The sequence below is a fragment of the Gymnoscopelus microlampas genome (assembly GCF_963454915.1).
Source record: "Gymnoscopelus microlampas genome assembly, contig: SCAFFOLD_25, whole genome shotgun sequence".
Classification (NCBI taxonomy): Eukaryota; Metazoa; Chordata; class Actinopteri; order Myctophiformes; family Myctophidae; genus Gymnoscopelus; species Gymnoscopelus microlampas.
In genome coordinates, this window is record NW_028155862.1 from 460,160 (window position 1) to 531,893 (window position 71,734).

Consider the following 71,734-nt stretch of genomic DNA (forward strand, 5'->3'; position numbering starts at 1 on the left):
GGCTTATCACCTTTGGGGGGTGGTTTCAAGCCGGGGGCGTGGCCTCTGCCCTTATATTGGGGCTTTAAGACGTGTGCTTGTCCTCTGTCGTCGAGGGGGGTGTGGTTTGAAGCTGGGCTTCTGTAAAGTGGCTACAACCACACGTCAAGGCCACAGCTTGTGCCAAACTCGCTCACAGGTACTTGGTTTTCAACACTTCATCAGGGGAGAGCGCGAACGCAGTCCCCCACTACCAGAAATTATGCAGTCGAGATTCCCACATTTGGGGAATTCGCACGGGTCAGCAAAGCACGGAGTGCAATGGCTGAGCCTCGCCGTGGGTGAACCACCTTCGTGATCATGGTGTCTCCCCTGCCAGGTAAGTATGCCTCGCTGGCGCGTGGCGTGGAGGCAAGGACCCACGCGCGTGCGCGTCCCCTGACGGTTCGTACGTCGACAGCATTGAGCGGACACACATTTTACGAACCTCGTGGACGCTAGCTGTCGATTGTTGGGTTGGGGAGGAAAATGGGCTACACGTTGACTCGTACGTGCGTTGTTTTTTGGAAGTGGAATCCCCTACTTTAGAACCACTTTGCAAAACAACGCATCGCCCACCTCTACGGCAGGAGCAAAGCGTGGTTATTTACTCACGTGTTCTTTCAACAAGGCGACAGGAGGTGCACCGTTCCCGGCGGCACTGCAGTGCCGGGTCAATGCGTGGAGCGAACGGAGCAAGCCCCTGTTTCGACTCCCGAGTTCAAAAATCCGTTTAATATGTAGTCCCCATATAGGGGACATATCAGATATTAAACTGATAAGAACAGATTTTTTTTTTTTTTTTTTTTTTTTTTTATTATTATAAAACTTCAAACATATTACATTATACAAACATTTTCTTTTTCTTTCATTTCCCAATACATCCCCAAACATAATCAATTCTGAATGTCAAACTTTCAACAATATATCACACTTTCAAAAATGCCTCCAAAACCCCCAATAACCCTGGCTATCAAACCAGCCCCAGCCCTCCCTTCCACCTTTCTAATGCGGCATGATGCCCCCACTTCTCCACCTCCCACTTGATACGACCAACCAGGTCTCCCTCCACCCTCCTAACCACCTCTTCCACCCCCCCGTCCCTGTTGTGCTGCACAAGGTCTTGCCTACTCAACCACAGCCCCCTTTTCAGTAGGCTCATGATCAAAGTAAGGAGAAATCTCTCCCTCCTGCTCCTTACCACCACCCCCAGACCCCTCTCCACCTTCTCCCAGTCCACCACAAAACTCCTATCCACCCTCCTCAACAATACCTCTGCCCTCACCCACATCGCCCCTGCGAAAGGACAGTCCCACATGACGTGCCTCACTGTCTCCCCGGCCGCACATGACGCCCGGGGGCACCCAGGAGACCTCGCAATACCATGCCGGTACATTTTATCCCGTACCGGCAGGCAGCGGTGCAGTACGAGCCAGTTGAAATCCTTGAGCCTGTTGTCTAGGCCCCGCGGCTGCACCCCCAACCACACCGCAGCAGGGATGCCAACCACGGGAGGCTCCGTCACTTCCGACCTTACCTCCGACCAGAGTACCCTCTGCTCCAGGCCAATGGCCCGGTCCAAGGCTACAGGATGAGCCCGTAGCCACCTCGCCGCATGTTGGTAATGCGGCGGTAGTTGCTCCACCCGGGGGGTCAAGTTGTTCCAGACCATCAGGGGCCTTGCCTGGTTGGTAAAGAACAGGCGCAGGAAGTAGCCCGATGGATGAACCACCGGAGCGGCCAGTTCCCTAAGTAAAAAAGAAATGAAAATACAGTCCAGTTTCAGCGGGAGGTGTGGCACATCTCTCCCACCCTCCCCCATCACCGCCAGCATCCGGGCCCTCGCCACGTACTCATACCGACCCCCCCACAGGAAGTCAAATATGAGACGGACGAGGGACCTCCGCATGCTGGACGGCAATGGGTACACGTAGGCCAGGTACAGGAGAGACGGCAATACGTCAACCTTCAGAACAAGGACCTTCCCAATCATGGTCAGTGACCTTGTCTTCCAGAGACCTAGCTTCCTCTGGACTGCCAACATCCGCCTGGTCCAGTTGGCCGTGGCGTTCTGGGCTGCCTCAAAATCAACCCCCAAGATCCTCAGGGGCCCTTCGCAGAGAGACAGCCCCCCTGGTACCTCCGTCCTTCCTTTCCAGCGCCCAAAGAACTTGACCGAGGACTTGGCGAGATTGAGATCTGCACCAGATGCCCGGCCAAATTCCTGGAAAATCTCCAAGGATCGGGTTAAGCAAGCGTCGCGTTCCAGTAGCAGGGTGGTGTCATCTGCGTACTGGGTAAGCTTGACCCTCAGGCCTCCACTGCCTGGTACCAGTATTCCCAACACACCAGCGTCAGCCCTAATGGCTTCAGCCAGGGGCTCCATATAAAGGATATAGAGAAGGGGCGAGAGCGGACACCCCTGTCTCACCCCTGCGTGCACCCTGAAAAACTCCCCAAGGTGCCCATTAACAGAAACGGTGCTCCCCGCTCCTGCGTACAATGTACGCAGCCACCCAACAAAAATCCTACCAAACCCTAGCCTATCCAAAACGCGAAACAAAAAGCCCAAGTGAACCCTGTCAAACGCCTTTGCCTGGTCGAGACCAACCACCATTAGTGGCAGGTGCCTGTCTTCCGTCCAAGCGATGACGTCCCTTATGAGGAGGAGATTCCACCTCAAGGAACGCCCCGCCACTCCACACGTCTGATCCACATGGACGACGTAAGAGAGTGCTGTGCCTAGCCTGTCCGCAAGGACCTTTGCTAGTAGTTTATAGTCAACACACAGCATAGTCAATGGCCGCCAATTCTGCAAATCGGAGGCATCTCCCTTCTTAAAAAGAAGTGAGATCACCCCCTTCGCCAAAGACCCTCCCATAACTCCTGTGCGGAGTACTTCGGATAACACCTCAAGCACCACCGGACCAAGTATCCCCCAAAACTTGAGGTAAAACTCAGCCGGCAGCCCATCGATGCCAGGCACCTTCCGCCTTGCCATTCTTCGAAGGGCACTCTCAAGCTCCTTGAGAGTGAGCGGGGCCTCCATAGCTTGCGCTATGTCAAGCGGCACCCGCCGGGTTAGGAAATCCAACATCACCTCCCCTCCCCCTACATCTATCTCCCTTTCAACGAAAACGGATCGGTAGTGGTGAGTGGCGACACGCACCATCTCATCCACCCCCGTCACAACTCTACCCTGCTCATCTCTAACCCCCGTGTGTACATGTTTAACCCTCTCCGCCCGTACAGAGCTGAAAAAGGCTGCGGAACACATCTCGTCCTTCTCCAGGAAGTCGTGACGTGTCCGCATCAGATACCCACGAGCCCTACGTTCATAGACGTCCCTAAGCTTCGCTTTAAGGGAGTCACAAGCCCGCTGGTCTACAGTGCCACTTTCGTTTCCGAAAGCGTACTCGAGCTCGAGAAGACGTTGAAGACGAAACACCTCCCTCCTCGCCTCCCGCGCCTTCCTTCTACAGTACCTAACCGTAAACTCTCTGATCCGCTCCTTGGCTACTTCCCACCAGTCAATCACGTCCAGGCAAAGCTCCCTGATCCCTTCCAGGCCCCGGAAGAAAGCAACAAACCTGGCCACGAACTCATCCTGTTCCAGGACACTGGAGTTTAACCTCCAGTATCCCGGACCAAAGACCGGCCTATCAGCCCGGACACAGAACAGCACCCCATCGTGGTCGGAGAAGAAGGTCGGAAGGACCCTGCCCGACAACAGGCTCAAGGATTCCGAAACTAGCACGTAGTCAAGTCTCCTGGACACCCCCTGTGAGTTACGCCATGTGGGACCATCCATTCGAGGGGCGACAACCCTCCCCCCGTCCACTAGCTTGAACAGCCTCATCATAGATTCCATCTTTCTGACGCTTGTGTCCCCCCCTCCCCCCAACTCACAATTGAAATCCCCCCCCACAATAAGTGGCCTATTAGTCATACAAAAAGGCACCAAAAGCTCAAACACATCCCCCCTCTCCACCACCCCCTGCGGACCATAGACCCCAAAAACCCTTAGTTTCCACCCCCTGTAATCTATGTCCGCCCCCACCACCCTCCCCTGCACCACCACAAAAACCTCTTCCACCCTCACCTCCCTGCTCCCAAACAAAATCCCCACCCCAGAAGAATGCACTCCCCCAACACTCCACAATGATTCCCCCCAAACCCATTCCCTGCTGAAAGCCACCACATCTCCCCGGTCCTTAAGGTGCACTTCTTGCAAAAAACATATAGTACATTTTTGTTGCCCCAAAAAATCAAAAACCGTTCTTCTCTTCACAATGTTCCTTAATCCCCTCACGTTGAAAGAGCCCACTTTAACAGCTCCCGCCATAAGTTATTGGTTTCCCCCCATCCAACGCACCTTCTGGGTCGGGCTCCGGCGACCTATCCGCCCAAGTACTGGGCTCAGCCTCCTCCTCATCCCCGTCCCCCTCCCCCTCACTGTCCGTGAGGTCTGGGGATGAGATGGAATCCGGTATCTCCAGCTCTGCCCCCAAAGAAATGTTTGTCACCACCCCTCCCTCCCCCATGAAATCCAACACACCCTCATCATCCCCCCCTCCTGTGTTGTCCTCCTCCCCCAAATCCATCCCTCCCCCACCCTCCGCCAGCGCCTCCCCTCCTCCCTCTCTCACCACCACCACCTCCACCCCCTCCTCCTCCTCCTCCTCTACCTCCTCCTCCTCTGCCCCCTCCGAACCCTCCACCCTGGCCCTCTTTAACTTCACCCTACTGTTCTCCCCCTGTGTGTCCCCCACGACCCCCTCCGCCCTCCTCGCCTCGCTCTCCGTCTTTTTCTTGGACGCCTTCTTCTTTTTCTTCGCGGCAGGCGGGGACTGGGGTGGGGAGTTCGGCGCCGATGTGAAGACGTCCACCTCCCTCACACCCCCCGCCCGTCCGCTCACCTCTGCTGCAGCTGCAGGCCGCTCCCCTGTGTCCTCCACCACCTCTGCTGCGTCTGGTCCGGGTCCGGACACAGGTCCAGGCTCTCCTCCTCCCCCCGATCCTCCGCTCCCTGGGGGTCTGGCCGCCTGGGCGTAGGATCTCCTCCCCTCCGCCGTCTTCAGAAATGGGCAGGCCAGCGTCTCATGGCCATAAGCCTTGCACTCCCGGCACCAGACGAACCCACATGCTCCGTCTTTGTGGCCATGTCTCTTACACTTCCGGCAGTAGGGCGGCTGTCGAATGTAGAACAAAAACCCCCTATCTGCCCCGATGCTGAACTGGGCCGGAGGGTGTGCCATTCCCTCGAACCCCGCCGTGTCCTCCTTGAGCAGGACCTGAAACTGGATCCTGCCCGTCCACACCCCAAACGTGTCCAGCATCTTTCGGTGCCCAGTTAGCACCTCCCCGTAGACCGACAAAAACGCCGTTATTTGTCCCTGCGCCACATAGGGGTTGTACATCTGTACCGTTATGACCCGGAAATTTGGCCTGTCCATATTGATGATCTCAAAATCAATCAAAGGTCTCTCACCAGCTTTCCTTCTTGCGATCTCCAGGACCTCATCCGCCACTGCTGCTGTAGTGAAACTGACGTCGAAGCTCCTCTCCTGCATATTTGTTTGGTTGCAATAAAGATGCTCGACTTTCAGCTTCATCAGCCCCAACAGTATGCTCCTTGTGAATGCGTCCCTCTGTATCATAGGCACCGACCTCCTAATCCACCGGAAACGAATTGTGTTCCGGAGTCCCGCCCTTGGCGTCGTTCCGTCTGCGGCAGCCATGGCTCCGCAAGCCTGCGGGCTCCACACCGCTCAAAACCGTCCTTTTCTCTGCTCCTCTCTCTCTCCGAAACTACAAATATCTGTGCCCCTTACACCGCACGACTCCAGATATTTGATCTTAGCCAAAAGGCCGAGAAGCGATAACCCCTTAACTGACTGCCCGAACGCCCGCACTCTCCGCTGATTCCATTCTCACCCGGCGTGACACCCACCTGTGGCCCTCGTGAAGCTGTGGGCGTGGCTTACAGCTGCGGGCGTGGCTTATCGGCTTAGGGGCGTGGCTTACAGCAGCGGGCGTGGCCTATCGGCTTGGGGGCGTGGCTTACAGCTGCGGGCGTGGCTCGTAGATCTGATGTCTTGCCCGCTCGCCTTCCTGCGGCAACTCATACTTTGTCATCTTCCGTAAAGTAGCTCCAACGAGACGTTAAGGCCACAGAGTGACACGAAGGCGCTCCCGCCTACCTCGACCTCAAACACGCCCGCATACCACGGCTCGTTTCATTCAACAGCTGAGTCGGCCTCGTCCAAAGGGCAAGGCCATCCAAAAATATGCATAACTCATGAATGTCCCTCTCCACGGAAGTCTTTAGTAAAAGGCGAAAGGCTTATTCGTCATGAAGAGAGACCCGAGTAATTCTGACCTCTCTCCGCCGTGGCCGGCAAAGGCACCAGCCACGCCGATCAACCATTCAGCGGCGCACGCTCTTAGCTTTCTGGCAACATGGCAATACCCCCCCCCCCCCCCACACTCTGTGAGTCAGGTTATTCAGTGTGTGTGTGTGTGTGTGTGTGTGTGTGTGTGTGTGTGTGTGTGTGTGTGTGTGTGTGTGTGTGTGTTTGTGAAATAGGGGGCGTGGCCTTGTTGAACATTTTACAATGTTCCATTTTTTTGGGGGGGCTGAAATGGATAGAAAACCAAAAAAAAATGATAACAAAAAAAAAATCCCCCCAAAAAAACAGACATTTCAGAGAGGCACTAGGGGGCGCTACAACTTATAAAGCTTGTGTGGGCTGCCGAACACGGAACTGCGCGTCACTGTGCTTCCACCTGGCCCGGTGGCGTCCTCTATGAACGCCCCGGTTTGGCGTGGGGGGGCCTTCAACAGGGCATCTTTTCAGCTCTCGCACCCCAATAAGGGACCCCTTGCACGGCCGGACTTCGGCCTGTGGTGCCATGGCTCTCTGGAAAAAACGAGCTATATCCCCAGGGGCGAGGCGAACTAACGCCCGCGGGCTTGGGTCTGGACTCCTCAGGGGGCGCTTAAGGGTGGGTCCCCGGGTTCGGATGGAGAGCCAGGTAGAGGGCTTAGCTGGGATCTGGCTGGGCACCTCGGTGGGGGCCGGGGGGTCCCCGGGGCCCCGTGGAGAGCCGGGCAAAACCCCAACTTTGGCCGTTTTCACTTCTGGACTTAGTCATTTTCACAGATGGTGACTTTTGGACTTTGAAAAATTCACACATGTTGACCTCTGCAGATAGAATATTTCCCATAGTGGCTGCATTGACCCACTTGACCCTTGACCCCTTGACCCCGCCCCCTCTGTGGGCGTGGCCTGGGGGCGTGGTTTGGAGCCAGGGGGCGTGGCCTTTCGGCCTGGGGGGGGGGGGGGGGGGGTGGCTTAAAGCCCTGTGGCGTGAAAAACAGCAGATCTACAAGCCGGTAGGTCACAGCTCTATGAGCTTGTAGATCTGATGTCGGGTGGTTTTTTGATTTGATTTGATTTATTTGAAAAGCCATCACCACATGGTCACCGCAGTTCGAGGATAACACAAGAAAGTCCTGAGACTTATTTCCGTTGAGGTCCTCTTACAATTAACAATCAATACGTTAAAAATACTTTACAATACAACACATGTAACTAACGTAACGCTACATAGACACAAGTGACATACACAGTACAGACACAGTACACATTACACAACAATACAAAACACAAGTAACATTCACTGTACTTACATACAAACAATACAGGAACACAAGTAACATACACAGTACACAAACAAGTGCTACCTTATCTTTCCTAGTCTAATGACCCTCTATAGGGGAACCTTTTCTAATAGACATGATTTAGTTTTGTATTTAAAAGTCCTCAGATTTGTTGTCAGTTTGACACTGTTTTCGAGGTCATTCCACTGTGTGGCTCCTATGTAAGTAAATGATTCCCTGCCTACTTTACTTTTAAAAGCCGGAAGGCTCACGTCTGCTACACTGGCTCTGGTGAAAAAATGGTGTACTTCACTTCTCTGAGTAAAACATGTCTTTAAAAATATGGGGACCTCTCCATATATTATCTTATGAACCATGGTCAATCTGGCCATGATTACCCTGGATTCTACTGGGAGCCAGTTGAGTTCTCTAAACTGGTTCCTACCTATATGGGATCTGGGTCCTAACCCTAGAATGACCCTGATCAGTCTATTCTGAGCTGACTGTAGCTTTGATTTGAGGGATTTCAATAAGCCCTCGAACCAAGATGTACAAGCAAAATCAAAATGGCACATAATAAGAGAATTGGCTACCACCTGTTTTGTCTCCCTATCCAAGTACCTTGCTGTTCTTGCCAGAAATTTAGTCAGTCCGGAGACTTTGCTCAGTACCTTGCTGGCCATATTTCGGCCATCTAGGTTACCCTCCAAGATACAACCCAGGTATTTCACCGATGATTTAGCTTCAATGAAGTCAGAATTTAATTTGACCTTGAAATCAGGGCTCTTTCCTAATTTGATTTTAGAACCAAATAGAATAGATTCCGACTTCCCTGTGTGTAAAGATAACTTATTATCTATAAGCCAGGAATTAACCTTTGTCAATTCCTCACTCAGGGAACTCTCCAGTGTGGATTGTTCCTTATGGGACATCAGCAGAGCAGAATCATCAGCATACAAGAACAAATCACAGTTACAGGCGTCTGTCATATCATTCACGTATACCAAAAACAGTGCTGGGCCTAGAATGCTTCCCTGTGGAACACCACATTTCATGAAGCTTGAATCTGACAAAATACCATTTACCTCTACCCTCTGTTCGCGGTCCGTTAGGTAGGATTGAAACCATTTGCATGCTGCCCTGTCTGCCCCCAGGGCCTCAAGCTTGTTGAGAAGTCTACTGTGGTTCACCGTGTCGAATGCTCTCCGTAAGTCCAGTAGTACCATTCCACACAGCTTCCCACTATCAACCTCTTTCCTAATTTGTTCCGTTAAGAATAGTAAGCATGTGTCAGTTGAGTATGACTTTCTAAAGCCTGATTGCAGTTTGTACATTAGATTGTTCCTATTTAAGTACTCGTTTAGTTGGTCATTGATTACCCTCTCAAATATTTTTGACACTGAACCCAAAACTGACACCGGTCTATAGTTACCGGGGTCATTTTTGGCTCCTTTTTTGTACAGGGGGAGTATTTGGGCCTTTTTTAGGTCATGGGGGAAGACACCCTGTTCAATTGATAGGTTGAAGATGTGCGTGATACTGGGCGCTATCTGCAATGCAGCATCCCTTAAAAAGAGAGGAGCTATTCCATCCAGGCCTGTGGCCTTAGCGCAATTGATCTTGGACAGCATCTCATAGACCACCTCCACCTCTACCTTCTGCAGGGAGAATGAGTTGGAACACACTCCTTGTTTCCCATAAAACTCCCTGACCCTGTCTATGTCATAAATCCCAGGTGCCAATGGCAATTTGGAGACCAGGTCTGCTGCGACATTTGTGAAATAATCATTGAATTTATTTGCAACCAATTTTTTATCGAATTCCATCTCTTCATTAATTTTAAGACCTATATTACTGCATTTATTGCTTTTGATTTTATCTCCTGCACCTAGTTCTTTTAGGGTTTTCCAGAGTTTTTGAGTGTTGCTTTTATTTTCTATTATTTGTTCTTTATAGTGAGTCTGTTTTGTGCTAATAATGAGCCTCTGAGTTTTATTCCTCAGCTCTCTAAAAAGGGCCAAATCTTCTACTGTGTTTGTTTTACAATAGCTCTTGTGAGCTTTCTCTCTGGACTTGATTGACTCCAAAATGTCATTATTGAACCAGCGGCTGGACCTCTGTTTGATTCTCACCTGCCTAAGTGGTGCGGTTGAGTCAATAGCTTGGTGGAAGATCTTCCCAAAAGCTTCCCATGCTTTATTGACACAACCACATGTTAAACCTGGAGACCAGTCCTTCTTGTGAATTTTTCTGCTGTATAATTTTTGAAAGTCCTTGCAAGGACAGTCTTGTGAGCATGAAATCTTACCTTCTCTATTCTCCTTGTACAGTATGGGTGGGCGGGGCTTGAAGCTGGGGGCGTGGCCTATCACCATGGCGGCGTGGTTTGGAGCTGTGGGCGTGGCTTATCACCTTTGGGGGGTGGTTTCAAGCCGGGGGCGTGGCCTCTGCCCTTATATTGGGGCTTTAAGACGTGTGCTTGTCCTCTGTCGTCGAGGGGGGTGTGGTTTGAAGCTGGGCTTCTGTAAAGTGGCTACAACCACACGTCAAGGCCACAGCTTGTGCCAAACTCGCTCACAGGTACTTGGTTTTCAACACTTCATCAGGGGAGAGCGCGAACGCAGTCCCCCACTACCAGAAATTATGCAGTCGAGATTCCCACATTTGGGGAATTCGCACGGGTCAGCAAAGCACGGAGTGCAATGGCTGAGCCTCGCCGTGGGTGAACCACCTTCGTGATCATGGTGTCTCCCCTGCCAGGTAAGTATGCCTCGCTGGCGCGTGGCGTGGAGGCAAGGACCCACGCGCGTGCGCGTCCCCTGACGGTTCGTACGTCGACAGCATTGAGCGGACACACATTTTACGAACCTCGTGGACGCTAGCTGTCGATTGTTGGGTTGGGGAGGAAAATGGGCTACACGTTGACTCGTACGTGCGTTGTTTTTTGGAAGTGGAATCCCCTACTTTAGAACCACTTTGCAAAACAACGCATCGCCCACCTCTACGGCAGGAGCAAAGCGTGGTTATTTACTCACGTGTTCTTTCAACAAGGCGACAGGAGGTGCACCGTTCCCGGCGGCACTGCAGTGCCGGGTCAATGCGTGGAGCGAACGGAGCAAGCCCCTGTTTCGACTCCCGAGTTCAAAAATCCGTTTAATATGTAGTCCCCATATAGGGGACATATCAGATATTAAACTGATAAGAACAGATACTACACTTGATCTTAGCCAAAAGGCCGAGAAGCGATAACCCCTTAACTGACTGCCCGAACGCCCGCACTCTCCGCTGATTCCATTCTCACCCGGCGTGACACCCACCTGTGGCCCTCGTGAAGCTGTGGGCGTGGCTTACAGCTGCGGGCGTGGCTTATCGGCTTAGGGGCGTGGCTTACAGCAGCGGGCGTGGCCTATCGGCTTGGGGGCGTGGCTTACAGCTGCGGGCGTGGCTCGTAGATCTGATGTCTTGCCCGCTCGCCTTCCTGCGGCAACTCATACTTTGTCATCTTCCGTAAAGTAGCTCCAACGAGACGTTAAGGCCACAGAGTGACACGAAGGCGCTCCCGCCTACCTCGACCTCAAACACGCCCGCATACCACGGCTCGTTTCATTCAACAGCTGAGTCGGCCTCGTCCAAAGGGCAAGGCCATCCAAAAATATGCATAACTCATGAATGTCCCTCTCCACGGAAGTCTTTAGTAAAAGGCGAAAGGCTTATTCGTCATGAAGAGAGACCCGAGTAATTCTGACCTCTCTCCGCCGTGGCCGGCAAAGGCGCCAGCCACGCCGATCAACCATTCAGCGGCGCACGCTCTTAGCTTTCTGGCAACATGGCAATACCCCCCCCCCCCCCCCCCCCCCCACACTCTGTGAGTCAGGTTATTCAGTGTGTGTGTGTGTGTGTGTGTGTGTGTGTGTGTGTGTGTGTGTGTGTGCGTGCGTGCGTGCGTGCGTGCGTGCGTGTGTGTGTGTGTGTGTGAAATAGGGGGCGTGGCCTTGTTGAACATTTTACAATGTTAAATTTTATTTTTTGGGGCTGAAATGGACAGAAAACCAAAAAAAATTGATAACAAAAAAAAAATCCCCCAAAAAACAGACATTTCAGAGAGGCACTAGGGGGCGCTACAACTTATAAAGCTTGTGTGGGCTGCGGAACACGGAACTGCGCGTCACTGTGCTTCCACCTGGCCCGGTGGCGTCCTCTATGAACGCCCCGGTTTGGCGTGGGGGGGCCTTCAACAGGGCATCTTTTCAGCTCTCGCACCCCAATAAGGGACCCCTTGCACGGCCGGACTTCGGCCTGTGGTGCCATGGCTCTCTGGAAAAAAACGAGCTATATCCCCAGGGGCGAGGCGAACTAACGCCCGCGGGCTTGGGTCTGGACTCCTCAGGGGGCGCTTAAGGGTGGGTCCCCGGGTTCGGATGGAGAGCCAGGTAGAGGGCTTAGCTGGGATCTGGCTGGGCACCTCGGTGGGGGCCGGGGGGGTCCCCGGGGCCCCGTGGAGAGCCGGGCAAAAGCCCATCTTTGGCCGTTTTCACTTCTGGACTTAGTCATTTTCACAGATGGTGACTTTTGGACTTTGAAAAATTCACACATGTTGACCTCTGCAGATAGAACATTTCCCATAGTGGCTGCATTGACCCACTTGACCCTTGACCCCTTGACCCCGCCCCCTCTGTGGGCGTGGCCTGTCGGCCTGGGGGCGTGGTTTGGAGCCGGGGGCGTGGCCTTTCGGCCTGGGGGGGGGTGGCTTAAAGCCCTGTGGCGTGAAAAACAGCAGATCTACAAGCCGGTAGGTCACAGCTCTATGAGCTTGTAGATCTGATATCGGGTGGGCGGGGCTTGAAGCTGGGGGCGTGGCCTATCACCATGGCGGCGGCGTGGCTTGGAGCTGTGGGCGTGGCTTATCACCTTTGGGGGGTGGTTTCAAGCCGGGGGCGTGGCCTCTGCCCTTATATTGGGGCTTTAAGACGTGTGCTTGTCCTCTGTCGTCGAGGGGGGTGTGGTTTGAAGCTGGGCTTCTGTAAAGTGGCTACAACCACACGTCAAGGCCACAGCTTGTGCCAAACTCGCTCACAGGTACTTGGTTTTCAACACTTCATCAGGGGAGAGCGCGAACGCAGTCCCCCACTACCAGAAATTATGCAGTCGAGATTCCCACATTTGAGGAATTCGCACGGGTCAGCAAAGCACGGAGTGCAATGGCTGAGCCTCGCCGTGGGTGAACCACCTTCGTGATCATGGTGTCTCCCCTGCCAGGTAAGTATGCCTCGCTGGCGCGTGGCGTGGAGGCAAGGACCCACGCGCGTGCGCGTCCCCTGACGGTTCGTACGTCGACCGCATTGAGCGGACACACATTTTACGAACCTCGTGGACGCTAGCTGTCGATCGTTGGGTTGGGGAGGAAAATGGGCTACACGTTGACTCGTACGTGCGTTGTTTTTTGGAAGTGGAATCCCCTACTTTAGAAACACTTTGCAAAACAACGCGTCGCCCACCTCTACGGCAGGAGCAAAGCGTGGTTATTTACTCACGTGTTCTTTCAACAAGGCGATAGGAGGTGCACCGTTCCCGGCGGCACTGCAGTGCCGGGTCAATGCGTGGAGCGAACGGAGCAAGCCCCTGTTTCGACTCCCGAGTTCAAAAATCCGTTTAATATGTAGTCCCCATATAGGGGATATATCAGATATTAAACTGATAAGAACAGATTTTTTTTTTTTTTTTTTTCTTTCGAAATGATTTATTAAATCAGTTTACATTCCAGACATCTGTCATACACATTTTTTTTCAGCAACAAAGGGTATTTCTTTTCAAAGTGCTGTGTGCTTTCATGGCATCAATATAATAACACTCATTTCATTCATCATTAAAATTCACCTGCATTCATTTCATCATCAATAAAACATTTGCATTAAAATCTGTAAATTTTTGCATCAGTTTAAAACTCCCAAGTTTTAAAACCCATACAGATAAAATGCATTGTGATATGAAAAACAGGTTAAAAACATGAGTGTTAAAAAGCCATTAAAAGTCCATTGTGTGTGTCAGTGTAAGTGTGTGTCCAGTTTGCTTGAGTTCATAAAAAGTGTCAGTTAAAAGTGGATGAGGTTAAAAACCCTCTTCTCTTCTTTTTTTCAGTTCAGTTTTTCTTTTTAGTGTGCAGGAGCGGGGTGAGTCCCTAACAAGTTAGTTCCCCACCCTGCCCTCTCCAACAGGTCAGGTCTCTCGGGACCTGTCTCCGGCCGGTCAACGACATCCTCTCCCTCTGCTTCCCTGTGCTCCTTTGGAGAGCCAGGCTGCCTGCGGGCCGGACCTTTTTGCTGTGGGCTTCGGTCTCCCTCGTCCGAATGAGCGCAGAGGCCATGCTTCTGTGTGGCTGTGTCCTAGGGCCCGCCGCCTGCAGCTTCGGCCGCTCTGACCGTCGCTGCGGCCATCCGGATCACAGCCACGGGGGGGATGTGCTTGCGCTTGCTCACCAGTAGGTTTCGGGTGGTCCATATGGCGTCTTTGATGGCGGCTAGGGTGAGCCAGAGCTCGGTGTAATCTGCCTTTGCCAGGCGCTCCTGGCCCACCCCATACAGCACCAGCTGGGCTGTGAGGACGCCCCCTACCGGTTGAGTACGGGAAGATATCAGGGAGCCGGCTGCCGCCCACTGGTCTACAGCACCGCAACACTCCCAGAGCAGGTGCCTCACCGTCTCTTGTGCGCCACAACCTGGACGGGGACACGTCGCGTGCGCTGCCATGCCCCGGGAGTGCATAACAGCTCTGACCGGGAGGATGTCGTGAGCGACCATCCAGGACAGGTCCCGGAGTCTGTTGGGGAGGGCAGGATGGTTCACATTGCGCCACACTGCCTGGGGCTCGCCGACTGCGAGCGCGCGCACTGGACTCACTGCTTCCCGCTCCTGCACAAGAGAGAGAAGAGAGCGGTGGTCGGTTAAAACATCCACGTCCTGTTCCAGGTTAAAATGCCGTAAAAACTTTTTTATAACAGCATAGGCTGGAGGCAGGTTAAAAGACACTGGTACTGTGAGGTCAACTGGGATCAGGTGTAGGTGTCTGAGGTAAGACCCCATCCAGTATTTTGCCATGGCTGATGTTTTGTGGTCTCTGGATGGGGCTGTGGCGTGTGTGATGTGTAGTGCGGTGTAAAGGCTGCCAAAGAATAAAAACAGGTCCGGGACTCCTTTCCCCCCCTTCTCCTTCGGCTTCTTCATTACGTCCCTCCTCAGCCTCTCCCACTTGGATCCCCACAAGAAATAAAAGATGGCTCGTTCCAGACCTAAAATCACCCGCCTGGGAGGGATAAAAACTGAGGAGACAGTTAAAAGCAAGGGTAAAATCACAGCTTTGATGATTAAAACCTTACCTTCTAACGTCAGTCCTCTAAGTCCCCAGTATCCCAGTCTCTGCCTAACTTTCCCTATCAGGTCTGGCCAATTAGTGTCACCCCCACCCTGTCTGTCAAATTTTACCCCCAGTACTTTCAAGTCAGTCTGGGTCACAGTCAGTGGAAGTCTGGTTGTGTCGGTCGCTGTCCATGGTCCGTAAAACTGGGCTTGGGTCTTTTGTCTATTGAGTTTTGCACCAGAGGCCCGTCCGTAAAAGTCAGTCAAGTCCAGCGTCCGGTCAACAGATAAAATGTCAGTGCATAAAATGTTGACGTTGTCCATGTATAAGAAGCACTTGGCTGTATCCCCCCCACTCCCTGGAATACTCACCCCCTTGATCCATTGGTCCCTTCTCAAGATCTGTGCCAATGGTTCGATAGCGGCGATGTAGAGGAGGGCGGATAACGGACATCCCTGACGGACACCGCAGTGTAAATCTACTGCATTTGTAAGATGCCCGTTAACAACAAATCTGCTGCTGATGTCTCTGTACAGCAGCCCCACCCACGCTATGAACCGCCCTGGAAAACCCAGTTTTTGCAGTACCTTGAACAGGTACTGGTGCGAGACTCGATCAAAAGCTTTCTCAAAATCTAAATTTAGGACTATAAGCCGCATGTTTCTGTCTCTCGCATAACAGATGGTGTCTCGGATCAGCAAGAGGTTGTCGGTGATCCTCCTCCCCGGTAAGGCACAGGCTTGATCCAGGTGGATCACCTCCCCTAAAACCTTGGTCATCCGTGATGCTAAAAGTTTACTAAAAAGTTTGCAGTCAAAGTTTAAAAGAGTAATCGGTCTCCAGTTTTTCAGGTCAGTCTTGTCGTCTTTCTTATGTAATAGAGTTACTATCCCTAGCCTAAAACTGTCGGGTAGTCGCTCTAGTCGTTCTAGGTCTTTAAAAACAGTCAGTAAGTCAGGTGCTAAAATGTCCCAGAAAGTTAGATAAAAGTCTAAGGGAAGCCCGTCGTTGCCTGGGGACTTCCCTTTCTTAAAACTTTTCACACATTTGTCTAACTCTAAAAGTGTAAAATCCTGGGCTAAAAACACGCTGTCTGAAACTGTTTTGTCTAAAAACCCTAAAACCTCCGTCATGGTGTTAAAATCCGTGTCTTTCTCCGTGTACAACCTTCCATAAAAGCTCTCTACCACCTCTTTCATCCCCTCCACCTCTTCCACCACCTCTCCATCTTCCCTCTTTAACTTTACCATCCCCTCCCCCCTGTTAACAATCTTTCTAAAAAAATACCGTGTACACTTCTCCCCCTCCTCTATCTCTCTTTCTCTGCTTCTTAAAATCACACCACGACTCTTCCTTTCTGATAAAACTGACATCTCTTGTTTCACTTCTTTTATTTCATTGTTAAAATCAAAGCCCTGCTGGTTGTAATTAAAATACCTTTGGAGTCTTTTTTGCAGCCCCAACATGCGTCTGTCCTCCCTAGCTTTGTTTCTCTTACCTGCCTGCCTAAAGAAAGTCTGGGTCCTTCCCTTCACCATCTCCCACCAGAGTGCACGTGAGTCGTAGCAGTCCTGAAGGGTCTGCCATTGACTGTACTGCTCCCTGTACTGGCTAACTAACTCCCTGTCTTCTAACAGGGAGCAGTTCAGTTTCCACAGACCCCTCCCTATCGTCACACCTGAGGGAAGTGAAAGGGTGACAGAAAGCATAGCGTGATCAGAAAAGAAAACAGGGGTTAATCTAGCATCGGTTGGCGGGCAATCCCGTGTAAAAACGTAATCGATGCGAGAGGCTCTGGTGCCGTCACCACTGCACCAGGTGAAGCCCTCCTCTCTGGGATGCAGGGTTTTAAAGCAGTCCACTAGTCTAAAATCCCTACGAATGCTCTGCAATAAAACCGACGTCTTGTCTACTCTAAAATCCTCCCCCGCTCCTCTCCTATCTTTCCTGCTTAAAACACAATTAAAATCCCCTCCTACCACTAAAGGATCCCTACCTAGCATGTGGGGCTGCAAGTCTTCTAAAAGGTCGTATCTACTGTTCTTGTCGTTAAAACCATAAACATTAAGGAGGTTAAAATCCCTTCCCAAGTGGGTCAGGTGTGCTAAAAGAGCCCGCCCGTCTCTCACCACTGTGCTGCCCTTCACCAGAATGTGGGGGTTTTTGATTAAAATGGCCACGCCGTCCGACCGGTTGTGGTTGGAGCCGCTCCATATGGAGGGCCCCGCTGGCCACTTCTCCTCCCACTCCCTGTAAGTTTTTAAAAAGGGCAACGAACATTCCTGTAATAAAAGCACATCACACTTAAAAGCATTGAGAGCGGATAAAACAGTTTGGGCTCTAACTCCCGACCTCACGCTTCTCACATTGATGGTGGAGATTGTGAAAGCCATGAGTATGGTTAAAAACAGTAGTACAGCCATTTTAAAAGATTAAAAACCAGCAGGTTAAAAGCCCTCTAAACATTCTGTACAGGTACCTGTGGACATAGCCTTTCCCTAACATCTTCATTGTCAGATGCTAGGTTTTTGGCTACATCCTCCCCACTAGGTGGCTCCCTCATTCTCATGTTATGCATTTTGTCTTTTGGGGTTGACTCACCGTTGGGGATCATCTCTTGTGACAACGGATGGGCAAAGACCTCAGAGTTTTGAGAACTGTTTTCCGGGTAGACTCTGCCTACTCCCACAGACGAGCTGTCTGAAGAGGCAGCTCTACCCTTCTTCTCCTCAGGCCCAAGGGCCTGAGGAGACAGCTCAGTCGCTGGCCTTTTTGCACCTGGCTGGGCATTGGGTGTGGAGGCGTTGCTGGATGAGCTCTCTATGTCTCCACTCTCCTCCTCCTCCTCACTTGATGGAACAGTCACTAGACTGCCGGTCTCCTCAGAGACAGCAGTCCCATGACCGTCCCTCTCCTCTGGCTCCGCCCTCTCCTCTCCAGCTCCGCCTCCAGTCTGCATAACCCCATCTACCTCGACCGCGCCCTCTGATGGGGTGATAACAGACTCCTCCCTTCTGCCCGCCTCACCTGACTCCTCTCCACCAACCGCGGGGCTCTGTGGAGGGCTCTGGTGATTGGTGTTACCAGTTGACACATTGGCCACAGCACTAGCCACATCAGCCGAATTGTTTGTTCGGCCATTTTGTGGCGCGTGCTGTGACCCATTTTTTGCAATGTTGGCAAAAGACTTGGGGCAATTTCTGTAGAGGTGGTTGTTCTCTCCACAGAGATTGCAGCTTTTGCCATTGGGGCAGTTTTCAAACACATGCCCAATTAATCTACATTTCCTACAAACAACGTTTTTGCATGCCTCTGCCAGGTGCCCATGCTCACCACACTTGCGGCAGAGCTTGGGTTGACCTGCATAGTAGATGTAACCTCTGTTTTCCCCCAACACTATCAATGAAGGTATCTGCCTCAGGCCTTGGTAGCCCTGGGGGTCAGAGGTAAGTTTTACCTTGACCCTCCAGCTGCAGTCCCAAATGCCATAAGCGTCCTCTACCTTGGTAGGTTGGTCCAGCACAGAGCAATATCTGCCCAGCCATACTTTTATGTCACCCTCTTTCACAGTTTCATTAAACATCCTGACAGTTACCCATTTTTCTCGGTTGTCATTCAGCTCTTCCACTTGAAAGGGTTTAAACTGGTCTTTCACATCCTCATAACGTGTACGAAAATCAGCTTTTACAGAGGCAGTGCGAAAACTGACATCAAAGCCTTTATTCATGGGGAGTTGAATAATGCAATTGATGTCTTTTGCAGAAAATGCTAAATAACCCAGAATGTACTTCTTTGTGAATTCCAGCCTGTTAAAACCCTCGAGTGTACCCTCGATGCGGTTGAACCGAAAGGTGTGGTGCCTCCCTGCCATGCCGGCACGGGAGGCCGACATGGTGGAGGCACCAGCGCCTATAAACAACTAAGAACTAATAAATACTATATACAGCTAAAAACACTAAGACCAGATAAAAGGTTAAAAGGATAAAAAGTAAAAAGGTAAAATGCCCCAAAAGGGACAAAAGAACTCAAAACTGCTTACCTTAAACCTTGGACTGGTCGGTGGATGTTAAACTCCAACAGAGGGCTGGTAAGATTCCTTCTGGACCAATGCGTTCCTGTTATTCGTATAAGGGGCCCTCCCACTGAACAGGATGGACTTACCTAACTATTAACAGGAAAGAATAATGAACCTCTAAATTTCTAGGTTAGTTTGAGCCACAAATAGACTCAAACTAAAACCTAATCTCCAGAGGCGATCGCAGTCTCGATTTCCAGCTAAATCTCCTATATCTGTGTCCCATACACCGCACGACTACAGATATACTTGATCTTAGCCAAAAGGCCGAGAAGCGATAACCCCTTAACTGACTGCCCGAACGCCCGCACTCTCCGCTGATTCCATTCTCACCCGGCGTGACACCCACCTGTCGCCCTCGTGAAGCTCTGGGCGTGGCTTACAGCTGCGGGCGCGGCTTATCGGCTTAGGGGCGTGGCTTACAGCAGCGGGCGTGGCCTATCGGCTTGGGGGCGTGGCTTACAGCTGCGGGCGTGGCTCGTAGATCTGATGTCTTGCCCGCTCGCCTTCCTGCGGCAACTCATACTTTGTCATCTTCCGTAAAGTAGCTCCAACGAGACGTTAAGGCCACAGAGTGACACGAATGCGCTCCCGCCTACCTCGACCTCAAACACGCCCGCATACCACGGCTCGTTTCATTCAACAGCTGAGTCGGCCTCGTCCAAAGGGCAAGGCCATCCAAAAATATGCATAACTCATGAATGTCCCTCTCCACGGAAGTCTTTAGTAAAAGGCGAAAGGCTTATTCGTCATGAAGAGAGACCCGAGTAATTCTGACCTCTCTCCGCCGTGGCCGGCAAAGGCGCCAGCCACGCCGATCAACCATTCAGCGGCGCACGCTCTTAGCTTTCTGGCAACATGGCAAACCCCCCTCCCCCCCCCCCACTCTGTGAGTCAGGTTATTCATTATTATCAGAAATTAGCTATGACCCTAACCCTAACCCTTACCCTAGCCCAAACCCTAACCCTAGGCCCTAATAATGACTCCATTTGACAAATAGGACACAAATTGGAACGATACAGAGAAGATCAGGCAAATAGGACAAATAGGACACAAATTGGAACGACACAAATTGTATGTGTGTGTGTGTGTGTGTGTGTGTGTGTGTGTGTGTGTGTGTGTGTGCGTGCGTGCGTGCGTGCGTGCGTGCGTGCGTGCGTGCGTGTGTGTGTGTGTGTGTGTGTGAAATAGGGGGCGTGGCCTTGTTGAACATTTTACAATGTTAAATTTTATTTTTTGGGGCTGAAATGGACAGAAAACCCCAAAAAATTGATAACAAAAAAAAAATCCCCCAAAAAACAGACATTTCAGAGAGGCACTAGGGGGCGCTACAACTTATAAAGCTTGTGTGGGCTGCGGAACACGGAACTGCGCGTCACTGTGCTTCCACCTGGCCCGGTGGCGTCCTCTATGAACGCCCCGGTTTGGCGTGGGGGGGCCTTCAACAGGGCATCTTTTCAGCTCTCGCACCCCAATAAGGGACCCCTTGCACGGCCGGACTTCGGCCTGTGGTGCCATGGCTCTCTGGAAAAAAACGAGCTATATCCCCAGGGGCGAGGCGAACTAACGCCCGCGGGCTTGGGTCTGGACTCCTCAGGGGGCGCTTAAGGGTGGGTCCCCGGGTTCGGATGGAGAGCCAGGTAGAGGGCTTAGCTGGGATCTGGCTGGGCACCTCGGTGGGGGCCGGGGGGGTCCCCGGGGCCCCGTGGAGAGCCGGGCAAAAGCCCATCTTTGGCCGTTTTCACTTCTGGACTTAGTCATTTTCACAGATGGTGACTTTTGGACTTTGAAAAATTCACACATGTTGACCTCTGCAGATAGAACATTTCCCATAGTGGCTGCATTGACCCACTTGACCCTTGACCCCTTGACCCCGCCCCCTCTGTGGGCGTGGCCTGTCGGCCTGGGGGCGTGGTTTGGAGCCGGGGGCGTGGCCTTTCGGCCTGGGGGGGGTGGCTTAAAGCCCTGTGGCGTGAAAAACAGCAGATCTACAAGCCGGTAGGTCACAGCTCTATGAGCTTGTAGATCTGATATCGGGTGGGCGGGGCTTGAAGCTGGGGGCGTGGCCTATCACCATGGCGGCGGCGTGGCTTGGAGCTGTGGGCGTGGCTTATCACCTTTGGGGGGTGGTTTCAAGCCGGGGGCGTGGCCTCTGCCCTTATATTGGGGCTTTAAGACGTGTGCTTGTCCTCTGTCGTCGAGGGGGGTGTGGTTTGAAGCTGGGCTTCTGTAAAGTGGCTACAACCACACGTCAAGGCCACAGCTTGTGCCAAACTCGCTCACAGGTACTTGGTTTTCAACACTTCATCAGGGGAGAGCGCGAACGCAGTCCCCCACTACCAGAAATTATGCAGTCGAGATTCCCACATTTGAGGAATTCGCACGGGTCAGCAAAGCACGGAGTGCAATGGCTGAGCCTCGCCGTGGGTGAACCACCTTCGTGATCATGGTGTCTCCCCTGCCAGGTAAGTATGCCTCGCTGGCGCGTGGCGTGGAGGCAAGGACCCACGCGCGTGCGCGTCCCCTGACGGTTCGTACGTCGACCGCATTGAGCGGACACACATTTTACGAACCTCGTGGACGCTAGCTGTCGATCGTTGGGTTGGGGAGGAAAATGGGCTACACGTTGACTCGTACATGCGTTGTTTTTTGGAAGTGGAATCCCCTACTTTAGAAACACTTTGCAAAACAACGCGTCGCCCACCTCTACGGCAGGAGCAAAGCGTGGTTATTTACTCACGTGTTCTTTCAACAAGGCGATAGGAGGTGCACCGTTCCCGGCGGCACTGCAGTGCCGGGTCAATGCGTGGAGCGAACGGAGCAAGCCCCTGTTTCGACTCCCGAGTTCAAAAATCCGTTTAATATGTAGTCCCCATATAGGGGACATATCAGATATTAAACTGATAAGAACAGATACTACACTTGATCTTAGCCAAAAGGCCGAGAAGCGATAACCCCTTAACTGACTGCCCGAACGCCCGCACTCTCCGCTGATTCCATTCTCACCCGGCGTGACACCCACCTGTCGCCCTCGTGAAGCTCTGGGCGTGGCTTACAGCTGCGGGCGCGGCTTATCGGCTTAGGGGCGTGGCTTACAGCAGCGGGCGTGGCCTATCGGCTTGGGGGCGTGGCTTACAGCTGCGGGCGTGGCTCGTAGATCTGATGTCTTGCCCGCTCGCCTTCCTGCGGCAACTCATACTTTGTCATCTTCCGTAAAGTAGCTCCAACGAGACGTTAAGGCCACAGAGTGACACGAATGCGCTCCCGCCTACCTCGACCTCAAACACGCCCGCATACCACGGCTCGTTTCATTCAACAGCTGAGTCGGCCTCGTCCAAAGGGCAAGGCCATCCAAAAATATGCATAACTCATGAATGTCCCTCTCCACGGAAGTCTTTAGTAAAAGGCGAAAGGCTTATTCGTCATGAAGAGAGACCCGAGTAATTCTGACCTCTCTCCGCCGTGGCCGTTAAAGGCGCCAGCCACGCCGATCAACCATTCAGCGGCGCACGCTCTTAGCTTTCTGGCAACATGGCAAACCCCCCTCCCCCCCCCCCACTCTGTGAGTCAGGTTATTCATTATTATCAGAAATTAGCTATGACCCTAACCCTAACCCTTACCCTAGCCCAAACCCTAACCCTAGGCCCTAATAATGACTCCATTTGACAAATAGGACACAAATTGGAACGATACAGAGAAGATCAGGCAAATAGGACAAATAGGACACAAATTGGAACGACACAAATTGTATGTGTGTGTGTGTGTGTGTGTGTGTGTGTGTGTGTGTGTGTGTGTGTGTGTGTGTGTGTGTGTGTGTGTGTGTGTGCGTGCGTGCGTGCGTGCGTGCGTGCGTGCGTGCGTGCGTGCGTGTGTGTGTGTGTGTGTGAAATAGGGGGCGTGGCCTTGTTGAACATTTTACAATGTTAAATTTTATTTTTTGGGGCTGAAATGGACAGAAAACCAAAAAAAATTGATAACAAAAAAAAATTCCCCCAAAAAACAGACATTTCAGAGAGGCACTAGGGGGCGCTACAACTTATAAAGCTTGTGTGGGCTGCGGAACACGGAACTGCGCGTCACTGTGCTTCCACCTGGCCCGGTGGCGTCCTCTATGAACGCCCCGGTTTGGCGTGGGGGGGCCTTCAACAGGGCATCTTTTCAGCTCTCGCACCCCAATAAGGGACCCCTTGCACGGCCGGACTTCGGCCTGTGGTGCCATGGCTCTCTGGAAAAAAACGAGCTATATCCCCAGGGGCGAGGCGAACTAACGCCCGCGGGCTTGGGTCTGGACTCCTCAGGGGGCGCTTAAGGGTGGGTCCCCGGGTTCGGATGGAGAGCCAGGTAGAGGGCTTAGCTGGGATCTGGCTGGGCACCTCGGTGGGGGCCGGGGGGGTCCCCGGGGCCCCGTGGAGAGCCGGGCAAAAGCCCATCTTTGGCCGTTTTCACTTCTGGACTTAGTCATTTTCACAGATGGTGACTTTTGGACTTTGAAAAATTCACACATGTTGACCTCTGCAGATAGAACATTTCCCATAGTGGCTGCATTGACCCACTTGACCCTTGACCCCTTGACCCCGCCCCCTCTGTGGGCGTGGCCTGTCGGCCTGGGGGCGTGGTTTGGAGCCGGGGGCGTGGCCTTTCGGCCTGGGGGGGGGTGGCTTAAAGCCCTGTGGCGTGAAAAACAGCAGATCTACAAGCCGGTAGGTCACAGCTCTATGAGCTTGTAGATCTGATATCGGGTGGGCGGGGCTTGAAGCTGGGGGCGTGGCCTATCACCATGGCGGCGGCGTGGCTTGGAGCTGTGGGCGTGGCTTATCACCTTTGGGGGGTGGTTTCAAGCCGGGGGCGTGGCCTCTGCCCTTATATTGGGGCTTTAAGACGTGTGCTTGTCCTCTGTCGTCGAGGGGGGTGTGGTTTGAAGCTGGGCTTCTGTAAAGTGGCTACAACCACACGTCAAGGCCACAGCTTGTGCCAAACTCGCTCACAGGTACTTGGTTTTCAACACTTCATCAGGGGAGAGCGCGAACGCAGTCCCCCACTACCAGAAATTATGCAGTCGAGATTCCCACATTTGAGGAATTCGCACGGGTCAGCAAAGCACGGAGTGCAATGGCTGAGCCTCGCCGTGGGTGAACCACCTTCGTGATCATGGTGTCTCCCCTGCCAGGTAAGTATGCCTCGCTGGCGCGTGGCGTGGAGGCAAGGACCCACGCGCGTGCGCGTCCCCTGACGGTTCGTACGTCGACCGCATTGAGCGGACACACATTTTACGAACCTCGTGGACGCTAGCTGTCGATCGTTGGGTTGGGGAGGAAAATGGGCTACACGTTGACTCGTACATGCGTTGTTTTTTGGAAGTGGAATCCCCTACTTTAGAAACACTTTGCAAAACAACGCGTCGCCCACCTCTACGGCAGGAGCAAAGCGTGGTTATTTACTCACGTGTTCTTTCAACAAGGCGATAGGAGGTGCACCGTTCCCGGCGGCACTGCAGTGCCGGGTCAATGCGTGGAGCGAACGGAGCAAGCCCCTGTTTCGACTCCCGAGTTCAAAAATCCGTTTAATATGTAGTCCCCATATAGGGGACATATCAGATATTAAACTGATAAGAACAGATACTACACTTGATCTTAGCCAAAAGGCCGAGAAGCGATAACCCCTTAACTGACTGCCCGAACGCCCGCACTCTCCGCTGATTCCATTCTCACCCGGCGTGACACCCACCTGTCGCCCTCGTGAAGCTCTGGGCGTGGCTTACAGCTGCGGGCGCGGCTTATCGGCTTAGGGGCGTGGCTTACAGCAGCGGGCGTGGCCTATCGGCTTGGGGGCGTGGCTTACAGCTGCGGGCGTGGCTCGTAGATCTGATGTCTTGCCCGCTCGCCTTCCTGCGGCAACTCATACTTTGTCATCTTCCGTAAAGTAGCTCCAACGAGACGTTAAGGCCACAGAGTGACACGAATGCGCTCCCGCCTACCTCGACCTCAAACACGCCCGCATACCACGGCTCGTTTCATTCAACAGCTGAGTCGGCCTCGTCCAAAGGGCAAGGCCATCCAAAAATATGCATAACTCATGAATGTCCCTCTCCACGGAAGTCTTTAGTAAAAGGCGAAAGGCTTATTCGTCATGAAGAGAGACCCGAGTAATTCTGACCTCTCTCCGCCGTGGCCGGCAAAGGCGCCAGCCACGCCGATCAACCATTCAGCGGCGCACGCTCTTAGCTTTCTGGCAACATGGCAAACCCCCCTCCCCCCCCCCCACTCTGTGAGTCAGGTTATTCATTATTATCAGAAATTAGCTATGACCCTAACCCTAACCCTTACCCTAGCCCAAACCCTAACCCTAGGCCCTAATAATGACTCCATTTGACAAATAGGACACAAATTGGAACGATACAGAGAAGATCAGGCAAATAGGACAAATAGGACACAAATTGGAACGACACAAATTGTATGTGTGTGTGTGTGTGTGTGTGTGTGTGTGTGTGTGTGTGTGTGTGTGTGTGTGTGTGTGTGTGTGCGTGTGTGTGTGCGTGCGTGCGTGCGTGCGTGCGTGCGTGCGTGCGTGCGTGCGTGCGTGCGTGTGTGTGTGTGTGTGTGAAATAGGGGGCGTGGCCTTGTTGAACATTTTACAATGTTAAATTTTATTTTTTGGGGCTGAAATGGACAGAAAACCAAAAAAAATTGATAACAAAAAAAAATTCCCCCAAAAAACAGACATTTCAGAGAGGCACTAGGGGGCGCTACAACTTATAAAGCTTGTGTGGGCTGCGGAACACGGAACTGCGCGTCACTGTGCTTCCACCTGGCCCGGTGGCGTCCTCTATGAACGCCCCGGTTTGGCGTGGGGGGGCCTTCAACAGGGCATCTTTTCAGCTCTCGCACCCCAATAAGGGACCCCTTGCACGGCCGGACTTCGGCCTGTGGTGCCATGGCTCTCTGGAAAAAAACGAGCTATATCCCCAGGGGCGAGGCGAACTAACGCCCGCGGGCTTGGGTCTGGACTCCTCAGGGGGCGCTTAAGGGTGGGTCCCCGGGTTCGGATGGAGAGCCAGGTAGAGGGCTTAGCTGGGATCTGGCTGGGCACCTCGGTGGGGGCCGGGGGGGTCCCCGGGGCCCCGTGGAGAGCCGGGCAAAAGCCCATCTTTGGCCGTTTTCACTTCTGGACTTAGTCATTTTCACAGATGGTGACTTTTGGACTTTGAAAAATTCACACATGTTGACCTCTGCAGATAGAACATTTCCCATAGTGGCTGCATTGACCCACTTGACCCTTGACCCCGCCCCCTCTGTGGGCGTGGCCTGTCGGCCTGGGGGCGTGGTTTGGAGCCGGGGGCGTGGCCTTTCGGCCTGGGGGGGGGTGGCTTAAAGCCCTGTGGCGTGAAAAACAGCAGATCTACAAGCCGGTAGGTCACAGCTCTATGAGCTTGTAGATCTGATATCGGGTGGGCGGGGCTTGAAGCTGGGGGCGTGGCCTATCACCATGGCGGCGGCGTGGCTTGGAGCTGTGGGCGTGGCTTATCACCTTTGGGGGGTGGTTTCAAGCCGGGGGCGTGGCCTCTGCCCTTATATTGGGGCTTTAAGACGTGTGCTTGTCCTCTGTCGTCGAGGGGGGTGTGGTTTGAAGCTGGGCTTCTGTAAAGTGGCTACAACCACACGTCAAGGCCACAGCTTGTGCCAAACTCGCTCACAGGTACTTGGTTTTCAACACTTCATCAGGGGAGAGCGCGAACGCAGTCCCCCACTACCAGAAATTATGCAGTCGAGATTCCCACATTTGAGGAATTCGCACGGGTCAGCAAAGCACGGAGTGCAATGGCTGAGCCTCGCCGTGGGTGAACCACCTTCGTGATCATGGTGTCTCCCCTGCCAGGTAAGTATGCCTCGCTGGCGCGTGGCGTGGAGGCAAGGACCCACGCGCGTGCGCGTCCCCTGACGGTTCGTACGTCGACCGCATTGAGCGGACACACATTTTACGAACCTCGTGGACGCTAGCTGTCGATCGTTGGGTTGGGGAGGAAAATGGGCTACACGTTGACTCGTACATGCGTTGTTTTTTGGAAGTGGAATCCCCTACTTTAGAAACACTTTGCAAAACAACGCGTCGCCCACCTCTACGGCAGGAGCAAAGCGTGGTTATTTACTCACGTGTTCTTTCAACAAGGCGATAGGAGGTGCACCGTTCCCGGCGGCACTGCAGTGCCGGGTCAATGCGTGGAGCGAACGGAGCAAGCCCCTGTTTCGACTCCCGAGTTCAAAAATCCGTTTAATATGTAGTCCCCATATAGGGGACATATCAGATATTAAACTGATAAGAACAGATACTACACTTGATCTTAGCCAAAAGGCCGAGAAGCGATAACCCCTTAACTGACTGCCCGAACGCCCGCACTCTCCGCTGATTCCATTCTCACCCGGCGTGACACCCACCTGTCGCCCTCGTGAAGCTCTGGGCGTGGCTTACAGCTGCGGGCGCGGCTTATCGGCTTAGGGGCGTGGCTTACAGCAGCGGGCGTGGCCTATCGGCTTGGGGGCGTGGCTTACAGCTGCGGGCGTGGCTCGTAGATCTGATGTCTTGCCCGCTCGCCTTCCTGCGGCAACTCATACTTTGTCATCTTCCGTAAAGTAGCTCCAACGAGACGTTAAGGCCACAGAGTGACACGAATGCGCTCCCGCCTACCTCGACCTCAAACACGCCCGCATACCACGGCTCGTTTCATTCAACAGCTGAGTCGGCCTCGTCCAAAGGGCAAGGCCATCCAAAAATATGCATAACTCATGAATGTCCCTCTCCACGGAAGTCTTTAGTAAAAGGCGAAAGGCTTATTCGTCATGAAGAGAGACCCGAGTAATTCTGACCTCTCTCCGCCGTGGCCGGCAAAGGCGCCAGCCACGCCGATCAACCATTCAGCGGCGCACGCTCTTAGCTTTCTGGCAACATGGCAAACCCCCCTCCCCCCCCCCCACTCTGTGAGTCAGGTTATTCATTATTATCAGAAATTAGCTATGACCCTAACCCTAACCCTTACCCTAGCCCAAACCCTAACCCTAGGCCCTAATAATGACTCCATTTGACAAATAGGACACAAATTGGAACGATACAGAGAAGATCAGGCAAATAGGACAAATAGGACACAAATTGGAACGACACAAATTGTATGTGTGTGTGTGTGTGTGTGTGTGTGTGTGTGTGTGTGTGTGTGTGTGTGTGTGTGTGTGTGTGTGTGCGTGCGTGCGTGCGTGCGTGCGTGCGTGCGTGCGTGCGTGCGTGCGTGCGTGCGTGTGTGTGTGTGTGTGTGTGAAATAGGGGGCGTGGCCTTGTTGAACATTTTACAATGTTAAATTTTATTTTTTGGGGCTGAAATGGACAGAAAACCAAAAAAAATTGATAACAAAAAAAAATTCCCCCAAAAAACAGACATTTCAGAGAGGCACTAGGGGGCGCTACAACTTATAAAGCTTGTGTGGGCTGCGGAACACGGAACTGCGCGTCACTGTGCTTCCACCTGGCCCGGTGGCGTCCTCTATGAACGCCCCGGTTTGGCGTGGGGGGGCCTTCAACAGGGCATCTTTTCAGCTCTCGCACCCCAATAAGGGACCCCTTGCACGGCCGGACTTCGGCCTGTGGTGCCATGGCTCTCTGGAAAAAAACGAGCTATATCCCCAGGGGCGAGGCGAACTAACGCCCGCGGGCTTGGGTCTGGACTCCTCAGGGGGCGCTTAAGGGTGGGTCCCCGGGTTCGGATGGAGAGCCAGGTAGAGGGCTTAGCTGGGATCTGGCTGGGCACCTCGGTGGGGGCCGGGGGGGTCCCCGGGGCCCCGTGGAGAGCCGGGCAAAAGCCCATCTTTGGCCGTTTTCACTTCTGGACTTAGTCATTTTCACAGATGGTGACTTTTGGACTTTGAAAAATTCACACATGTTGACCTCTGCAGATAGAACATTTCCCATAGTGGCTGCATTGACCCACTTGACCCTTGACCCCGCCCCCTCTGTGGGCGTGGCCTGTCGGCCTGGGGGCGTGGTTTGGAGCCGGGGGCGTGGCCTTTCGGCCTGGGGGGGGGTGGCTTAAAGCCCTGTGGCGTGAAAAACAGCAGATCTACAAGCCGGTAGGTCACAGCTCTATGAGCTTGTAGATCTGATATCGGGTGGGCGGGGCTTGAAGCTGGGGGCGTGGCCTATCACCATGGCGGCGGCGTGGCTTGGAGCTGTGGGCGTGGCTTATCACCTTTGGGGGGTGGTTTCAAGCCGGGGGCGTGGCCTCTGCCCTTATATTGGGGCTTTAAGACGTGTGCTTGTCCTCTGTCGTCGAGGGGGGTGTGGTTTGAAGCTGGGCTTCTGTAAAGTGGCTACAACCACACGTCAAGGCCACAGCTTGTGCCAAACTCGCTCACAGGTACTTGGTTTTCAACACTTCATCAGGGGAGAGCGCGAACGCAGTCCCCCACTACCAGAAATTATGCAGTCGAGATTCCCACATTTGAGGAATTCGCACGGGTCAGCAAAGCACGGAGTGCAATGGCTGAGCCTCGCCGTGGGTGAACCACCTTCGTGATCATGGTGTCTCCCCTGCCAGGTAAGTATGCCTCGCTGGCGCGTGGCGTGGAGGCAAGGACCCACGCGCGTGCGCGTCCCCTGACGGTTCGTACGTCGACCGCATTGAGCGGACACACATTTTACGAACCTCGTGGACGCTAGCTGTCGATCGTTGGGTTGGGGAGGAAAATGGGCTACACGTTGACTCGTACATGCGTTGTTTTTTGGAAGTGGAATCCCCTACTTTAGAAACACTTTGCAAAACAACGCGTCGCCCACCTCTACGGCAGGAGCAAAGCGTGGTTATTTACTCACGTGTTCTTTCAACAAGGCGATAGGAGGTGCACCGTTCCCGGCGGCACTGCAGTGCCGGGTCAATGCGTGGAGCGAACGGAGCAAGCCCCTGTTTCGACTCCCGAGTTCAAAAATCCGTTTAATATGTAGTCCCCATATAGGGGACATATCAGATATTAAACTGATAAGAACAGATACTACACTTGATCTTAGCCAAAAGGCCGAGAAGCGATAACCCCTTAACTGACTGCCCGAACGCCCGCACTCTCCGCTGATTCCATTCTCACCCGGCGTGACACCCACCTGTCGCCCTCGTGAAGCTCTGGGCGTGGCTTACAGCTGCGGGCGCGGCTTATCGGCTTAGGGGCGTGGCTTACAGCAGCGGGCGTGGCCTATCGGCTTGGGGGCGTGGCTTACAGCTGCGGGCGTGGCTCGTAGATCTGATGTCTTGCCCGCTCGCCTTCCTGCGGCAACTCATACTTTGTCATCTTCCGTAAAGTAGCTCCAACGAGACGTTAAGGCCACAGAGTGACACGAATGCGCTCCCGCCTACCTCGACCTCAAACACGCCCGCATACCACGGCTCGTTTCATTCAACAGCTGAGTCGGCCTCGTCCAAAGGGCAAGGCCATCCAAAAATATGCATAACTCATGAATGTCCCTCTCCACGGAAGTCTTTAGTAAAAGGCGAAAGGCTTATTCGTCATGAAGAGAGACCCGAGTAATTCTGACCTCTCTCCGCCGTGGCCGGCAAAGGCGCCAGCCACGCCGATCAACCATTCAGCGGCGCACGCTCTTAGCTTTCTGGCAACATGGCAAACCCCCCTCCCCCCCCCCCACTCTGTGAGTCAGGTTATTCATTATTATCAGAAATTAGCTATGACCCTAACCCTAACCCTTACCCTAGCCCAAACCCTAACCCTAGGCCCTAATAATGACTCCATTTGACAAATAGGACACAAATTGGAACGATACAGAGAAGATCAGGCAAATAGGACAAATAGGACACAAATTGGAACGACACAAATTGTATGTGTGTGTGTGTGTGTGTGTGTGTGTGTGTGTGTGTGTGTGTGTGTGTGTGTGTGTGTGTGTGCGTGTGTGTGTGCGTGCGTGCGTGCGTGCGTGCGTGCGTGCGTGCGTGCGTGCGTGCGTGTGTGTGTGTGTGTGTGAAATAGGGGGCGTGGCCTTGTTGAACATTTTACAATGTTAAATTTTATTTTTTGGGGCTGAAATGGACAGAAAACCAAAAAAAATTGATAACAAAAAAAAATTCCCCCAAAAAACAGACATTTCAGAGAGGCACTAGGGGGCGCTACAACTTATAAAGCTTGTGTGGGCTGCGGAACACGGAACTGCGCGTCACTGTGCTTCCACCTGGCCCGGTGGCGTCCTCTATGAACGCCCCGGTTTGGCGTGGGGGGGCCTTCAACAGGGCATCTTTTCAGCTCTCGCACCCCAATAAGGGACCCCTTGCACGGCCGGACTTCGGCCTGTGGTGCCATGGCTCTCTGGAAAAAAACGAGCTATATCCCCAGGGGCGAGGCGAACTAACGCCCGCGGGCTTGGGTCTGGACTCCTCAGGGGGCGCTTAAGGGTGGGTCCCCGGGTTCGGATGGAGAGCCAGGTAGAGGGCTTAGCTGGGATCTGGCTGGGCACCTCGGTGGGGGCCGGGGGGGTCCCCGGGGCCCCGTGGAGAGCCGGGCAAAAGCCCATCTTTGGCCGTTTTCACTTCTGGACTTAGTCATTTTCACAGATGGTGACTTTTGGACTTTGAAAAATTCACACATGTTGACCTCTGCAGATAGAACATTTCCCATAGTGGCTGCATTGACCCACTTGACCCTTGACCCCGCCCCCTCTGTGGGCGTGGCCTGTCGGCCTGGGGGCGTGGTTTGGAGCCGGGGGCGTGGCCTTTCGGCCTGGGGGGGGGTGGCTTAAAGCCCTGTGGCGTGAAAAACAGCAGATCTACAAGCCGGTAGGTCACAGCTCTATGAGCTTGTAGATCTGATATCGGGTGGGCGGGGCTTGAAGCTGGGGGCGTGGCCTATCACCATGGCGGCGGCGTGGCTTGGAGCTGTGGGCGTGGCTTATCACCTTTGGGGGGTGGTTTCAAGCCGGGGGCGTGGCCTCTGCCCTTATATTGGGGCTTTAAGACGTGTGCTTGTCCTCTGTCGTCGAGGGGGGTGTGGTTTGAAGCTGGGCTTCTGTAAAGTGGCTACAACCACACGTCAAGGCCACAGCTTGTGCCAAACTCGCTCACAGGTACTTGGTTTTCAACACTTCATCAGGGGAGAGCGCGAACGCAGTCCCCCACTACCAGAAATTATGCAGTCGAGATTCCCACATTTGAGGAATTCGCACGGGTCAGCAAAGCACGGAGTGCAATGGCTGAGCCTCGCCGTGGGTGAACCACCTTCGTGATCATGGTGTCTCCCCTGCCAGGTAAGTATGCCTCGCTGGCGCGTGGCGTGGAGGCAAGGACCCACGCGCGTGCGCGTCCCCTGACGGTTCGTACGTCGACCGCATTGAGCGGACACACATTTTACGAACCTCGTGGACGCTAGCTGTCGATCGTTGGGTTGGGGAGGAAAATGGGCTACACGTTGACTCGTACATGCGTTGTTTTTTGGAAGTGGAATCCCCTACTTTAGAAACACTTTGCAAAACAACGCGTCGCCCACCTCTACGGCAGGAGCAAAGCGTGGTTATTTACTCACGTGTTCTTTCAACAAGGCGATAGGAGGTGCACCGTTCCCGGCGGCACTGCAGTGCCGGGTCAATGCGTGGAGCGAACGGAGCAAGCCCCTGTTTCGACTCCCGAGTTCAAAAATCCGTTTAATATGTAGTCCCCATATAGGGGACATATCAGATATTAAACTGATAAGAACAGATACTACACTTGATCTTAGCCAAAAGGCCGAGAAGCGATAACCCCTTAACTGACTGCCCGAACGCCCGCACTCTCCGCTGATTCCATTCTCACCCGGCGTGACACCCACCTGTCGCCCTCGTGAAGCTCTGGGCGTGGCTTACAGCTGCGGGCGCGGCTTATCGGCTTAGGGGCGTGGCTTACAGCAGCGGGCGTGGCCTATCGGCTTGGGGGCGTGGCTTACAGCTGCGGGCGTGGCTCGTAGATCTGATGTCTTGCCCGCTCGCCTTCCTGCGGCAACTCATACTTTGTCATCTTCCGTAAAGTAGCTCCAACGAGACGTTAAGGCCACAGAGTGACACGAATGCGCTCCCGCCTACCTCGACCTCAAACACGCCCGCATACCACGGCTCGTTTCATTCAACAGCTGAGTCGGCCTCGTCCAAAGGGCAAGGCCATCCAAAAATATGCATAACTCATGAATGTCCCTCTCCACGGAAGTCTTTAGTAAAAGGCGAAAGGCTTATTCGTCATGAAGAGAGACCCGAGTAATTCTGACCTCTCTCCGCCGTGGCCGGCAAAGGCGCCAGCCACGCCGATCAACCATTCAGCGGCGCACGCTCTTAGCTTTCTGGCAACATGGCAAACCCCCCTCCCCCCCCCCCACTCTGTGAGTCAGGTTATTCATTATTATCAGAAATTAGCTATGACCCTAACCCTAACCCTTACCCTAGCCCAAACCCTAACCCTAGGCCCTAATAATGACTCCATTTGACAAATAGGACACAAATTGGAACGATACAGAGAAGATCAGGCAAATAGGACAAATAGGACACAAATTGGAACGACACAAATTGTATGTGTGTGTGTGTGTGTGTGTGTGTGTGTGTGTGTGTGTGTGTGTGTGTGTGTGTGTGTGTGTGCGTGTGTGTGTGCGTGCGTGCGTGCGTGCGTGCGTGCGTGCGTGCGTGCGTGCGTGCGTGTGTGTGTGTGTGTGTGAAATAGGGGGCGTGGCCTTGTTGAACATTTTACAATGTTAAATTTTATTTTTTGGGGCTGAAATGGACAGAAAACCAAAAAAAATTGATAACAAAAAAAAATTCCCCCAAAAAACAGACATTTCAGAGAGGCACTAGGGGGCGCTACAACTTATAAAGCTTGTGTGGGCTGCGGAACACGGAACTGCGCGTCACTGTGCTTCCACCTGGCCCGGTGGCGTCCTCTATGAACGCCCCGGTTTGGCGTGGGGGGGCCTTCAACAGGGCATCTTTTCAGCTCTCGCACCCCAATAAGGGACCCCTTGCACGGCCGGACTTCGGCCTGTGGTGCCATGGCTCTCTGGAAAAAAACGAGCTATATCCCCAGGGGCGAGGCGAACTAACGCCCGCGGGCTTGGGTCTGGACTCCTCAGGGGGCGCTTAAGGGTGGGTCCCCGGGTTCGGATGGAGAGCCAGGTAGAGGGCTTAGCTGGGATCTGGCTGGGCACCTCGGTGGGGGCCGGGGGGGTCCCCGGGGCCCCGTGGAGAGCCGGGCAAAAGCCCATCTTTGGCCGTTTTCACTTCTGGACTTAGTCATTTTCACAGATGGTGACTTTTGGACTTTGAAAAATTCACACATGTTGACCTCTGCAGATAGAACATTTCCCATAGTGGCTGCATTGACCCACTTGACCCTTGACCCCGCCCCCTCTGTGGGCGTGGCCTGTCGGCCTGGGGGCGTGGTTTGGAGCCGGGGGCGTGGCCTTTCGGCCTGGGGGGGGGTGGCTTAAAGCCCTGTGGCGTGAAAAACAGCAGATCTACAAGCCGGTAGGTCACAGCTCTATGAGCTTGTAGATCTGATATCGGGTGGGCGGGGCTTGAAGCTGGGGGCGTGGCCTATCACCATGGCGGCGGCGTGGCTTGGAGCTGTGGGCGTGGCTTATCACCTTTGGGGGGTGGTTTCAAGCCGGGGGCGTGGCCTCTGCCCTTATATTGGGGCTTTAAGACGTGTGCTTGTCCTCTGTCGTCGAGGGGGGTGTGGTTTGAAGCTGGGCTTCTGTAAAGTGGCTACAACCACACGTCAAGGCCACAGCTTGTGCCAAACTCGCTCACAGGTACTTGGTTTTCAACACTTCATCAGGGGAGAGCGCGAACGCAGTCCCCCACTACCAGAAATTATGCAGTCGAGATTCCCACATTTGAGGAATTCGCACGGGTCAGCAAAGCACGGAGTGCAATGGCTGAGCCTCGCCGTGGGTGAACCACCTTCGTGATCATGGTGTCTCCCCTGCCAGGTAAGTATGCCTCGCTGGCGCGTGGCGTGGAGGCAAGGACCCACGCGCGTGCGCGTCCCCTGACGGTTCGTACGTCGACCGCATTGAGCGGACACACATTTTACGAACCTCGTGGACGCTAGCTGTCGATCGTTGGGTTGGGGAGGAAAATGGGCTACACGTTGACTCGTACATGCGTTGTTTTTTGGAAGTGGAATCCCCTACTTTAGAAACACTTTGCAAAACAACGCGTCGCCCACCTCTACGGCAGGAGCAAAGCGTGGTTATTTACTCACGTGTTCTTTCAACAAGGCGATAGGAGGTGCACCGTTCCCGGCGGCACTGCAGTGCCGGGTCAATGCGTGGAGCGAACGGAGCAAGCCCCTGTTTCGACTCCCGAGTTCAAAAATCCGTTTAATATGTAGTCCCCATATAGGGGACATATCAGATATTAAACTGATAAGAACAGATACTACACTTGATCTTAGCCAAAAGGCCGAGAAGCGATAACCCCTTAACTGACTGCCCGAACGCCCGCACTCTCCGCTGATTCCATTCTCACCCGGCGTGACACCCACCTGTCGCCCTCGTGAAGCTCTGGGCGTGGCTTACAGCTGCGGGCGCGGCTTATCGGCTTAGGGGCGTGGCTTACAGCAGCGGGCGTGGCCTATCGGCTTGGGGGCGTGGCTTACAGCTGCGGGCGTGGCTCGTAGATCTGATGTCTTGCCCGCTCGCCTTCCTGCGGCAACTCATACTTTGTCATCTTCCGTAAAGTAGCTCCAACGAGACGTTAAGGCCACAGAGTGACACGAATGCGCTCCCGCCTACCTCGACCTCAAACACGCCCGCATACCACGGCTCGTTTCATTCAACAGCTGAGTCGGCCTCGTCCAAAGGGCAAGGCCATCCAAAAATATGCATAACTCATGAATGTCCCTCTCCACGGAAGTCTTTAGTAAAAGGCGAAAGGCTTATTCGTCATGAAGAGAGACCCGAGTAATTCTGACCTCTCTCCGCCGTGGCCGGCAAAGGCGCCAGCCACGCCGATCAACCATTCAGCGGCGCACGCTCTTAGCTTTCTGGCAACATGGCAAACCCCCCTCCCCCCCCCCCACTCTGTGAGTCAGGTTATTCATTATTATCAGAAATTAGCTATGACCCTAACCCTAACCCTTACCCTAGCCCAAACCCTAACCCTAGGCCCTAATAATGACTCCATTTGACAAATAGGACACAAATTGGAACGATACAGAGAAGATCAGGCAAATAGGACAAATAGGACACAAATTGGAACGACACAAATTGTATGTGTGTGTGTGTGTGTGTGTGTGTGTGTGTGTGTGTGTGTGTGTGTGTGTGTGTGTGTGTGTGCGTGTGTGTGCGTGCGTGCGTGCGTGCGTGCGTGCGTGCGTGCGTGCGTGCGTGCGTGTGTGTGTGTGTGTGTGAAATAGGGGGCGTGGCCTTGTTGAACATTTTACAATGTTAAATTTTATTTTTTGGGGCTGAAATGGACAGAAAACCAAAAAAAATTGATAACAAAAAAAAATTCCCCCAAAAAACAGACATTTCAGAGAGGCACTAGGGGGCGCTACAACTTATAAAGCTTGTGTGGGCTGCGGAACACGGAACTGCGCGTCACTGTGCTTCCACCTGGCCCGGTGGCGTCCTCTATGAACGCCCCGGTTTGGCGTGGGGGGGCCTTCAACAGGGCATCTTTTCAGCTCTCGCACCCCAATAAGGGACCCCTTGCACGGCCGGACTTCGGCCTGTGGTGCCATGGCTCTCTGGAAAAAAACGAGCTATATCCCCAGGGGCGAGGCGAACTAACGCCCGCGGGCTTGGGTCTGGACTCCTCAGGGGGCGCTTAAGGGTGGGTCCCCGGGTTCGGATGGAGAGCCAGGTAGAGGGCTTAGCTGGGATCTGGCTGGGCACCTCGGTGGGGGCCGGGGGGGTCCCCGGGGCCCCGTGGAGAGCCGGGCAAAAGCCCATCTTTGGCCGTTTTCACTTCTGGACTTAGTCATTTTCACAGATGGTGACTTTTGGACTTTGAAAAATTCACACATGTTGACCTCTGCAGATAGAACATTTCCCATAGTGGCTGCATTGACCCACTTGACCCTTGACCCCTTGACCCCGCCCCCTCTGTGGGCGTGGCCTGTCGGCCTGGGGGCGTGGTTTGGAGCCGGGGGCGTGGCCTTTCGGCCTGGGGGGGGTGGCTTAAAGCCCTGTGGCGTGAAAAACAGCAGATCTACAAGCCGGTAGGTCACAGCTCTATGAGCTTGTAGATCTGATATCGGGTGGGCGGGGCTTGAAGCTGGGGGCGTGGCCTATCACCATGGCGGCGGCGTGGCTTGGAGCTGTGGGCGTGGCTTATCACCTTTGGGGGGTGGTTTCAAGCCGGGGGCGTGGCCTCTGCCCTTATATTGGGGCTTTAAGACGTGTGCTTGTCCTCTGTCGTCGAGGGGGGTGTGGTTTGAAGCTGGGCTTCTGTAAAGTGGCTACAACCACACGTCAAGGCCACAGCTTGTGCCAAACTCGCTCACAGGTACTTGGTTTTCAACACTTCATCAGGGGAGAGCGCGAACGCAGTCCCCCACTACCAGAAATTATGCAGTCGAGATTCCCACATTTGAGGAATTCGCACGGGTCAGCAAAGCACGGAGTGCAATGGCTGAGCCTCGCCGTGGGTGAACCACCTTCGTGATCATGGTGTCTCCCCTGCCAGGTAAGTATGCCTCGCTGGCGCGTGGCGTGGAGGCAAGGACCCACGCGCGTGCGCGTCCCCTGACGGTTCGTACGTCGACCGCATTGAGCGGACACACATTTTACGAACCTCGTGGACGCTAGCTGTCGATCGTTGGGTTGGGGAGGAAAATGGGCTACACGTTGACTCGTACATGCGTTGTTTTTTGGAAGTGGAATCCCCTACTTTAGAAACACTTTGCAAAACAACGCGTCGCCCACCTCTACGGCAGGAGCAAAGCGTGGTTATTTACTCACGTGTTCTTTCAACAAGGCGATAGGAGGTGCACCGTTCCCGGCGGCACTGCAGTGCCGGGTCAATGCGTGGAGCGAACGGAGCAAGCCCCTGTTTCGACTCCCGAGTTCAAAAATCCGTTTAATATGTAGTCCCCATATAGGGGACATATCAGATATTAAACTGATAAGAACAGATACTACACTTGATCTTAGCCAAAAGGCCGAGAAGCGATAACCCCTTAACTGACTGCCCGAACGCCCGCACTCTCCGCTGATTCCATTCTCACCCGGCGTGACACCCACCTGTCGCCCTCGTGAAGCTCTGGGCGTGGCTTACAGCTGCGGGCGCGGCTTATCGGCTTAGGGGCGTGGCTTACAGCAGCGGGCGTGGCCTATCGGCTTGGGGGCGTGGCTTACAGCTGCGGGCGTGGCTCGTAGATCTGATGTCTTGCCCGCTCGCCTTCCTGCGGCAACTCATACTTTGTCATCTTCCGTAAAGTAGCTCCAACGAGACGTTAAGGCCACAGAGTGACACGAATGCGCTCCCGCCTACCTCGACCTCAAACACGCCCGCATACCACGGCTCGTTTCATTCAACAGCTGAGTCGGCCTCGTCCAAAGGGCAAGGCCATCCAAAAATATGCATAACTCATGAATGTCCCTCTCCACGGAAGTCTTTAGTAAAAGGCGAAAGGCTTATTCGTCATGAAGAGAGACCCGAGTAATTCTGACCTCTCTCCGCCGTGGCCGGCAAAGGCGCCAGCCACGCCGATCAACCATTCAGCGGCGCACGCTCTTAGCTTTCTGGCAACATGGCAAACCCCCCTCCCCCCCCCCCACTCTGTGAGTCAGGTTATTCATTATTATCAGAAATTAGCTATGACCCTAACCCTAACCCTTACCCTAGCCCAAACCCTAACCCTAGGCCCTAATAATGACTCCATTTGACAAATAGGACACAAATTGGAACGATACAGAGAAGATCAGGCAAATAGGACAAATAGGACACAAATTGGAACGACACAAATTGTATGTGTGTGTGTGTGTGTGTGTGTGTGTGTGTGTGTGTGTGTGTGTGTGTGTGTGTGTGTGTGTGTGTGTGTGTGCGTGCGTGCGTGCGTGCGTGCGTGCGTGCGTGCGTGCGTGCGTGCGTGCGTGTGTGTGTGTGTGTGTGTGAAATAGGGGGCGTGGCCTTGTTGAACATTTTACAATGTTAAATTTTATTTTTTGGGGCTGAAATGGACAGAAAACCAAAAAAAATTGATAACAAAAAAAAATTCCCCCAAAAAACAGACATTTCAGAGAGGCACTAGGGGGCGCTACAACTTATAAAGCTTGTGTGGGCTGCGGAACACGGAACTGCGCGTCACTGTGCTTCCACCTGGCCCGGTGGCGTCCTCTATGAACGCCCCGGTTTGGCGTGGGGGGGCCTTCAACAGGGCATCTTTTCAGCTCTCGCACCCCAATAAGGGACCCCTTGCACGGCCGGACTTCGGCCTGTGGTGCCATGGCTCTCTGGAAAAAAACGAGCTATATCCCCAGGGGCGAGGCGAACTAACGCCCGCGGGCTTGGGTCTGGACTCCTCAGGGGGCGCTTAAGGGTGGGTCCCCGGGTTCGGATGGAGAGCCAGGTAGAGGGCTTAGCTGGGATCTGGCTGGGCACCTCGGTGGGGGCCGGGGGGGTCCCCGGGGCCCCGTGGAGAGCCGGGCAAAAGCCCATCTTTGGCCGTTTTCACTTCTGGACTTAGTCATTTTCACAGATGGTGACTTTTGGACTTTGAAAAATTCACACATGTTGACCTCTGCAGATAGAACATTTCCCATAGTGGCTGCATTGACCCACTTGACCCTTGACCCCGCCCCCTCTGTGGGCGTGGCCTGTCGGCCTGGGGGCGTGGTTTGGAGCCGGGGGCGTGGCCTTTCGGCCTGGGGGGGGGTGGCTTAAAGCCCTGTGGCGTGAAAAACAGCAGATCTACAAGCCGGTAGGTCACAGCTCTATGAGCTTGTAGATCTGATATCGGGTGGGCGGGGCTTGAAGCTGGGGGCGTGGCCTATCACCATGGCGGCGGCGTGGCTTGGAGCTGTGGGCGTGGCTTATCACCTTTGGGGGGTGGTTTCAAGCCGGGGGCGTGGCCTCTGCCCTTATATTGGGGCTTTAAGACGTGTGCTTGTCCTCTGTCGTCGAGGGGGGTGTGGTTTGAAGCTGGGCTTCTGTAAAGTGGCTACAACCACACGTCAAGGCCACAGCTTGTGCCAAACTCGCTCACAGGTACTTGGTTTTCAACACTTCATCAGGGGAGAGCGCGAACGCAGTCCCCCACTACCAGAAATTATGCAGTCGAGATTCCCACATTTGAGGAATTCGCACGGGTCAGCAAAGCACGGAGTGCAATGGCTGAGCCTCGCCGTGGGTGAACCACCTTCGTGATCATGGTGTCTCCCCTGCCAGGTAAGTATGCCTCGCTGGCGCGTGGCGTGGAGGCAAGGACCCACGCGCGTGCGCGTCCCCTGACGGTTCGTACGTCGACCGCATTGAGCGGACACACATTTTACGAACCTCGTGGACGCTAGCTGTCGATCGTTGGGTTGGGGAGGAAAATGGGCTACACGTTGACTCGTACATGCGTTGTTTTTTGGAAGTGGAATCCCCTACTTTAGAAACACTTTGCAAAACAACGCGTCGCCCACCTCTACGGCAGGAGCAAAGCGTGGTTATTTACTCACGTGTTCTTTCAACAAGGCGATAGGAGGTGCACCGTTCCCGGCGGCACTGCAGTGCCGGGTCAATGCGTGGAGCGAACGGAGCAAGCCCCTGTTTCGACTCCCGAGTTCAAAAATCCGTTTAATATGTAGTCCCCATATAGGGGACATATCAGATATTAAACTGATAAGAACAGATACTACACTTGATCTTAGCCAAAAGGCCGAGAAGCGATAACCCCTTAACTGACTGCCCGAACGCCCGCACTCTCCGCTGATTCCATTCTCACCCGGCGTGACACCCACCTGTCGCCCTCGTGAAGCTCTGGGCGTGGCTTACAGCTGCGGGCGCGGCTTATCGGCTTAGGGGCGTGGCTTACAGCAGCGGGCGTGGCCTATCGGCTTGGGGGCGTGGCTTACAGCTGCGGGCGTGGCTCGTAGATCTGATGTCTTGCCCGCTCGCCTTCCTGCGGCAACTCATACTTTGTCATCTTCCGTAAAGTAGCTCCAACGAGACGTTAAGGCCACAGAGTGACACGAATGCGCTCCCGCCTACCTCGACCTCAAACACGCCCGCATACCACGGCTCGTTTCATTCAACAGCTGAGTCGGCCTCGTCCAAAGGGCAAGGCCATCCAAAAATATGCATAACTCATGAATGTCCCTCTCCACGGAAGTCTTTAGTAAAAGGCGAAAGGCTTATTCGTCATGAAGAGAGACCCGAGTAATTCTGACCTCTCTCCGCCGTGGCCGGCAAAGGCGCCAGCCACGCCGATCAACCATTCAGCGGCGCACGCTCTTAGCTTTCTGGCAACATGGCAAACCCCCCTCCCCCCCCCCCACTCTGTGAGTCAGGTTATTCATTATTATCAGAAATTAGCTATGACCCTAACCCTAACCCTTACCCTAGCCCAAACCCTAACCCTAGGCCCTAATAATGACTCCATTTGACAAATAGGACACAAATTGGAACGATACAGAGAAGATCAGGCAAATAGGACAAATAGGACACAAATTGGAACGACACAAATTGTATGTGTGTGTGTGTGTGTGTGTGTGTGTGTGTGTGTGTGTGTGTGTGTGTGTGTGTGTGTGTGTGTGTGCGTGCGTGCGTGCGTGCGTGCGTGCGTGCGTGCGTGCGTGCGTGCATGCGTGTGTGTGTGTGTGTGTGAAATAGGGGGCGTGGCCTTGTTGAACATTTTACAATGTTAAATTTTATTTTTTGGGGCTGAAATGGACAGAAAACCAAAAAAAATTGATAACAAAAAAAAAATCCCCCAAAAAACAGACATTTCAGAGAGGCACTAGGGGGCGCTACAACTTATAAAGCTTGTGTGGGCTGCGGAACACGGAACTGCGCGTCACTGTGCTTCCACCTGGCCCGGTGGCGTCCTCTATGAACGCCCCGGTTTGGCGTGGGGGGGCCTTCAACAGGGCATCTTTTCAGCTCTCGCACCCCAATAAGGGACCCCTTGCACGGCCGGACTTCGGCCTGTGGTGCCATGGCTCTCTGGAAAAAAACGAGCTATATCCCCAGGGGCGAGGCGAACTAACGCCCGCGGGCTTGGGTCTGGACTCCTCAGGGGGCGCTTAAGGGTGGGTCCCCGGGTTCGGATGGAGAGCCAGGTAGAGGGCTTAGCTGGGATCTGGCTGGGCACCTCGGTGGGGGCCGGGGGGGTCCCCGGGGCCCCGTGGAGAGCCGGGCAAAAGCCCATCTTTGGCCGTTTTCACTTCTGGACTTAGTCATTTTCACAGATGGTGACTTTTGGACTTTGAAAAATTCACACATGTTGACCTCTGCAGATAGAACATTTCCCATAGTGGCTGCATTGACCCACTTGACCCTTGACCCCTTGACCCCGCCCCCTCTGTGGGCGTGGCCTGTCGGCCTGGGGGCGTGGTTTGGAGCCGGGGGCGTGGCCTTTCGGCCTGGGGGGGGGTGGCTTAAAGCCCTGTGGCGTGAAAAACAGCAGATCTACAAGCCGGTAGGTCACAGCTCTATGAGCTTGTAGATCTGATATCGGGTGGGCGGGGCTTGAAGCTGGGGGCGTGGCCTATCACCATGGCGGCGGCGTGGCTTGGAGCTGTGGGCGTGGCTTATCACCTTTGGGGGGTGGTTTCAAGCCGGGGGCGTGGCCTCTGCCCTTATATTGGGGCTTTAAGACGTGTGCTTGTCCTCTGTCGTCGAGGGGGGTGTGGTTTGAAGCTGGGCTTCTGTAAAGTGGCTACAACCACACGTCAAGGCCACAGCTTGTGCCAAACTCGCTCACAGGTACTTGGTTTTCAACACTTCATCAGGGGAGAGCGCGAACGCAGTCCCCCACTACCAGAAATTATGCAGTCGAGATTCCCACATTTGAGGAATTCGCACGGGTCAGCAAAGCACGGAGTGCAATGGCTGAGCCTCGCCGTGGGTGAACCACCTTCGTGATCATGGTGTCTCCCCTGCCAGGTAAGTATGCCTCGCTGGCGCGTGGCGTGGAGGCAAGGACCCACGCGCGTGCGCGTCCCCTGACGGTTCGTACGTCGACCGCATTGAGCGGACACACATTTTACGAACCTCGTGGACGCTAGCTGTCGATCGTTGGGTTGGGGAGGAAAATGGGCTACACGTTGACTCGTACATGCGTTGTTTTTTGGAAGTGGAATCCCCTACTTTAGAAACACTTTGCAAAACAACGCGTCGCCCACCTCTACGGCAGGAGCAAAGCGTGGTTATTTACTCACGTGTTCTTTCAACAAGGCGATAGGAGGTGCACCGTTCCCGGCGGCACTGCAGTGCCGGGTCAATGCGTGGAGCGAACGGAGCAAGCCCCTGTTTCGACTCCCGAGTTCAAAAATCCGTTTAATATGTAGTCCCCATATAGGGGACATATCAGATATTAAACTGATAAGAACAGATACTACACTTGATCTTAGCCAAAAGGCCGAGAAGCGATAACCCCTTAACTGACTGCCCGAATGCCCGCACTCTCCGCTGATTCCATTCTCACCCGGCGTGACACCCACCTGTCGCCCTCGTGAAGCTCTGGGCGTGGCTTACAGCTGCGGGCGCGGCTTATCGGCTTAGGGGCGTGGCTTACAGCAGCGGGCGTGGCCTATCGGCTTGGGGGCGTGGCTTACAGCTGCGGGCGTGGCTCGTAGATCTGATGTCTTGCCCGCTCGCCTTCCTGCGGCAACTCATACTTTGTCATCTTCCGTAAAGTAGCTCCAACGAGACGTTAAGGCCACAGAGTGACACGAATGCGCTCCCGCCTACCTCGACCTCAAACACGCCCGCATACCACGGCTCGTTTCATTCAACAGCTGAGTCGGCCTCGTCCAAAGGGCAAGGCCATCCAAAAATATGCATAACTCATGAATGTCCCTCTCCACGGAAGTCTTTAGTAAAAGGCGAAAGGCTTATTCGTCATGAAGAGAGACCCGAGTAATTCTGACCTCTCTCCGCCGTGGCCGGCAAAGGCGCCAGCCACGCCGATCAACCATTCAGCGGCGCACGCTCTTAGCTTTCTGGCAACATGGCAAACCCCCCTCCCCCCCCCCCACTCTGTGAGTCAGGTTATTCATTATTATCAGAAATTAGCTATGACCCTAACCCTAACCCTTACCCTAGCCCAAACCCTAACCCTAGGCCCTAATAATGACTCCATTTGACAAATAGGACACAAATTGGAACGATACAGAGAAGATCAGGCAAATAGGACAAATAGGACACAAATTGGAACGACACAAATTGTATGTGTGTGTGTGTGTGTGTGTGTGTGTGTGTGTGTGTGTGTGTGTGTGTGTGTGTGTGTGTGCGTGCGTGCGTGCGTGCGTGCGTGCGTGCGTGCGTGCGTGCGTGCATGCGTGTGTGTGTGTGTGTGTGAAATAGGGGGCGTGGCCTTGTTGAACATTTTACAATGTTAAATTTTATTTTTTGGGGCTGAAATGGACAGAAAACCAAAAAAAATTGATAACAAAAAAAAAATCCCCCAAAAAACAGACATTTCAGAGAGGCACTAGGGGGCGCTACAACTTATAAAGCTTGTGTGGGCTGCGGAACACGGAACTGCGCGTCACTGTGCTTCCACCTGGCCCGGTGGCGTCCTCTATGAACGCCCCGGTTTGGCGTGGGGGGGCCTTCAACAGGGCATCTTTTCAGCTCTCGCACCCCAATAAGGGACCCCTTGCACGGCCGGACTTCGGCCTGTGGTGCCATGGCTCTCTGGAAAAAAACGAGCTATATCCCCAGGGGCGAGGCGAACTAACGCCCGCGGGCTTGGGTCTGGACTCCTCAGGGGGCGCTTAAGGGTGGGTCCCCGGGTTCGGATGGAGAGCCAGGTAGAGGGCTTAGCTGGGATCTGGCTGGGCACCTCGGTGGGGGCCGGGGGGGTCCCCGGGGCCCCGTGGAGAGCCGGGCAAAAGCCCATCTTTGGCCGTTTTCACTTCTGGACTTAGTCATTTTCACAGATGGTGACTTTTGGACTTTGAAAAATTCACACATGTTGACCTCTGCAGATAGAACATTTCCCATAGTGGCTGCATTGACCCACTTGACCCTTGACCCCTTGACCCCGCCCCCTCTGTGGGCGTGGCCTGTCGGCCTGGGGGCGTGGTTTGGAGCCGGGGGCGTGGCCTTTCGGCCTGGGGGGGGGTGGCTTAAAGCCCTGTGGCGTGAAAAACAGCAGATCTACAAGCCGGTAGGTCACAGCTCTATGAGCTTGTAGATCTGATATCGGGTGGGCGGGGCTTGAAGCTGGGGGCGTGGCCTATCACCATGGCGGCGGCGTGGCTTGGAGCTGTGGGCGTGGCTTATCACCTTTGGGGGGTGGTTTCAAGCCGGGGGCGTGGCCTCTGCCCTTATATTGGGGCTTTAAGACGTGTGCTTGTCCTCTGTCGTCGAGGGGGGTGTGGTTTGAAGCTGGGCTTCTGTAAAGTGGCTACAACCACACGTCAAGGCCACAGCTTGTGCCAAACTCGCTCACAGGTACTTGGTTTTCAACACTTCATCAGGGGAGAGCGCGAACGCAGTCCCCCACTACCAGAAATTATGCAGTCGAGATTCCCACATTTGAGGAATTCGCACGGGTCAGCAAAGCACGGAGTGCAATGGCTGAGCCTCGCCGTGGGTGAACCACCTTCGTGATCATGGTGTCTCCCCTGCCAGGTAAGTATGCCTCGCTGGCGCGTGGCGTGGAGGCAAGGACCCACGCGCGTGCGCGTCCCCTGACGGTTCGTACGTCGACCGCATTGAGCGGACACACATTTTACGAACCTCGTGGACGCTAGCTGTCGATCGTTGGGTTGGGGAGGAAAATGGGCTACACGTTGACTCGTACATGCGTTGTTTTTTGGAAGTGGAATCCCCTACTTTAGAAACACTTTGCAAAACAACGCGTCGCCCACCTCTACGGCAGGAGCAAAGCGTGGTTATTTACTCACGTGTTCTTTCAACAAGGCGATAGGAGGTGCACCGTTCCCGGCGGCACTGCAGTGCCGGGTCAATGCGTGGAGCGAACGGAGCAAGCCCCTGTTTCGACTCCCGAGTTCAAAAATCCGTTTAATATGTAGTCCCCATATAGGGGACATATCAGATATTAAACTGATAAGAACAGATACTACACTTGATCTTAGCCAAAAGGCCGAGAAGCGATAACCCCTTAACTGACTGCCCGAACGCCCGCACTCTCCGCTGATTCCATTCTCACCCGGCGTGACACCCACCTGTCGCCCTCGTGAAGCTCTGGGCGTGGCTTACAGCTGCGGGCGCGGCTTATCGGCTTAGGGGCGTGGCTTACAGCAGCGGGCGTGGCCTATCGGCTTGGGGGCGTGGCTTACAGCTGCGGGCGTGGCTCGTAGATCTGATGTCTTGCCCGCTCGCCTTCCTGCGGCAACTCATACTTTGTCATCTTCCGTAAAGTAGCTCCAACGAGACGTTAAGGCCACAGAGTGACACGAATGCGCTCCCGCCTACCTCGACCTCAAACACGCCCGCATACCACGGCTCGTTTCATTCAACAGCTGAGTCGGCCTCGTCCAAAGGGCAAGGCCATCCAAAAATATGCATAACTCATGAATGTCCCTCTCCACGGAAGTCTTTAGTAAAAGGCGAAAGGCTTATTCGTCATGAAGAGAGACCCGAGTAATTCTGACCTCTCTCCGCCGTGGCCGGCAAAGGCGCCAGCCACGCCGATCAACCATTCAGCGGCGCACGCTCTTAGCTTTCTGGCAACATGGCAAACCCCCCTCCCCCCCCCCCACTCTGTGAGTCAGGTTATTCATTATTATCAGAAATTAGCTATGACCCTAACCCTAACCCTTACCCTAGCCCAAACCCTAACCCTAGGCCCTAATAATGACTCCATTTGACAAATAGGACACAAATTGGAACGATACAGAGAAGATCAGGCAAATAGGACAAATAGGACACAAATTGGAACGACACAAATTGTATGTGTGTGTGTGTGTGTGTGTGTGTGTGTGTGTGTGTGTGTGTGTGTGTGTGTGTGTGTGTGTGTGTGTGTGCGTGCGTGCGTGCGTGCGTGCGTGCGTGCGTGCGTGCGTGCGTGCATGCGTGTGTGTGTGTGTGTGTGAAATAGGGGGCGTGGCCTTGTTGAACATTTTACAATGTTAAATTTTATTTTTTGGGGCTGAAATGGACAGAAAACCAAAAAAAATTGATAACAAAAAAAAAATCCCCCAAAAAACAGACATTTCAGAGAGGCACTAGGGGGCGCTACAACTTATAAAGCTTGTGTGGGCTGCGGAACACGGAACTGCGCGTCACTGTGCTTCCACCTGGCCCGGTGGCGTCCTCTATGAACGCCCCGGTTTGGCGTGGGGGGGCCTTCAACAGGGCATCTTTTCAGCTCTCGCACCCCAATAAGGGACCCCTTGCACGGCCGGACTTCGGCCTGTGGTGCCATGGCTCTCTGGAAAAAAACGAGCTATATCCCCAGGGGCGAGGCGAACTAACGCCCGCGGGCTTGGGTCTGGACTCCTCAGGGGGCGCTTAAGGGTGGGTCCCCGGGTTCGGATGGAGAGCCAGGTAGAGGGCTTAGCTGGGATCTGGCTGGGCACCTCGGTGGGGGCCGGGGGGGTCCCCGGGGCCCCGTGGAGAGCCGGGCAAAAGCCCATCTTTGGCCGTTTTCACTTCTGGACTTAGTCATTTTCACAGATGGTGACTTTTGGACTTTGAAAAATTCACACATGTTGACCTCTGCAGATAGAACATTTCCCATAGTGGCTGCATTGACCCACTTGACCCTTGACCCCTTGACCCCGCCCCCTCTGTGGGCGTGGCCTGTCGGCCTGGGGGCGTGGTTTGGAGCCGGGGGCGTGGCCTTTCGGCCTGGGGGGGGGTGGCTTAAAGCCCTGTGGCGTGAAAAACAGCAGATCTACAAGCCGGTAGGTCACAGCTCTATGAGCTTGTAGATCTGATATCGGGTGGGCGGGGCTTGAAGCTGGGGGCGTGGCCTATCACCATGGCGGCGGCGTGGCTTGGAGCTGTGGGCGTGGCTTATCACCTTTGGGGGGTGGTTTCAAGCCGGGGGCGTGGCCTCTGCCCTTATATTGGGGCTTTAAGACGTGTGCTTGTCCTCTGTCGTCGAGGGGGGTGTGGTTTGAAGCTGGGCTTCTGTAAAGTGGCTACAACCACACGTCAAGGCCACAGCTTGTGCCAAACTCGCTCACAGGTACTTGGTTTTCAACACTTCATCAGGGGAGAGCGCGAACGCAGTCCCCCACTACCAGAAATTATGCAGTCGAGATTCCCACATTTGAGGAATTCGCACGGGTCAGCAAAGCACGGAGTGCAATGGCTGAGCCTCGCCGTGGGTGAACCACCTTCGTGATCATGGTGTCTCCCCTGCCAGGTAAGTATGCCTCGCTGGCGCGTGGCGTGGAGGCAAGGACCCACGCGCGTGCGCGTCCCCTGACGGTTCGTACGTCGACCGCATTGAGCGGACACACATTTTACGAACCTCGTGGACGCTAGCTGTCGATCGTTGGGTTGGGGAGGAAAATGGGCTACACGTTGACTCGTACATGCGTTGTTTTTTGGAAGTGGAATCCCCTACTTTAGAAACACTTTGCAAAACAACGCGTCGCCCACCTCTACGGCAGGAGCAAAGCGTGGTTATTTACTCACGTGTTCTTTCAACAAGGCGATAGGAGGTGCACCGTTCCCGGCGGCACTGCAGTGCCGGGTCAATGCGTGGAGCGAACGGAGCAAGCCCCTGTTTCGACTCCCGAGTTCAAAAATCCGTTTAATATGTAGTCCCCATATAGGGGACATATCAGATATTAAACTGATAAGAACAGATTTTTCTTTCGAAAATTTTTATTGAATCTGTGTACATACAGTCATCAATACATTCATGAAATGAAGTGTATGTTGCATAAACAATTCAAATTCTCAGAGATTTTCTTGAAAAAAACTGTTTGGGAAACCAAACAGAAAAAAAACGAATAAAAACAACCCATTCAACATTCTAAATCATGTGTGCATTTCAAAACAAAAACTTTTGAGACATAAAAAGCCATCAAAGTATCATTTTCCACAAAACACATTCAAAGCATTTTCTTTTTTTCTTTTCTTTTTTTTTTTTTTTTTTTTTTTTTTTTTTTTTTCACAATGGGTTTCAGCATATGCTACAAAATGGCTCAACAAACTTTTCGGCCATCTTGGCTAATGTGGCTAAAGCTAAAAAAGGGCAGAAAAAAGCCCTCCATCAGCTCAAAGCTCAGCAACAAAGTCTCAGGCTAAATTGGACACTCTCTCCTGTAGTGACCTGGTTCACCACAATTGTAGCATCTATTGATGTGTGGTTTTGGACACTTAGCCGCCCAGTGAGTTTCCTCTTTACAGTTTGTGCAGAAATACCAAATTTTTTCCACTGGAGTGGGCTCTGCTGAGGCCTCCGGCGGGGCCACTGATGGTGCCTCTTTCTCTTTCTCTTTCTTTTTTCCTTTTTTGTCTCCCTCCAAACCCTGAGGGATGGTGGGGGGGGGTGGCGGGGGTAGTTGAGTGCACGTTTGATCCTCAGGTGAGGCAGGGCCAAAAAGGTTAGCAGGCCGGCCCGTGTCAAACCCTAGGCGCCTCTCCTCTTCTCCTCCAGTCACCTTCACTCCTTCAATGCCAATTTTCTCCTTTGCTGAGGCCTCAGCTGAGACCCTTGCTCGGGCGTCGCCCTTTGCAGCCTTCGGTGGGGGCTCCTTTGTCCCACTTGTTGGAGAACTTGTTTGTGGGCGCTTTTTTCCCCCCTCCTCCGCTCCGGGGGGAAGCACGGCACCTCCAGCTATCTGTTGTCCTCCACCTGCACCACCCCTCCTAGGGCAGCCTCTCCTGAGGTGGTCCTTGGACCCGCAGGTGTGGCATGTCTTCGGCACAGGACAGTCCTTTGTACTGTGTTCCCTTGACTGGCAAAGTTTACATTTCAAATTTTCCACACAGTCACTGTCCCTGTGTCCCTTCCCCTTGCATTTTCTGCAGAAGGGCGGCTGCCGCTGGTAGTACAGACGGCCCCTCTCCTCCCCAATGTTGAAAAAAGCAGGGGGATGTGCTAGTCCTTCAATCCCTTCCGGGTCTTCTTTTAGGATGACATGGATTATTGACTTCCCTGTCCATATTCCCACTTCATCCAATACTTTGTTCTGAATGCCTATCTTCTCACAGTACTTTTGCAGGAAGTTTCTTATTTCCCCAATAGTTACATGCGGGTTGAACATTTGCAAAGTCATTTTTCTACATCCAGCGTTATCCAATCCTTCAATATCAAAATCTTTTTTTCTTGGATCCTCACCCAGATCGGTCCATCTGTTCCACACCCCATACATCTCCTCGGAGCTACGGAGGGTCAGGTCGAACGATCTCTCCAGCGGGTTGTCCATTAGGCAGAGAATCTCCTCCACCTTCAAACGGAGGGCCTCCAGCAAGATGGTCTTCGCAAAACAGCTCCTCTCCATCATCGGGGTCCCTCTCCTCGTCCATTGAAATCGTAATGAGTCCTTTATTCCGGTCCTCTTTGGTCCCATTCCCATCGCCATATTGTCGTCAAAAGGTCAGGGTCTACACGTCCAAGACCCGTGTCGATCCCTCTCGCCCTGATAAGAACAGATACTACACTTGATCTTAGCCAAAAGGCCGAGAAGCGATAACCCCTTAACTGACTGCCCGAACGCCCGCACTCTCCGCTGATTCCATTCTCACCCGGCGTGACACCCACCTGTCGCCCTCGTGAAGCTCTGGGCGTGGCTTACAGCTGCGGGCGCGGCTTATCGGCTTAGGGGCGTGGCTTACAGCAGCGGGCGTGGCCTATCGGCTTGGGGGCGTGGCTTACAGCTGCGGGCGTGGCTCGTAGATCTGATGTCTTGCCCGCTCGCCTTCCTGCGGCAACTCATACTTTGTCATCTTCCGTAAAGTAGCTCCAACGAGACGTTAAGGCCACAGAGTGACACGAATGCGCTCCCGCCTACCTCGACCTCAAACACGCCCGCATACCACGGCTCGTTTCATTCAACAGCTGAGTCGGCCTCGTCCAAAGGGCAAGGCCATCCAAAAATATGCATAACTCATGAATGTCCCTCTCCACGGAAGTCTTTAGTAAAAGGCGAAAGGCTTATTCGTCATGAAGAGAGACCCGAGTAATTCTGACCTCTCTCCGCCGTGGCCGGCAAAGGCGCCAGCCACGCCGATCAACCATTCAGCGGCGCACGCTCTTAGCTTTCTGGCAACATGGCAAACCCCCCTCCCCCCCCCCCACTCTGTGAGTCAGGTTATTCATTATTATCAGAAATTAGCTATGACCCTAACCCTAACCCTTACCCTAGCCCAAACCCTAACCCTAGGCCCTAATAATGACTCCATTTGACAAATAGGACACAAATTGGAACGATACAGAGAAGATCAGGCAAATAGGACAAATAGGACACAAATTGGAACGACACAAATTGTATGTGTGTGTGTGTGTGTGTGTGTGTGTGTGTGTGTGTGTGTGTGTGTGTGTGTGTGTGCGTGCGTGCGTGCGTGCGTGCGTGCGTGCGTGCGTGCGTGCGTGCATGCGTGTGTGTGTGTGTGTGTGAAATAGGGGGCGTGGCCTTGTTGAACATTTTACAATGTTAAATTTTATTTTTTGGGGCTGAAATGGACAGAAAACCAAAAAAAATTGATAACAAAAAAAAAATCCCCCAAAAAACAGACATTTCAGAGAGGCACTAGGGGGCGCTACAACTTATAAAGCTTGTGTGGGCTGCGGAACACGGAACTGCGCGTCACTGTGCTTCCACCTGGCCCGGTGGCGTCCTCTATGAACGCCCCGGTTTGGCGTGGGGGGGCCTTCAACAGGGCATCTTTTCAGCTCTCGCACCCCAATAAGGGACCCCTTGCACGGCCGGACTTCGGCCTGTGGTGCCATGGCTCTCTGGAAAAAAACGAGCTATATCCCCAGGGGCGAGGCGAACTAACGCCCGCGGGCTTGGGTCTGGACTCCTCAGGGGGCGCTTAAGGGTGGGTCCCCGGGTTCGGATGGAGAGCCAGGTAGAGGGCTTAGCTGGGATCTGGCTGGGCACCTCGGTGGGGGCCGGGGGGGTCCCCGGGGCCCCGTGGAGAGCCGGGCAAAAGCCCATCTTTGGCCGTTTTCACTTCTGGACTTAGTCATTTTCACAGATGGTGACTTTTGGACTTTGAAAAATTCACACATGTTGACCTCTGCAGATAGAACATTTCCCATAGTGGCTGCATTGACCCACTTGACCCTTGACCCCTTGACCCCGCCCCCTCTGTGGGCGTGGCCTGTCGGCCTGGGGGCGTGGTTTGGAGCCGGGGGCGTGGCCTTTCGGCCTGGGGGGGGGTGGCTTAAAGCCCTGTGGCGTGAAAAACAGCAGATCTACAAGCCGGTAGGTCACAGCTCTATGAGCTTGTAGATCTGATATCGGGTGGGCGGGGCTTGAAGCTGGGGGCGTGGCCTATCACCATGGCGGCGGCGTGGCTTGGAGCTGTGGGCGTGGCTTATCACCTTTGGGGGGTGGTTTCAAGCCGGGGGCGTGGCCTCTGCCCTTATATTGGGGCTTTAAGACGTGTGCTTGTCCTCTGTCGTCGAGGGGGGTGTGGTTTGAAGCTGGGCTTCTGTAAAGTGGCTACAACCACACGTCAAGGCCACAGCTTGTGCCAAACTCGCTCACAGGTACTTGGTTTTCAACACTTCATCAGGGGAGAGCGCGAACGCAGTCCCCCACTACCAGAAATTATGCAGTCGAGATTCCCACATTTGAGGAATTCGCACGGGTCAGCAAAGCACGGAGTGCAATGGCTGAGCCTCGCCGTGGGTGAACCACCTTCGTGATCATGGTGTCTCCCCTGCCAGGTAAGTATGCCTCGCTGGCGCGTGGCGTGGAGGCAAGGACCCACGCGCGTGCGCGTCCCCTGACGGTTCGTACGTCGACCGCATTGAGCGGACACACATTTTACGAACCTCGTGGACGCTAGCTGTCGATCGTTGGGTTGGGGAGGAAAATGGGCTACACGTTGACTCGTACATGCGTTGTTTTTTGGAAGTGGAATCCCCTACTTTAGAAACACTTTGCAAAACAACGCGTCGCCCACCTCTACGGCAGGAGCAAAGCGTGGTTATTTACTCACGTGTTCTTTCAACAAGGCGATAGGAGGTGCACCGTTCCCGGCGGCACTGCAGTGCCGGGTCAATGCGTGGAGCGAACGGAGCAAGCCCCTGTTTCGACTCCCGAGTTCAAAAATCCGTTTAATATGTAGTCCCCATATAGGGGACATATCAGATATTAAACTGATAAGAACAGATACTACACTTGATCTTAGCCAAAAGGCCGAGAAGCGATAACCCCTTAACTGACTGCCCGAACGCCCGCACTCTCCGCTGATTCCATTCTCACCCGGCGTGACACCCACCTGTCGCCCTCGTGAAGCTCTGGGCGTGGCTTACAGCTGCGGGCGCGGCTTATCGGCTTAGGGGCGTGGCTTACAGCAGCGGGCGTGGCCTATCGGCTTGGGGGCGTGGCTTACAGCTGCGGGCGTGGCTCGTAGATCTGATGTCTTGCCCGCTCGCCTTCCTGCGGCAACTCATACTTTGTCATCTTCCGTAAAGTAGCTCCAACGAGACGTTAAGGCCACAGAGTGACACGAATGCGCTCCCGCCTACCTCGACCTCAAACACGCCCGCATACCACGGCTCGTTTCATTCAACAGCTGAGTCGGCCTCGTCCAAAGGGCAAGGCCATCCAAAAATATGCATAACTCATGAATGTCCCTCTCCACGGAAGTCTTTAGTAAAAGGCGAAAGGCTTATTCGTCATGAAGAGAGACCCGAGTAATTCTGACCTCTCTCCGCCGTGGCCGGCAAAGGCGCCAGCCACGCCGATCAACCATTCAGCGGCGCACGCTCTTAGCTTTCTGGCAACATGGCAAACCCCCCTCCCCCCCCCCCACTCTGTGAGTCAGGTTATTCATTATTATCAGAAATTAGCTATGACCCTAACCCTAACCCTTACCCTAGCCCAAACCCTAACCCTAGGCCCTAATAATGACTCCATTTGACAAATAGGACACAAATTGGAACGATACAGAGAAGATCAGGCAAATAGGACAAATAGGACACAAATTGGAACGACACAAATTGTATGTGTGTGTGTGTGTGTGTGTGTGTGTGTGTGTGTGTGTGTGTGTGTGTGTGTGTGTGTGTGTGTGCGTGCGTGCGTGCGTGCGTGCGTGCGTGCGTGCGTGCGTGCGTGCATGCGTGTGTGTGTGTGTGTGTGAAATAGGGGGCGTGGCCTTGTTGAACATTTTACAATGTTAAATTTTATTTTTTGGGGCTGAAATGGACAGAAAACCAAAAAAAATTGATAACAAAAAAAAAATCCCCCAAAAAACAGACATTTCAGAGAGGCACTAGGGGGCGCTACAACTTATAAAGCTTGTGTGGGCTGCGGAACACGGAACTGCGCGTCACTGTGCTTCCACCTGGCCCGGTGGCGTCCTCTATGAACGCCCCGGTTTGGCGTGGGGGGGCCTTCAACAGGGCATCTTTTCAGCTCTCGCACCCCAATAAGGGACCCCTTGCACGGCCGGACTTCGGCCTGTGGTGCCATGGCTCTCTGGAAAAAAACGAGCTATATCCCCAGGGGCGAGGCGAACTAACGCCCGCGGGCTTGGGTCTGGACTCCTCAGGGGGCGCTTAAGGGTGGGTCCCCGGGTTCGGATGGAGAGCCAGGTAGAGGGCTTAGCTGGGATCTGGCTGGGCACCTCGGTGGGGGCCGGGGGGGTCCCCGGGGCCCCGTGGAGAGCCGGGCAAAAGCCCATCTTTGGCCGTTTTCACTTCTGGACTTAGTCATTTTCACAGATGGTGACTTTTGGACTTTGAAAAATTCACACATGTTGACCTCTGCAGATAGAACATTTCCCATAGTGGCTGCATTGACCCACTTGACCCTTGACCCCTTGACCCCGCCCCCTCTGTGGGCGTGGCCTGTCGGCCTGGGGGCGTGGTTTGGAGCCGGGGGCGTGGCCTTTCGGCCTGGGGGGGGGTGGCTTAAAGCCCTGTGGCGTGAAAAACAGCAGATCTACAAGCCGGTAGGTCACAGCTCTATGAGCTTGTAGATCTGATATCGGGTGGGCGGGGCTTGAAGCTGGGGGCGTGGCCTATCACCATGGCGGCGGCGTGGCTTGGAGCTGTGGGCGTGGCTTATCACCTTTGGGGGGTGGTTTCAAGCCGGGGGCGTGGCCTCTGCCCTTATATTGGGGCTTTAAGACGTGTGCTTGTCCTCTGTCGTCGAGGGGGGTGTGGTTTGAAGCTGGGCTTCTGTAAAGTGGCTACAACCACACGTCAAGGCCACAGCTTGTGCCAAACTCGCTCACAGGTACTTGGTTTTCAACACTTCATCAGGGGAGAGCGCGAACGCAGTCCCCCACTACCAGAAATTATGCAGTCGAGATTCCCACATTTGAGGAATTCGCACGGGTCAGCAAAGCACGGAGTGCAATGGCTGAGCCTCGCCGTGGGTGAACCACCTTCGTGATCATGGTGTCTCCCCTGCCAGGTAAGTATGCCTCGCTGGCGCGTGGCGTGGAGGCAAGGACCCACGCGCGTGCGCGTCCCCTGACGGTTCGTACGTCGACCGCATTGAGCGGACACACATTTTACGAACCTCGTGGACGCTAGCTGTCGATCGTTGGGTTGGGGAGGAAAATGGGCTACACGTTGACTCGTACATGCGTTGTTTTTTGGAAGTGGAATCCCCTACTTTAGAAACACTTTGCAAAACAACGCGTCGCCCACCTCTACGGCAGGAGCAAAGCGTGGTTATTTACTCACGTGTTCTTTCAACAAGGCGATAGGAGGTGCACCGTTCCCGGCGGCACTGCAGTGCCGGGTCAATGCGTGGAGCGAACGGAGCAAGCCCCTGTTTCGACTCCCGAGTTCAAAAATCCGTTTAATATGTAGTCCCCATATAGGGGACATATCAGATATTAAACTGATAAGAACAGATACTACACTTGATCTTAGCCAAAAGGCCGAGAAGCGATAACCCCTTAACTGACTGCCCGAACGCCCGCACTCTCCGCTGATTCCATTCTCACCCGGCGTGACACCCACCTGTCGCCCTCGTGAAGCTCTGGGCGTGGCTTACAGCTGCGGGCGCGGCTTATCGGCTTAGGGGCGTGGCTTACAGCAGCGGGCGTGGCCTATCGGCTTGGGGGCGTGGCTTACAGCTGCGGGCGTGGCTCGTAGATCTGATGTCTTGCCCGCTCGCCTTCCTGCGGCAACTCATACTTTGTCATCTTCCGTAAAGTAGCTCCAACGAGACGTTAAGGCCACAGAGTGACACGAATGCGCTCCCGCCTACCTCGACCTCAAACACGCCCGCATACCACGGCTCGTTTCATTCAACAGCTGAGTCGGCCTCGTCCAAAGGGCAAGGCCATCCAAAAATATGCATAACTCATGAATGTCCCTCTCCACGGAAGTCTTTAGTAAAAGGCGAAAGGCTTATTCGTCATGAAGAGAGACCCGAGTAATTCTGACCTCTCTCCGCCGTGGCCGGCAAAGGCGCCAGCCACGCCGATCAACCATTCAGCGGCGCACGCTCTTAGCTTTCTGGCAACATGGCAAACCCCCCTCCCCCCCCCCCCACTCTGTGAGTCAGGTTATTCATTATTATCAGAAATTAGCTATGACCCTAACCCTAACCCTTACCCTAGCCCAAACCCTAACCCTAGGCCCTAATAATGACTCCATTTGACAAATAGGACACAAATTGGAACGATACAGAGAAGATCAGGCAAATAGGACAAATAGGACACAAATTGGAACGACACAAATTGTATGTGTGTGTGTGTGTGTGTGTGTGTGTGTGTGTGTGTGTGTGTGTGTGTGTGTGTGCGTGCGTGCGTGCGTGCGTGCGTGCGTGCGTGCGTGCGTGCGTGCATGCGTGTGTGTGTGTGTGTGTGAAATAGGGGGCGTGGCCTTGTTGAACATTTTACAATGTTAAATTTTATTTTTTGGGGCTGAAATGGACAGAAAACCAAAAAAAATTGATAACAAAAAAAAAATCCCCCAAAAAACAGACATTTCAGAGAGGCACTAGGGGGCGCTACAACTTATAAAGCTTGTGTGGGCTGCGGAACACGGAACTGCGCGTCACTGTGCTTCCACCTGGCCCGGTGGCGTCCTCTATGAACGCCCCGGTTTGGCGTGGGGGGGCCTTCAACAGGGCATCTTTTCAGCTCTCGCACCCCAATAAGGGACCCCTTGCACGGCCGGACTTCGGCCTGTGGTGCCATGGCTCTCTGGAAAAAAACGAGCTATATCCCCAGGGGCGAGGCGAACTAACGCCCGCGGGCTTGGGTCTGGACTCCTCAGGGGGCGCTTAAGGGTGGGTCCCCGGGTTCGGATGGAGAGCCAGGTAGAGGGCTTAGCTGGGATCTGGCTGGGCACCTCGGTGGGGGCCGGGGGGGTCCCCGGGGCCCCGTGGAGAGCCGGGCAAAAGCCCATCTTTGGCCGTTTTCACTTCTGGACTTAGTCATTTTCACAGATGGTGACTTTTGGACTTTGAAAAATTCACACATGTTGACCTCTGCAGATAGAACATTTCCCATAGTGGCTGCATTGACCCACTTGACCCTTGACCCCTTGACCCCGCCCCCTCTGTGGGCGTGGCCTGTCGGCCTGGGGGCGTGGTTTGGAGCCGGGGGCGTGGCCTTTCGGCCTGGGGGGGGGTGGCTTAAAGCCCTGTGGCGTGAAAAACAGCAGATCTACAAGCCGGTAGGTCACAGCTCTATGAGCTTGTAGATCTGATATCGGGTGGGCGGGGCTTGAAGCTGGGGGCGTGGCCTATCACCATGGCGGCGGCGTGGCTTGGAGCTGTGGGCGTGGCTTATCACCTTTGGGGGGTGGTTTCAAGCCGGGGGCGTGGCCTCTGCCCTTATATTGGGGCTTTAAGACGTGTGCTTGTCCTCTGTCGTCGAGGGGGGTGTGGTTTGAAGCTGGGCTTCTGTAAAGTGGCTACAACCACACGTCAAGGCCACAGCTTGTGCCAAACTCGCTCACAGGTACTTGGTTTTCAACACTTCATCAGGGGAGAGCGCGAACGCAGTCCCCCACTACCAGAAATTATGCAGTCGAGATTCCCACATTTGAGGAATTCGCACGGGTCAGCAAAGCACGGAGTGCAATGGCTGAGCCTCGCCGTGGGTGAACCACCTTCGTGATCATGGTGTCTCCCCTGCCAGGTAAGTATGCCTCGCTGGCGCGTGGCGTGGAGGCAAGGACCCACGCGCGTGCGCGTCCCCTGACGGTTCGTACGTCGACCGCATTGAGCGGACACACATTTTACGAACCTCGTGGACGCTAGCTGTCGATCGTTGGGTTGGGGAGGAAAATGGGCTACACGTTGACTCGTACATGCGTTGTTTTTTGGAAGTGGAATCCCCTACTTTAGAAACACTTTGCAAAACAACGCGTCGCCCACCTCTACGGCAGGAGCAAAGCGTGGTTATTTACTCACGTGTTCTTTCAACAAGGCGATAGGAGGTGCACCGTTCCCGGCGGCACTGCAGTGCCGGGTCAATGCGTGGAGCGAACGGAGCAAGCCCCTGTTTCGACTCCCGAGTTCAAAAATCCGTTTAATATGTAGTCCCCATATAGGGGACATATCAGATATTAAACTGATAAGAACAGATACTACACTTGATCTTAGCCAAAAGGCCGAGAAGCGATAACCCCTTAACTGACTGCCCGAACGCCCGCACTCTCCGCTGATTCCATTCTCACCCGGCGTGACACCCACCTGTCGCCCTCGTGAAGCTCTGGGCGTGGCTTACAGCTGCGGGCGCGGCTTATCGGCTTAGGGGCGTGGCTTACAGCAGCGGGCGTGGCCTATCGGCTTGGGGGCGTGGCTTACAGCTGCGGGCGTGGCTCGTAGATCTGATGTCTTGCCCGCTCGCCTTCCTGCGGCAACTCATACTTTGTCATCTTCCGTAAAGTAGCTCCAACGAGACGTTAAGGCCACAGAGTGACACGAATGCGCTCCCGCCTACCTCGACCTCAAACACGCCCGCATACCACGGCTCGTTTCATTCAACAGCTGAGTCGGCCTCGTCCAAAGGGCAAGGCCATCCAAAAATATGCATAACTCATGAATGTCCCTCTCCACGGAAGTCTTTAGTAAAAGGCGAAAGGCTTATTCGTCATGAAGAGAGACCCGAGTAATTCTGACCTCTCTCCGCCGTGGCCGGCAAAGGCGCCAGCCACGCCGATCAACCATTCAGTCTTAGCTTTCTGGCAACATGGCAAACCCCCCTCCCCCCCCCCCACTCTGTGAGTCAGGTTATTCATTATTATCAGAAATTAGCTATGACCCTAACCCTAACCCTTACCCTAGCCCAAACCCTAACCCTAGGCCCTAATAATGACTCCATTTGACAAATAGGACACAAATTGGAACGATACAGAGAAGATCAGGCAAATAGGACAAATAGGACACAAATTGGAACGACACAAATTGTATGTGTGTGTGTGTGTGTGTGTGTGTGTGTGTGTGTGTGTGTGTGTGTGTGTGTGTGTGTGTGTGTGTGTGTGTGTGTGTGCGTGCGTGCGTGCGTGCGTGCGTGCGTGCGTGCGTGCGTGCGTGCGTGTGTGTGTGTGTGTGTGAAATAGGGGGCGTGGCCTTGTTGAACATTTTACAATGTTAAATTTTATTTTTTGGGGCTGAAATGGACAGAAAACCAAAAAAAATTGATAACAAAAAAAAATTCCCCCAAAAAACAGACATTTCAGAGAGGCACTAGGGGGCGCTACAACTTATAAAGCTTGTGTGGGCTGCGGAACACGGAACTGCGCGTCACTGTGCTTCCACCTGGCCCGGTGGCGTCCTCTATGAACGCCCCGGTTTGGCGTGGGGGGGCCTTCAACAGGGCATCTTTTCAGCTCTCGCACCCCAATAAGGGACCCCTTGCACGGCCGGACTTCGGCCTGTGGTGCCATGGCTCTCTGGAAAAAAACGAGCTATATCCCCAGGGGCGAGGCGAACTAACGCCCGCGGGCTTGGGTCTGGACTCCTCAGGGGGCGCTTAAGGGTGGGTCCCCGGGTTCGGATGGAGAGCCAGGTAGAGGGCTTAGCTGGGATCTGGCTGGGCACCTCGGTGGGTCCCCGGGGCCCCGTGGAGAGCCGGGCAAAAGCCCATCTTTGGCCGTTTTCACTTCTGGACTTAGTCATTTTCACAGATGGTGACTTTTGGACTTTGAAAAATTCACACATGTTGACCTCTGCAGATAGAACATTTCCCATAGTGGCTGCATTGACCCACTTGACCCTTGACCCCGCCCCCTCTGTGGGCGTGGCCTGTCGGCCTGGGGGCGTGGTTTGGAGCCGGGGGCGTGGCCTTTCGGCCTGGGGGGGGGTGGCTTAAAGCCCTGTGGCGTGAAAAACAGCAGATCTACAAGCCGGTAGGTCACAGCTCTATGAGCTTGTAGATCTGATATCGGGTGGGCGGGGCTTGAAGCTGGGGGCGTGGCCTATCACCATGGCGGCGGCGTGGCTTGGAGCTGTGGGCGTGGCTTATCACCTTTGGGGGGTGGTTTCAAGCCGGGGGCGTGGCCTCTGCCCTTATATTGGGGCTTTAAGACGTGTGCTTGTCCTCTGTCGTCGAGGGGGGTGTGGTTTGAAGCTGGGCTTCTGTAAAGTGGCTACAACCACACGTCAAGGCCACAGCTTGTGCCAAACTCGCTCACAGGTACTTGGTTTTCAACACTTCATCAGGGGAGAGCGCGAACGCAGTCCCCCACTACCAGAAATTATGCAGTCGAGATTCCCACATTTGAGGAATTCGCACGGGTCAGCAAAGCACGGAGTGCAATGGCTGAGCCTCGCCGTGGGTGAACCACCTTCGTGATCATGGTGTCTCCCCTGCCAGGTAAGTATGCCTCGCTGGCGCGTGGCGTGGAGGCAAGGACCCACGCGCGTGCGCGTCCCCTGACGGTTCGTACGTCGACCGCATTGAGCGGACACACATTTTACGAACCTCGTGGACGCTAGCTGTCGATCGTTGGGTTGGGGAGGAAAATGGGCTACACGTTGACTCGTACATGCGTTGTTTTTTGGAAGTGGAATCCCCTACTTTAGAAACACTTTGCAAAACAACGCGTCGCCCACCTCTACGGCAGGAGCAAAGCGTGGTTATTTACTCACGTGTTCTTTCAACAAGGCGATAGGAGGTGCACCGTTCCCGGCGGCACTGCAGTGCCGGGTCAATGCGTGGAGCGAACGGAGCAAGCCCCTGTTTCGACTCCCGAGTTCAAAAATCCGTTTAATATGTAGTCCCCATATAGGGGACATATCAGATATTAAACTGATAAGAACAGATACTACACTTGATCTTAGCCAAAAGGCCGAGAAGCGATAACCCCTTAACTGACTGCCCGAACGCCCGCACTCTCCGCTGATTCCATTCTCACCCGGCGTGACACCCACCTGTCGCCCTCGTGAAGCTCTGGGCGTGGCTTACAGCTGCGGGCGCGGCTTATCGGCTTAGGGGCGTGGCTTACAGCAGCGGGCGTGGCCTATCGGCTTGGGGGCGTGGCTTACAGCTGCGGGCGTGGCTCGTAGATCTGATGTCTTGCCCGCTCGCCTTCCTGCGGCAACTCATACTTTGTCATCTTCCGTAAAGTAGCTCCAACGAGACGTTAAGGCCACAGAGTGACACGAATGCGCTCCCGCCTACCTCGACCTCAAACACGCCCGCATACCACGGCTCGTTTCATTCAACAGCTGAGTCGGCCTCGTCCAAAGGGCAAGGCCATCCAAAAATATGCATAACTCATGAATGTCCCTCTCCACGGAAGTCTTTAGTAAAAGGCGAAAGGCTTATTCGTCATGAAGAGAGACCCGAGTAATTCTGACCTCTCTCCGCCGTGGCCGGCAAAGGCGCCAGCCACGCCGATCAACCATTCAGCGGCGCACGCTCTTAGCTTTCTGGCAACATGGCAAACCCCCCTCCCCCCCCCCCACTCTGTGAGTCAGGTTATTCATTATTATCAGAAATTAGCTATGACCCTAACCCTAACCCTTACCCTAGCCCAAACCCTAACCCTAGGCCCTAATAATGACTCCATTTGACAAATAGGACACAAATTGGAACGATACAGAGAAGATCAGGCAAATAGGACAAATAGGACACAAATTGGAACGACACAAATTGTATGTGTGTGTGTGTGTGTGTGTGTGTGTGTGTGTGTGTGTGTGTGTGTGTGTGTGTGTGTGTGTGTGTGTGTGCGTGCGTGCGTGCGTGCGTGCGTGCGTGCGTGCGTGCGTGCGTGCGTGTGTGTGTGTGTGTGTGAAATAGGGGGCGTGGCCTTGTTGAACATTTTACAATGTTAAATTTTATTTTTTGGGGCTGAAATGGACAGAAAACCAAAAAAAATTGATAACAAAAAAAAATTCCCCCAAAAAACAGACATTTCAGAGAGGCACTAGGGGGCGCTACAACTTATAAAGCTTGTGTGGGCTGCGGAACACGGAACTGCGCGTCACTGTGCTTCCACCTGGCCCGGTGGCGTCCTCTATGAACGCCCCGGTTTGGCGTGGGGGGGCCTTCAACAGGGCATCTTTTCAGCTCTCGCACCCCAATAAGGGACCCCTTGCACGGCCGGACTTCGGCCTGTGGTGCCATGGCTCTCTGGAAAAAAACGAGCTATATCCCCAGGGGCGAGGCGAACTAACGCCCGCGGGCTTGGGTCTGGACTCCTCAGGGGGCGCTTAAGGGTGGGTCCCCGGGTTCGGATGGAGAGCCAGGTAGAGGGCTTAGCTGGGATCTGGCTGGGCACCTCGGTGGGGGCCGGGGGGGTCCCCGGGGCCCCGTGGAGAGCCGGGCAAAAGCCCATCTTTGGCCGTTTTCACTTCTGGACTTAGTCATTTTCACAGATGGTGACTTTTGGACTTTGAAAAATTCACACATGTTGACCTCTGCAGATAGAACATTTCCCATAGTGGCTGCATTGACCCACTTGACCCTTGACCCCGCCCCCTCTGTGGGCGTGGCCTGTCGGCCTGGGGGCGTGGTTTGGAGCCGGGGGCGTGGCCTTTCGGCCTGGGGGGGGGTGGCTTAAAGCCCTGTGGCGTGAAAAACAGCAGATCTACAAGCCGGTAGGTCACAGCTCTATGAGCTTGTAGATCTGATATCGGGTGGGCGGGGCTTGAAGCTGGGGGCGTGGCCTATCACCATGGCGGCGGCGTGGCTTGGAGCTGTGGGCGTGGCTTATCACCTTTGGGGGGTGGTTTCAAGCCGGGGGCGTGGCCTCTGCCCTTATATTGGGGCTTTAAGACGTGTGCTTGTCCTCTGTCGTCGAGGGGGGTGTGGTTTGAAGCTGGGCTTCTGTAAAGTGGCTACAACCACACGTCAAGGCCACAGCTTGTGCCAAACTCGCTCACAGGTACTTGGTTTTCAACACTTCATCAGGGGAGAGCGCGAACGCAGTCCCCCACTACCAGAAATTATGCAGTCGAGATTCCCACATTTGAGGAATTCGCACGGGTCAGCAAAGCACGGAGTGCAATGGCTGAGCCTCGCCGTGGGTGAACCACCTTCGTGATCATGGTGTCTCCCCTGCCAGGTAAGTATGCCTCGCTGGCGCGTGGCGTGGAGGCAAGGACCCACGCGCGTGCGCGTCCCCTGACGGTTCGTACGTCGACCGCATTGAGCGGACACACATTTTACGAACCTCGTGGACGCTAGCTGTCGATCGTTGGGTTGGGGAGGAAAATGGGCTACACGTTGACTCGTACATGCGTTGTTTTTTGGAAGTGGAATCCCCTACTTTAGAAACACTTTGCAAAACAACGCGTCGCCCACCTCTACGGCAGGAGCAAAGCGTGGTTATTTACTCACGTGTTCTTTCAACAAGGCGATAGGAGGTGCACCGTTCCCGGCGGCACTGCAGTGCCGGGTCAATGCGTGGAGCGAACGGAGCAAGCCCCTGTTTCGACTCCCGAGTTCAAAAATCCGTTTAATATGTAGTCCCCATATAGGGGACATATCAGTAAACTGATAAGAACAGATACTACACTTGATCTTAGCCAAAAGGCCGAGAAGCGATAACCCCTTAACTGACTGCCCGAACGCCCGCACTCTCCGCTGATTCCATTCTCACCCGGCGTGACACCCACCTGTCGCCCTCGTGAAGCTCTGGGCGTGGCTTACAGCTGCGGGCGCGGCTTATCGGCTTAGGGGCGTGGCTTACAGCAGCGGGCGTGGCCTATCGGCTTGGGGGCGTGGCTTACAGCTGCGGGCGTGGCTCGTAGATCTGATGTCTTGCCCGCTCGCCTTCCTGCGGCAACTCATACTTTGTCATCTTCCGTAAAGTAGCTCCAACGAGACGTTAAGGCCACAGAGTGACACGAATGCGCTCCCGCCTACCTCGACCTCAAACACGCCCGCATACCACGGCTCGTTTCATTCAACAGCTGAGTCGGCCTCGTCCAAAGGGCAAGGCCATCCAAAAATATGCATAACTCATGAATGTCCCTCTCCACGGAAGTCTTTAGTAAAAGGCGAAAGGCTTATTCGTCATGAAGAGAGACCCGAGTAATTCTGACCTCTCTCCGCCGTGGCCGGCAAAGGCGCCAGCCACGCCGATCAACCATTCAGCGGCGCACGCTCTTAGCTTTCTGGCAACATGGCAAACCCCCCTCCCCCCCCCCCACTCTGTGAGTCAGGTTATTCATTATTATCAGAAATTAGCTATGACCCTAACCCTAACCCTTACCCTAGCCCAAACCCTAACCCTAGGCCCTAATAATGACTCCATTTGACAAATAGGACACAAATTGGAACGATACAGAGAAGATCAGGCAAATAGGACAAATAGGACACAAATTGGAACGACACAAATTGTATGTGTGTGTGTGTGTGTGTGTGTGTGTGTGTGTGTGTGTGTGTGTGTGTGTGTGTGTGTGTGTGTGTGTGCGTGCGTGCGTGCGTGCGTGCGTGCGTGCGTGCGTGCGTGCATGCGTGTGTGTGTGTGTGTGTGAAATAGGGGGCGTGGCCTTGTTGAACATTTTACAATGTTAAATTTTATTTTTTGGGGCTGAAATGGACAGAAAACCAAAAAAAATTGATAACAAAAAAAAAATCCCCCAAAAAACAGACATTTCAGAGAGGCACTAGGGGGCGCTACAACTTATAAAGCTTGTGTGGGCTGCGGAACACGGAACTGCGCGTCACTGTGCTTCCACCTGGCCCGGTGGCGTCCTCTATGAACGCCCCGGTTTGGCGTGGGGGGGCCTTCAACAGGGCATCTTTTCAGCTCTCGCACCCCAATAAGGGACCCCTTGCACGGCCGGACTTCGGCCTGTGGTGCCATGGCTCTCTGGAAAAAAACGAGCTATATCCCCAGGGGCGAGGCGAACTAACGCCCGCGGGCTTGGGTCTGGACTCCTCAGGGGGCGCTTAAGGGTGGGTCCCCGGGTTCGGATGGAGAGCCAGGTAGAGGGCTTAGCTGGGATCTGGCTGGGCACCTCGGTGGGGGCCGGGGGGGTCCCCGGGGCCCCGTGGAGAGCCGGGCAAAAGCCCATCTTTGGCCGTTTTCACTTCTGGACTTAGTCATTTTCACAGATGGTGACTTTTGGACTTTGAAAAATTCACACATGTTGACCTCTGCAGATAGAACATTTCCCATAGTGGCTGCATTGACCCACTTGACCCTTGACCCCTTGACCCCGCCCCCTCTGTGGGCGTGGCCTGTCGGCCTGGGGGCGTGGTTTGGAGCCGGGGGCGTGGCCTTTCGGCCTGGGGGGGGGTGGCTTAAAGCCCTGTGGCGTGAAAAACAGCAGATCTACAAGCCGGTAGGTCACAGCTCTATGAGCTTGTAGATCTGATATCGGGTGGGCGGGGCTTGAAGCTGGGGGCGTGGCCTATCACCATGGCGGCGGCGTGGCTTGGAGCTGTGGGCGTGGCTTATCACCTTTGGGGGGTGGTTTCAAGCCGGGGGCGTGGCCTCTGCCCTTATATTGGGGCTTTAAGACGTGTGCTTGTCCTCTGTCGTCGAGGGGGGTGTGGTTTGAAGCTGGGCTTCTGTAAAGTGGCTACAACCACACGTCAAGGCCACAGCTTGTGCCAAACTCGCTCACAGGTACTTGGTTTTCAACACTTCATCAGGGGAGAGCGCGAACGCAGTCCCCCACTACCAGAAATTATGCAGTCGAGATTCCCACATTTGAGGAATTCGCACGGGTCAGCAAAGCACGGAGTGCAATGGCTGAGCCTCGCCGTGGGTGAACCACCTTCGTGATCATGGTGTCTCCCCTGCCAGGTAAGTATGCCTCGCTGGCGCGTGGCGTGGAGGCAAGGACCCACGCGCGTGCGCGTCCCCTGACGGTTCGTACGTCGACCGCATTGAGCGGACACACATTTTACGAACCTCGTGGACGCTAGCTGTCGATCGTTGGGTTGGGGAGGAAAATGGGCTACACGTTGACTCGTACATGCGTTGTTTTTTGGAAGTGGAATCCCCTACTTTAGAAACACTTTGCAAAACAACGCGTCGCCCACCTCTACGGCAGGAGCAAAGCGTGGTTATTTACTCACGTGTTCTTTCAACAAGGCGATAGGAGGTGCACCGTTCCCGGCGGCACTGCAGTGCCGGGTCAATGCGTGGAGCGAACGGAGCAAGCCCCTGTTTCGACTCCCGAGTTCAAAAATCCGTTTAATATGTAGTCCCCATATAGGGGACATATCAGATATTAAACTGATAAGAACAGATTTTTCTTTCGAAAATTTTTATTAAATCAATAACAAGTACATTCATATGAAACATTAATTTCATGAAAAACTTTGCATTGCATAAAACATTTTCGATTATTTTCTTAAAACAGTACATGCTTAAAAAAAATCATATACATTTGATCAGTTCAAAGTTCAGTTCAGTAACAAAATTGTCGGAGCAAAAAAAACATTAGTATTTTTTGCATTCAAATTATACCATTGCTTCAGACACAGCAAGACAAGACAGAAACCATATTTTCCATTCTTTCTTTCTTTTTTTTCCCTTTTTTTCAAAATGGTTTCCAGCATGTGCCCCAAAATGGCCGAACAAACATTTCGGCCATCTTGGCTAGTGTTGCTAATGCTGTGGCCTAAGTGCCAACTAGTGTCACCCTCACATTTTTTCAGTTCCAGAGCACAAACACAAGAACATATTTTTCCGTTTTTTCTTTCCTTTCTTTTACCAAATCAAAAAACCCACAACATTTCTCTTACATGTCACGAGAGACCCAGTGTCACCTGGGCTATATTTTTGTCTCTGGTGACTTTGGGCCAAACAGGTAGGATGGCTGGCCTGTGTCAAAACACAGCTGTGTCACAACCATCCCATCTTCACAGAAGGCGGGTGTCTTTTTTCTGGGGGCCCCTGGTGAGGCCTCTTTCTCCCTGGTTGCCCGTGGGTCCTGCTGGCCCCCCTCCCCGTCCGGAGAGAAGGGCCCAGCGTCACATTTTGCCACTTTCGCTGGGGCCTCCTTTTCACCACTTGCAGGCGTTGTTGGTTCTGGGCGCTTTAAGCCCCCCCCTCTATCCTGAGAGGAAGGCCTAGCTCCTCCAGTCTTGGTAGCTCCTTCTTTTCCAGGGCCACCTCCACCTGCCCCACTCTTCATCTGGCAGTTTTTTACCAGATGGTCTGTGGCCTTACAGGCGCGGCAGGCCTTGGGCAAAGGGCCACCATCACATTGTCTCTCCGTGTGTCCATTCTTCTTGCACTTTTTGCAGAACAGGGGCTGCCTCGCATAGTGCAAAAAACCCCTATCTTCTCCAATTGCAAACAAAGCAGGGGGGTGGGCCAGTCCATCGTGCCCTGCTGGGTCTGTCTTCAAGAAAACTTGAAACCGTGTCTTCCCTGTCCAGAAACCAATCTTATCAAAAACTTTTTCGTCAATGCTCGCATCCCCATAGCCCGAGAGGAACCCCACTATGTCCTCTGCGGTCACATGGGGGTTGTACATATGCACAGTCATTAAGCGAAAGTTCATATGGTCCATGTTAAGTCCCTCAAAATCCTTTATTTCCTCCTCACCTCCACGCTTCCGGTAATCGGCAGCAACTTCCCAGGTCTTTTCCTTTGTGCAGAAGGTCACGTCATATGCCCTTTCCATCTGGTTGTCCTGTAGGCACAGGACGTCTCCCAGCTTCAGTCTGAAGAACCCCATCAGGATATCCCTTGCGAAGACCTCCCTCTTCATCATTGGGGTGTCTTTCCATTTCCATATGAAGCGTAGTGTATGCTTCATTCCAGTCTTCGGTAGTCTTTGTAACGCCATCTTTCCTTTCTCTCCTCCTCGTCTCTCGTTCTTGATCCACCTCTTGGTCCTCTGATAAGAACAGATACTACACTTGATCTTAGCCAAAAGGCCGAGAAGCGATAACCCCTTAACTGACTGCCCGAACGCCCGCACTCTCCGCTGATTCCATTCTCACCCGGCGTGACACCCACCTGTCGCCCTCGTGAAGCTCTGGGCGTGGCTTACAGCTGCGGGCGCGGCTTATCGGCTTAGGGGCGTGGCTTACAGCAGCGGGCGTGGCCTATCGGCTTGGGGGCGTGGCTTACAGCTGCGGGCGTGGCTCGTAGATCTGATGTCTTGCCCGCTCGCCTTCCTGCGGCAACTCATACTTTGTCATCTTCCGTAAAGTAGCTCCAACGAGACGTTAAGGCCACAGAGTGACACGAATGCGCTCCCGCCTACCTCGACCTCAAACACGCCCGCATACCACGGCTCGTTTCATTCAACAGCTGAGTCGGCCTCGTCCAAAGGGCAAGGCCATCCAAAAATATGCATAACTCATGAATGTCCCTCTCCACGGAAGTCTTTAGTAAAAGGCGAAAGGCTTATTCGTCATGAAGAGAGACCCGAGTAATTCTGACCTCTCTCCGCCGTGGCCGGCAAAGGCGCCAGCCACGCCGATCAACCATTCAGCGGCGCACGCTCTTAGCTTTCTGGCAACATGGCAAACCCCCCTCCCCCCCCCCCACTCTGTGAGTCAGGTTATTCATTATTATCAGAAATTAGCTATGACCCTAACCCTAACCCTTACCCTAGCCCAAACCCTAACCCTAGGCCCTAATAATGACTCCATTTGACAAATAGGACACAAATTGGAACGATACAGAGAAGATCAGGCAAATAGGACAAATAGGACACAAATTGGAACGACACAAATTGTATGTGTGTGTGTGTGTGTGTGTGTGTGTGTGTGTGTGTGTGTGTGTGTGTGTGTGTGTGTGTGTGCGTGCGTGCGTGCGTGCGTGCGTGCGTGCGTGCGTGCGTGCGTGCATGCGTGTGTGTGTGTGTGTGTGAAATAGGGGGCGTGGCCTTGTTGAACATTTTACAATGTTAAATTTTATTTTTTGGGGCTGAAATGGACAGAAAACCAAAAAAAATTGATAACAAAAAAAAAATCCCCCAAAAAACAGACATTTCAGAGAGGCACTAGGGGGCGCTACAACTTATAAAGCTTGTGTGGGCTGCGGAACACGGAACTGCGCGTCACTGTGCTTCCACCTGGCCCGGTGGCGTCCTCTATGAACGCCCCGGTTTGGCGTGGGGGGGCCTTCAACAGGGCATCTTTTCAGCTCTCGCACCCCAATAAGGGACCCCTTGCACGGCCGGACTTCGGCCTGTGGTGCCATGGCTCTCTGGAAAAAAACGAGCTATATCCCCAGGGGCGAGGCGAACTAACGCCCGCGGGCTTGGGTCTGGACTCCTCAGGGGGCGCTTAAGGGTGGGTCCCCGGGTTCGGATGGAGAGCCAGGTAGAGGGCTTAGCTGGGATCTGGCTGGGCACCTCGGTGGGGGCCGGGGGGGTCCCCGGGGCCCCGTGGAGAGCCGGGCAAAAGCCCATCTTTGGCCGTTTTCACTTCTGGACTTAGTCATTTTCACAGATGGTGACTTTTGGACTTTGAAAAATTCACACATGTTGACCTCTGCAGATAGAACATTTCCCATAGTGGCTGCATTGACCCACTTGACCCTTGACCCCTTGACCCCGCCCCCTCTGTGGGCGTGGCCTGTCGGCCTGGGGGCGTGGTTTGGAGCCGGGGGCGTGGCCTTTCGGCCTGGGGGGGGGTGGCTTAAAGCCCTGTGGCGTGAAAAACAGCAGATCTACAAGCCGGTAGGTCACAGCTCTATGAGCTTGTAGATCTGATATCGGGTGGGCGGGGCTTGAAGCTGGGGGCGTGGCCTATCACCATGGCGGCGGCGTGGCTTGGAGCTGTGGGCGTGGCTTATCACCTTTGGGGGGTGGTTTCAAGCCGGGGGCGTGGCCTCTGCCCTTATATTGGGGCTTTAAGACGTGTGCTTGTCCTCTGTCGTCGAGGGGGGTGTGGTTTGAAGCTGGGCTTCTGTAAAGTGGCTACAACCACACGTCAAGGCCACAGCTTGTGCCAAACTCGCTCACAGGTACTTGGTTTTCAACACTTCATCAGGGGAGAGCGCGAACGCAGTCCCCCACTACCAGAAATTATGCAGTCGAGATTCCCACATTTGAGGAATTCGCACGGGTCAGCAAAGCACGGAGTGCAATGGCTGAGCCTCGCCGTGGGTGAACCACCTTCGTGATCATGGTGTCTCCCCTGCCAGGTAAGTATGCCTCGCTGGCGCGTGGCGTGGAGGCAAGGACCCACGCGCGTGCGCGTCCCCTGACGGTTCGTACGTCGACCGCATTGAGCGGACACACATTTTACGAACCTCGTGGACGCTAGCTGTCGATCGTTGGGTTGGGGAGGAAAATGGGCTACACGTTGACTCGTACATGCGTTGTTTTTTGGAAGTGGAATCCCCTACTTTAGAAACACTTTGCAAAACAACGCGTCGCCCACCTCTACGGCAGGAGCAAAGCGTGGTTATTTACTCACGTGTTCTTTCAACAAGGCGATAGGAGGTGCACCGTTCCCGGCGGCACTGCAGTGCCGGGTCAATGCGTGGAGCGAACGGAGCAAGCCCCTGTTTCGACTCCCGAGTTCAAAAATCCGTTTAATATGTAGTCCCCATATAGGGGACATATCAGATATTAAACTGATAAGAACAGATACTACACTTGATCTTAGCCAAAAGGCCGAGAAGCGATAACCCCTTAACTGACTGCCCGAACGCCCGCACTCTCCGCTGATTCCATTCTCACCCGGCGTGACACCCACCTGTCGCCCTCGTGAAGCTCTGGGCGTGGCTTACAGCTGCGGGCGCGGCTTATCGGCTTAGGGGCGTGGCTTACAGCAGCGGGCGTGGCCTATCGGCTTGGGGGCGTGGCTTACAGCTGCGGGCGTGGCTCGTAGATCTGATGTCTTGCCCGCTCGCCTTCCTGCGGCAACTCATACTTTGTCATCTTCCGTAAAGTAGCTCCAACGAGACGTTAAGGCCACAGAGTGACACGAATGCGCTCCCGCCTACCTCGACCTCAAACACGCCCGCATACCACGGCTCGTTTCATTCAACAGCTGAGTCGGCCTCGT